The following is a 72,089-nucleotide window of genomic DNA, read 5'->3' as shown; positions in this document are numbered from 1 at the left end:
ACCCTAAAAGTGCCGTTTCCACTCTTAAAGCGAATATTGCAATTGCAAAATGCGTTTAAAACCGGTGTTCCAGCGCACATTTAATATCACAACGCTCTGATAAAGCTATTATGGCTGGTCCTGCGCTCGTAAAATAGTTACTTTTACATGAATAATTATCATACCCGTTTGCAATTTCATTGTGGACAGCAACTGTATTTCAGAGCAGGTTATAATATTAATGTTCGGTCTCACGATTTAGTGGAAAATGTATCCGCAGACAATAAGGGGTCAAGCAGAGGTCAGCTTTACGTACACTTGACAACAACATTATGCTCACACTTTCCGAGCGATTTCGACCTAGAGACTTCTACGCTAGTAGGAATTATGAGTCAGACGGACGGTTCATCTTTCGACGCCATCTTTAGAGAGACTGAATGTCTAACAACAAGCAAAATTTCAAAACTCTCGAAATGTGAGCACTGTTGCTGGGCCACTTTGCCATCTTGCTCTTTACGAGGTACTAAATAGTTAGCGGTATTAGGAGGGTGATTCAGATGAAAATTTTAATTCCTTGTGCAAATAAAGTAACAAATGAAAATTAAAAAAAGAAACTTAACTCCGCCCGAACAGACCGTGAAAGTCTAACGGTACCGAACAGCCGCCGTGTCAACCTCAGCCCAAAGGTCTCACGGGATGCGGAAAAAAGATATATCATTAATCGGTGTAGACTACGTGACGTGTAAGGTTCGCATTCCTCCGCTTCGGAAGTGTATTGGTACCTCGTTGAAAGAATTCTTTTGGTTTTGAATGCAGTCTCTCATGTAGCGTGGTTTGCACCTCTTTATCGCTTCTCAAAAGCTTTTCTTAGCAGTACGGACATATGACAGTCGGAAGGACCAGTGATTTGCTGAAGATGGCCCTATAGCCCAGTTTCAAATAAACAAAAATCAGTAGAACAAAAACTGTGTACTTGTTATTCAACCACAAGTTTCTGGTGAGTTATGTGGGTATTTAAGATATTCAAATTTGATATCCTGCACTGCTTCCACAGTTGAACGTGCAATAAGGATACGAACATTGTAGCGTTATACCAAAACACGCAGTGTGAGTCTTTTATTTGTTTATGGAGGGGAGGTGTCTATGTAGCAGATTTTACGAACTGTTTGACTTTTTACCTAAAATTACAGGGCGACGTTTTTAATTTGATATTGGGATGGCTGGTTCAGGCGAGATTTTGTAAGTGGTCATCCAGCTACATATTCCTGTGGATCTACTTTAGTTTTCCTCTTGTCTAACTCAGATTTCTTTCACATTTTTAGAAAGCTGAACAATTTGAACTCTGTCTCCCATTATGTGAGCTAGTGTGATCGCATGGATGATCATGGCTGAGGCTGGGGGAGGGTGAATGGGATTTTACCACAGACTGCTTTTTACCTCTATTCTCGCATTTTCCCCGTTTAAATCACGTTCGTTTTCAACTGATTTCGTATAAGCACTCATCACCCCGTCGTCGAATGTCCCTAACCCACAAACATAAACACATGAACTACTCGTCACTGTTAACAACAAGTATCAAAATAGCCGCTGTTGCGTCCCAAAACATACTGAGCATGACTCTTCCTGTCACTGGTTGAGTGAGGAATACTTTTCGTTTTGGTCATAAGACATACGCTATTTCTTACTCTATCTTTCGTTTCATGTTATTGATAGTGCACCCAGTTCTCATCTTATGTAACAATTCAGTCCGAACTCGTTACCGCCAGTTAATTTATAACCGAGATGACACCGATCTCACCGACACATTATTGGTTCGGAGCACAACTTACACGATGTTGTGTGCTGAAACAACATTAATATCCAAATCCATTATCAAACTCTGTAGCACTGGTACAGCAACCATGGTACTATTACAGAGAGAATTCGGTTGTGATTGCAATAAAGATGGTTTTATTACTTGTTCATTTGTGAAGCGTTTCGCCTGTATTTAAAGGTATCTTCAGACAATCGAACTATGGGTAAATAACCATTTTTGCCTGCGAATAATTTTATACGTTTGACACCTCATTTCATGACATGTTTATTTACCCACAATTCGTTTGTCTGAAGATGCCTTTAAATAAAGGCAAAACTCGTCGCAAATAAAGAACTAATAAAACCATTTTTATTGCAGCCATGACTGTATTCCTTCCGTAATAGCCAAATTGTAGATATTTCGCTTACAGTAACATGCTGTTTGCCTTCGCAAGCTCTTCCACCGCGATATTGTCTCTTCGTGCTTTGACCGGCCCAAGCGAGCATCATTTCCCGTAGAAGTTAAGCCACTTTCAAACTTTCTGCACTATTCGTATACTTACTACGGGAACACATAGGAATAATCGTACCGTGAGGCCATCCAGTGATTTATTTCCAGATCCACATCACAGATCGCTGATCCAACACGGTGTAAAACGAGAATGGGGAGGCCATCTTGCACTGGCATAGCTTTCTCTTCGGTGATGCAACCATCGGCTGCGACCGTTCCTCGTTTATCACGCAAGGGTAGTTCCCACCAACTCTCAAATCGATAGTACAACTAATATGACATTTATTGTATTTTGAAGGCTCTCATTTGAATCAGCCTCTAAGTTTAGCACCATCTGTTAGACTCCTCTTACCCTTGATAGATTATCAGCGGCCGACCTTAGTGGTCGAGCGGTTCTAGGCGCATCAGTCTGGTACCGAGATCTGGTGTCAAGTTCCGGACGCAACAGTTAAAGCGCCTAATTAAGGCAAGGTTGGCGGAGTTAGCAGAATCTAACCTTCGTTCCTGATAAAAATTCAAAGTGAAGTTATTGCGCTGGCCACCGAGTGTTCTTCTCTTGTAGTTTAACTTGTACCTCGAAGCAGTAATGAAGAGAGTGAAAGGAAATGCCGAAAGAAGAATAAACGCCCAGCGACATCATATTACAATGCTTAAATTCACAAACGATAAAGCCCTTGTGGTCACATGTAGGGATGCCTCAGCGCACATGGGGCGTTCAGTAAATAATACAATAGTTTCTATTTCTGAAAGAAAGTTAGTTTCATTCGGGATTCAAATACACCACATTATTCTTCACTCCTTTGACTAAAAAAAAACCCTTTGTTTCAACATCTGTTCATTGCGACGGCCTTACACCACCTTACTGGGAGGGCCTTTATGCCCCCTTGGTACCATTCTACTGATCGAAGTTCGAGCCAATGTCTTACTGCATCAATAACATTCTCACCAGTCTCATAGAGAGCATCCTTCAATCGGCCAAACAGATGAAAGTCGGAAGGCGCGAGATCAGGGCTGTGGGGTGGATAAGGACGAACAGTCCAATCAATTTTTATGGGCTCTTCTCAGTTCGAATATAGTGAATTTCCTTGAGACAGAGTAGTTGCTGTCCATGCATCAGCACGGCTTTAGAAAGCCTCGCTCCTGCGAAACGCAACTCGCCCTTTTTTTACATGATATCTTGCGAACCATGTATGAAGGGTATCAGACGGATGCCATATACCTTGACTACCTAACTAAGGTAAGAGCATATGGGATTGGTTCACGAGTATGTGAGTGGCTCGAAGACTTCTTAAGTAACAGAACCCATAAGGTTGTTGTCGATGGTGAGTGTTCATCGGAGGTGAGGGTATCGTCCGGAGTACCCCAGAGAAGTGTGGTAGGTCCGCTGTTGTTTTGTATCTACATAAATGATCTTTTGGATAGAGTGGATAGCAATGTGCGGCTGTTTGCTGATGACGCTGTGGTGAACGGGAAGGTGTCGTCGTTGAGTGACTGTAGGAGGATGCAAGATGACTTGCACAGGATTTGTGATTTGTGTAAAGAATGGCAGCTAACTCTAAATATAGATAAATGTAAATTAATGCAGATGAATAGGAAAAAGAATCCCGTAATGTTTGAATATTCCATTAGTAGTGTAGCGCTTGACACAGTCACGTCGATTAAATATTTGAGCGTAACATTTCAGAGCGATATGGAGTGGGACAAGCATGTAATGGCGGGGAAGGCGGATAGTCGTCTTCCGGTCGTTGGTAGAATTTTAGGAAGATGTGTTCATTTGCAAAGGAGACCGCTTATAAAACACTATTACGACCTATTCTTGAGTACTGCTCGAGCGTTTGGGATCCGTATCAGGTCGGATTGAGGGAGGACATAAAAGCAATTCAAAGGCGGACTGCTAGATTTGTTACTGGTAGGTTTGAACATCGCGCGAGTGTTACGAACATGCTTCAGGAACTCGGGTGGGAGTCTCTAGAGGAAACGAGGCGTTCTTTTCGTGAATCGCTACTGAGGAAGTTTAGAGAACCAGTATTTGAGGCTGACTGCAATACAATTTTACTGCCGCCAACTTACATTTTGCGGAAAGACCATAAAGATAAGATAAGAGAGTTAGGGCTCGTACAGAGGCATATTAGGCAGTCATTCTTCCCTCGTTCTGCTTGAGAGTTGGAAAGGGAGAGAAGATGCTAGTTGTGGTACGAGGTACCCTCCGCCACGCACCGTATGGTGGATCGCGGAGTATGTATGTAGATGTAGAGCGCAGACTTACATGAGGCCTTGCGTTGTCATGGAGAAGTGAAGTTCGTTTGCATTTTTGTACCATCGAATAGGCTGAAGTCGTTTCTTTAATTACCCGAGGGTAGCGCAATACACTTCAGAGTTGATCGTTACACCACGAGGGAGAAAATCAAGCAGAATAACCCGTTAAGAGCCCTAGAAAACTGTTGCCATGTCGTCATCGGCTGAGGATGCGGCTCTGAACTTTTTCTCCGGAGGTTAGGTGGCGTGGTGCTACTCCGTGGCTTGTCGTTTTGTTTCCGGTTCAAAGTGACAAACCCACGTTTCAAGATCTGCGACGATGTTCGACAGAAAATTATCGCGATCAGCTTCGTAACGCGCTAGTAGTTCTGCAGAGATGGTCCTTCATTGCTCTTTGTAGACTTCTGTTAAGGTGGCGAGGAAACCAGCGGGCACACACGTTTGAACTCTCCTACTGGTGGACGAGTGTGTCAGCACTACCAACAGAGACGTCAAGTCATGCAGCGAGGTGTTTGATTGCGATCCGTCGATCACCTCCAATGAGAGTGTCCACACGTTCCAACATTGTAGGAGTACAGCCGTGTAGGGTCCTCCGGCACGCGACGGATCGGACAGTTTTGCGCGTTGTTGTTGGGATAATGACAGACGCCTGCTTGCTTTTGTTCACTGCCAGGTCTGCACGTGCGTAATGTAAGCGCATACGAATATTTACGTTGCTCTGGCTTTCCACAAAAGAAACTCAGTAATAGCTCTCTGGTTCGAACGCACCTCAGTTATAGACGCCATTTTGAAGGCTATATATAGCGCCGCCATCCATCGGAACTTCATGAAATTGTAGGAACTGAAGCCAGAATATTCAACAATATCTCACAACAATTTTCGCATTATTTCAATGTAAATTTAGCAGGAAGGACTGTGTTGTATTACGCATTGAACGCCCCTTGTAGAGAGCACAACTAATACAGGATGTGGCATAAAGAGAACCAAATCAAAGTCAGTGGGGTTGAAACGAAAAAATATCTATTTGGTTATCAAAATTTGGAACGACTCAGTAAGGGACGCTGTGAAATAACAGCGTCTGGGAATCAAGAATACAAAGGTCGACCGTGATTTGGACAAGCAAGGAAAGCTTTATTCAATAAAAGAGAATCAGAAATATCCCCGACTTACGAATATCCTTTTTTCTACTTCAGCCTGCCTTACCTGCTGTTAACGGACAGCACCCACAGCTCATTCAGCTCAGTGAGATTAGTTCTATTACAGATCGCTATGCATTCTTGTGGTATTCCTCTTGTTTCCGCCATACGTTTCTGAGTGTGGCAGTCCTAGTCAATGATTAAATTGTGTTTCGGGAAATCCATACATTTAAGAAATTTTAGATCGATTCAGTTACTACACTCCTGGAAATGGAAAAAAGAACACATTGACACCGGTGTGTCAGACCCACCATACTTGCTCCGGACACTGCGAGAGGGCTGTACAAGCAATGATCACACGCACGGTACAGCGGACACACCAGGAACCGCGGTGTTGGCCGTCGAATGGCGCTAGCTGCGCAGCATTTGTGCACCGCTGCCGTCAGTGTCAGCCAGTTTGCCGTGGCATACGGAGCTCCATCGCAGTCTTTAACACTGGTAGCATGCCGTGACAGCGTGGACGTGAACCGTATGTGCAGTTGACGGACTTTGAGCGAGGGCGTATAGTGGACATGCGGGAGGCAGGGTGGACGTACCGCCGAATTGCTCAACACGTGGGGCGTGAGGTCTCCACAGTACATCGATGTTGTCGTCAGTGGTCGGCGGAAGGTGCACGTGCCCGTCGACCTGGGACCGGACCGCAGAGACGCACGGATGCACGCCAACACCGTAGGATCCTACGCAGTGCCGTAGGGGACCGCACCGCCACTTCCCAGCAAATTAGGGACACTGTTGCTCCTGGGGTATCGGCGAGGACCATTCGCAACCGTCTCCATGAAGCTGGGCTACGGTCCCGCACACCGTTAGGCCGTCTTCCGCTCACGCCCCAACATCGTGCAGCCCGCCTCCAGTGGTGTCGCGACAGGCGTGAATGGAGGGACGAATGGAGACGTGTCGTCTTCAGCGATGAGAGTCGCTTCTGCCTTGGTGCCAATGACGGTCGTATGCGTGTTTGGCGCCGTGCAGGTGAGCGCCACAATCAGGACTGCATACGACCGAGGCACACAGGGCCAACACTCGGCATCATGGTGTGGCGAGCGATCTCCTACACTGGCCGTACACCTCTGGTGATCGTCGAGGGGACACTGAATAGTGCACGGTACATCCTAACCGTCATCGAACCCATCGTTCTACCATTCCTAGACCGGCAAGGTAACTTGCTGTTCCAACAGGACAATGCACGTCCGCATGTATCCCGTGCCACCCAACGTGCTCTAGAAGGTGTAAGTCAACTACCCTGGCCAGCAAGATCTCCGGATCTGTTCCCCATTGAGCATGTTTGGGACTGGATGAAGCGTCGTCTCACGCGGTCTGCACGTCCAGCACGAACGCTGGTCCAACTGAGGCGCCAGGTGGAAATGGCATGGCAAGCCGTTCCACAGGACTACATCCAGCATCTCTACGATCGTCTCCATGGGAGAATAGCAGCCTGCATTGCTGCGAAAGGTGGATATACACTGTATTAGTGCCGACATTGTGCATGCTCTGTTGCCTGTGTCTATGTGCCTGTGGTTCTGTCAGTGTGATCATGTGATGTATCTGACCCCAGGAATGTGTCAACAAAGTTTCCCCTTCCTAGGACAATGAATTCACGGTGTTCTTATTTCAATTTCCAGGAGTGTATATGCCTGTGATCCATGTCCATAAACAAATCCGCAAATTTTGAATGGGTGTTCATACTTATGAGTCCACTTTTGATAGGAAGCTGTAATTCCTGCATTTATTTTGACTCGTTATTTTGACAAGAGAACTGGTAGGTATTGTGATTGTGTGTTTTAGCCTTTGTGGAACTCTGTTTCATTTCCGCTGGGTCTGTAGTTATACTAAACCAATGACAGTCCATACGCCCTTACTTTGAAAAATGGGATTTGAGGAGATACTGAAAATAAAGTTACCTTCCTTAACGCAAATAAAATTGTTTTCATGAGTATGAATTCCTTTTATTCCATAATTAATTTCTGAATCATTATTTTTTGTGTTATCCTTAAATGTCCCTCTGCTGTGCAGAACATTTGATTAGGGTTCCTAGGCAATCAGAACGGGCTTAAAAATAGTTCTACTATCTATAATAATTTTTATTTCTCAGCGTCTCTATTACAGTAGTTTCTGTTTATTTGTACGTGTGCGTGCATGCATGCGTGTGTATGTGTTTGGGGGGGGGGGGGGGGGCGGAGGGGTCTAACATCTGCCACCTTTTACAATTGTCAGTTTAAATATAGAATAACTGTTATGCAAATATAAGCTAAACACTTGTAGATGTTCAGCACATAGGTACACTTAACAGCGATCATTTATATCACTTTTCTAAAGCTCCTGGTGCGTCCTAAATCGTACCAACAAATCGCTGGTGTAATTCAAGGTGTAAATCTGATGAATATGTGATGTTTGCATGTCACTTACCCATATCAATGTCTAGAACCCTATAATATCTCACAATTTTCAACATAGCTAACAGCAGCAATAATAAATAAATTTTCAACCAATGTAGTACACAGCCAACCGCTTGTCTAAGTTTCCTGTGAGAACCTTCACTAAGTTTCAGTATCACTAAGGGTATTTTGTTCAGAAGGGGAATGTCGCCTGTAAAGTTTTAACTGTATTATAACTTACGCGTCTAAAATACATAACCTTTTACAACACTGAAATGGAGTATGTGGAACAAAATTGGACTTACATAAATTACATAACGTTAAAATTATAAACACACATGACGAGTTAAGAATCTCAAGTTAAACAGCAGAAAATACGAAATACAGTCATCCGAGGAAACAGTAAAAATTGTTACACAGTAACAACTTGTTAAAAGACCAGACATTAGACTCAACGTGCAAAAATTACTTGCGATACCAGGTAAACATGTTGTAGAGCGTAATACGTCAGTATGATACTTATTTAGATGTTTTAAACAGGGTAAATTGTATGTAGCATAACAGAAAGCATATTTAAAAGATACGAAGGGAATAAAATAACTATTAAAAGGAAAAAAAACAGTGGTGTCGAAATGGAAGTGAAAAGAAACATCAGCCAAAAAGTCATGCAGTTGTGAGCAACGACTTAAAACCGTTAAAGAAACTTTTCTTTTTCAACTTTAGCTGTTCATTTAAAGTGAGACCATCTTTTCTGATCTATAACCAAAGATATAAAGTTCTTCCACGACAGTATGCTTCCACATTTATTTCTCTCTATGTAGAATCGTCATTTCATCTGCTCCTTTTGGACTGTGTTCCGATATTAACGCTCCGTGACAGTAGAATTACGATCATAGGTACGCTTCTTCGCTTAAGTGTTCCTTATATCTTATGTTAAAAACTCCATCGGTTTGTCAGATATAAGAAAACCGGGCACATATGACAGGCAGTATTGTAATTCCTAAACTACGAAAATTTTGATCTGATGTTTTTAAATTATGAAGTAATTATAACTGGAGAGCACTACCTTCCATCCCTATTTATTAACTAGCAGCCGCTGAATCCTATATAACACATTACCTAAGCAAGGTACTGAAGTACAGTTTCCCTTAATAATCTCTCAATTCAGGCAGTTACCTATAGCAGAATAATGATTAATCCATAATTTAACAACTTCAGATGAATCTTTACGTAGCTCCGGAATTTATGAAATTGCTTGCGGTGTGTGGCCGGTGTTTTATATCGGACAGACCGGTAGAGTCTTTTACATAAATTGCGTAGAACACCTGTTACGAAATAAGGGTACCCATTTTAAGAATTCCACTTTCGCTGCGCGTTTATTAATATCGGGACACTATCCAAAAGCAGTAGACGAAATTACGAAGCTACATAGAGAGAAAAAAGTGTAGAAGTTTGATACCTCGAAAGAACTTGAGATCTTTAGACATATGATTTGTAAAGGTGGCCTCATTTTAAATCAACAACTACAGTTCAGAAATAATGGGTTTTTAACGCCTTTAAGCCATTACTCGCAACTGCATGATGTTTTGGCTCAAGTTTCTCTTCGCTTCCATTTCGGAAACGTTGTCTTTTCCTATTACGAAGTGGACTCTGTATTTTTTAACGATAGAACGCCAGACGGCTCTGTATACGACGTCCGCTTCCTCATATTCTATGTACAGACCTTTTCCCCTACCCATCGTTCTTTTGGATAATGTAACGTCTTCATGAAATCTTGCTACAGTACGATCTTTATTCTCTGCTCGTTTTTGTGTTTAACTATTTTATTCACGTTATGCTACATACTTTTTTTATTTCTCTTGTATATTTTATACATGCTTCTTTTTACACTACATCCAATTTATCCTGTTTAGTTTATCTAAATAAGGGTCATACTGACGTATTAGGTCTACGGTAACAGTTGGATGTTTCATACCGTTGAACGTTTACCAGGCTTCTAGCGTCCAGTAAGCGACGCGCTCTACACACATGGTTATCAGGGCGTCGCTACTGCCTGCTTTACGTTCAGTCCAGTGTCTGCGCTTTCAACAATTTTTACTGTTTTCATGGAGGCTTGTATTCGATATTTTCTGCTGTTTAACTTCAGCTTCTTAGCTCATCATATATGTTTGCAGTTTTAACGTCATGTAATTTATGTAACTGCCAGTTTGGTTCCATGTACTCCATTTCCGTGTTGTAAGGTATTAAATATCTCACGCACGTATTTGATTACATGTCTAAAACTTTAAAGGTGACACAGGTGGCGTACCTTCTGAAGAAGATATCCCTAGTGGTACTGACATATCATCAAGAAGAAAGGAGAATGACAATTGCATCATGTCTGTATGGATGTAAGTTAGCACGGGAAAATCTACAATGTGAATGTTCTGAAAGAGCACGGGAAAATCTACAATGTGAATGTTCTGAGAGCGACAGATTCTGGATCAGTTCATTACGTAATAAAAATAAAAACTGGATTCTCTCAAGAATGAAACTTTCACCCTACAGCCGAATGTGAGCTGAGCATACCGGACCGAGACTCGAACTCGGGAACTTTGACTTTCACGGTAAAGCAATTGCCCGCGAAAGGGGAAGGTGCCGAATTCGAGCCTCAGTCAGGCAATCAGTTTTAATCTGCCGTTAAGTTTTAGATTCACTCCATTAATTTTGTATCAAACTGAAAAATTTAAAATGGCGGATGTAATATGGGGAAAAGGATACAGAAACGATTAATGAAGTGGACAAAACGTGTTTTTGGTGAAAATTTAGAATTTTAATGGTAAGCATGTACTATTCTCTTTATTGCAGGAAATAATATAGTAACAAAAATTGAAAGCTTTATGTAGTAATCTTCTTCCTTTGTGCTTCTTGTTCTTCATCATCAGCTCCTTCATCATCTTTCCCACCGTCGTTTGCATTCTCGTCATCATCCTCAGTATCGGATTCCTCGAATCCTCAGCAGCAGGTACCGAGAGGGCAACTGCTTCCGACGACTAAGTTCCCACTTTCCTAGATTTTTTCCATGAAGAAGGACTATGTAATCGTAAAATATTATTTATGAAAAATATATTTATTAAGGAAAAGTTTATGGATATGAAATAAATATAAAAAGTACTCTTTATAAAATAATTATTTTAAGTTATTTAAAATATGTGTACATATTCCGTGATTATATTTTTATTTAGTAGTAGCTTATTAACAGTGTTATACAATTTTACGGGCATGTGCGACCTTTTCGTATTTTATTAAAATTTGCAATTCTGTTTTCTCACTGTAAATAACAGTATTACGAAACTGTCGCTTACAAAATGCTTCGAAGCCGAAGTTGCGGCTTGTAGATGGATTTTTAAGCTTGATTCGAGCAAATAATAGTACATACTTAGGTATGGACTCAAAAAAAAAACGGAATGTCGTAGAATCTAAGACTAACCTACTCTTTTCGTTCGGTTTTCTTTTTTTCCCTTGAATTTTTTTCAGAAATTAATTAACAAAAACCAGCTGTTAATTAATTACTAAATAACGAAATTCCTGTTCGTTGTTAAGGGCGTACTTTCTGGAATAGTTTCTGTTTTTTTTTTTTTTAATCCGTCTGATTTCGCCGACAATAGGATATTTCACCTCAATGAAGTTCAACCTTGGGAAGAACAAACCTCTAGCCAACCTGCAAAACGAAAATACTTAAATCGAAACTCTTGTTTTATGGTCGCTTCTTTTTGGTTTCTGACCCAGTGAGTGCCGCAATGTGAACCACAGTGAAATCTTTACTGGCTTAGCAAGACAGCAAAATACGTTCTTTTCAAGGATTATTAGTACATAGGCGTGGGTGTTGTATATTTAAAGCTATAAGAAGTCAAATCTCCATGTATCATTTGTGAACACCCCACTTTTCAAAATTATTAGTTTTTAGTCTTAGTATTGCATGGGTTTCATTTGTAATAGCCTATAAGGCTAGCGCTGTATATTTTCGTCTTCCGAAAGGCTTCCTAAGGACATTCTTGTAGTTCCAGGCAAGGAAGTTGTATTACTGTGTTTGTGTCCCGAGAGAGTTCTCATAGGTCAATCATTAGCGCGGAGCGGTTAACCACAACTCTTGTTTTTTTTCCTAGTGTTTTTCGTAGTACAGTTATGGCCTTAAATATAGAGCGCTTGTTGACGTGAGGGCCCTTTTTTCGGTCGTGGAGCGGTCTTTGATCAGCAGAGCGTTGTCACGGCAGGCGGGCTTCTCAAAGGTCGCCGAAAATTAAGGCGCCCCGGCGCGAGGGAGGCGGAAGCACATTTAGCTCCCAGGAAGAGCTGCAGTTCTCGGCCGGTCTCTGCCGGCAGCGGGAAATCTCGTGAATGAAGACACACGGAAGCTACAGTTACGGCAGCGTTCAGTTTGCTAACAGTCTGAAAACAGACAACTGTCAGTTGTGGCGAAGCGGGTAACTAACAAATGAAACTTCTACCGCAGAGTGACCTTGTAGACGTAAAACTTATAGGTATACACGTTGTGTGTATAGTTCCGCGTACTCAGAGCGTACACAACTTTCCCACTACAGCGCGCCGCGCTAAGCACAACAGTGCAGGCGCAGTGCTCGTCTGTCTCCGCACTACGAGATGGCGCTGCCTTAGAGACGGACCAAATTCTGCTTCCGCCGATCCGCGTATTAATATGTAACGCAGCCAATGAGATTGCTGCTAATGTAGAACCATTTCTCCTCGCGGATCACACTCGCGCAGTGATACCTGAACGCACAAGGTATTTTAACCAGTTACAGACCTTTGATTAGTCAGTCTGCACCAGTCTGTACCAGTCTGCATTTGTCTGTACCAGTCTATAGTCAAGTTTCAGCCTGTGCCTAACAAGATTATTATATTCCTGTGCATAGCCATGAAGATAAATGTATAGACACTTTGTCAAGTGTCAGAGATGTGACAATAAGATTAACGTACAAAGACAAAAGAAACTTCAGATTGTCAATTGCAAATAGCATCTGAATCAAATTAAGTAATGTTTATGGGTTTCATTATTTTAATAAATGCGTGTGAAAATTAATCAAGTTCTGTTTAAATTTGCAAGTGGCATTTCTATCGTCTGACATAATGGCAGAAGGTAAACATGCCACGATAAGACCACGAGACATATTGCCGACACTCGCCTACTTCGTTAGAGCGACAAGTCAAATAATCTTCCAGTACACACACCACAGTACAGATGCTGATACCGCTTGGATGTATCGATTTCTACCCTCTGTCTCTTCTGTACTCAAGATCACAGATGACGCGGGTAGGGTGTGGGAAGACGTTTGCCCGCTACAGAAAAGGAAGTATAGAGTCTGCGAGATGGGCTGCAGGAGGCTACCGAGTACGGATAACAGAGCAGACCCAGTTGGTGCGAATACGGGTGCGAATTATTGATCCTATGTTCTTTACGGCGATCAAAAACCAATTTTAACGGCAAATTGATAGCATCCAAGCATAGCCTAAAAGTAAACGACCGGAAAACAAAACACATGATAGATAAGAGATGTAGATATGAACTAATCGTATCTAATAATCAGCAAACATAAAGTCGAACACGTTGAACTGTCAAATTTCGGGGTGCAAGAATATACAATAAAAACAGTGACAATTAGAAGTGAAAATGAGACTGGGAAATGATAACAGAGCCTACTACTCCATTCAGAAACTTCTACGGTCTAAACTACGGACAAGAAAAACTAAAATCAAGCTTTAATAACACTGCCAACAGACTAGTCTTAACCTAAGGAACAAAAGGTGAAAATAACTTTTATAGGAAAATCTTTGGCCCACACTAATGATAAAGAATAGCAAAACTAAGGATGAAACACAGAATCTCATATACTAGCAGAACAAGCAACAATAATGAGGATAATAAATTCAGAAGAGTTCAATGGGCAGGCCATCTCATAACAATGAAAGGGAATCTAGCTGTTTCAAGAATACTCGTGGAGAGGTAATTTGGTAAGCGGCCAAGAGAGAGTTCCAGATGTATACTGGTAAATGAATTTAAAATAACATGAAACAGCTTGGGTTTAAATAACTGGCTGGAAGCAGCACGAGGTAGCATTTGGAACCAACATATTACATCACCATGAGAGCTTCGAGAATCAATAACTGAAGTTAAAATGTGAATTGTTTCCATATGCAAGTATTTCGAGTCGAATTTTGATCGATGTAGGAACTTTTTCCATGAACGAAAGACTTAATGAATCCAGTTTTATTCACTGTATGATTTCAAGATCCTTTTTAATAACTGTATGTTTGAGCCGTAATGATGAGTGGAAACACTACATCGAAAGAACACGTATCACATAGGCACAGGGATGTGACAGTTTTAATGGCGTAGCTCAGAAGTACGTTTCTTGTCACCGGCAATTAGTGGAATACCGAATGAACTCGAGAACAAATAAGCAAACTAGCAATTGAACAGTCCATACAATCCTCAAATACGACAGAGTAACTAGCTGATTTGTTAAAATGATATTCTATATAAAGCACAAAAAGACAGAATAATATAAAGAACTGTCCCAGTGGCTAAGAAATCTGATCGCTATTACTGGAATAAACACAAGAAGATTCTGATTAGCTGAATATAACGAGATGGCGAACTCGATACGCCGCGCGTATTCTACTAATACTTCAAATCAATATCAGGAAAGCTTCACATGTTTGATTAAACACAGAAAAATAAAAATAATAAGCACTGGAAAATATAGACTGAAGTCTAGGGAACGAGGAAGATAGCAAGAAGCTGCATGTTACGCAAATACGGCAAGAAATGTCCAGGAAAGTAAACGACGTAACAAAAAAACATGTCGCTAAATCGAATGTTTCCGCATTTATCAATATGCATTTAATTACGGAAATGTGTTTGAAATTAATGAAATTTGTTTATAAAACCAAGAAAACGTCACGAAAAATAAGTTGCACAATTACTTGAATTTATATCTCAACTCTTTAAAGGAGAGAGGGAGGAGGAGATAGAGAGTTTAAATAATAAGTATGGTAGCGAGAGCTTCATTTGCTTCCCACAGCATTCATTATAAGCATAAATCACTCAACTGTCGTAGTAGGTATTGTGTTGTCCAATGGCGATGAAGTGCATGTCGTAGTCGAACGCGACGTCCTTACTGAGTATTCAATGTAAATAATACATCGTTTATGTCGCAATTTACATGTCGTATACTACAAAATCATTCAGGTGCGAGTGGTGAATAGATAACAGCACAACAAAAAAATACATATAAGAGATCGGCACTTCGTTACACCACGAAAGATAATTCACTTTAAAATGCTTTCAGTTCAGCCTGTATGTGGAAGTGTAGGGAATAATTTAACAGCGAGTTACAATGGCAACCAACGCTGAAAAACGTTTAAACGTCTGATTCGCATTTCGCTGCTCCGCATAAAAAATTCATTTGAAAACCATTTTATGATTCACAGTCAGTATGTGGCATTCTGCATATTAATTCAGGTACGAGCAGTAACGGGAACCAATGTTCGATGCACTCTTAACGTATAAATTATCTTTTACAGGTACCGATTTATTTAAAGCGTATTTCTGACAGTACTTGGCATTCCGTGTGTCAGTTCAGAGGGAATTACTGAAATGTTGACTAGAGTACAAACATCGTGTAAACCTTCAATCCATAGAAGGTTGCATCGCGGAAAACTGTACACTTAGAGGCAGCTTCAATCTTACAGTTTGTTGACGGTATTCTGAGCAACTATTAAAGAAATAATTGCCTAGGACAATGAGCGCAAAAATGAATAATTGAATTTGAATATTGAAAAACGCTACATTTCCAAAAAACTAAACTTTTTAGCAGCTAGGAAAAACTTTCCATATCTTAAAATTGTGCTGAAATTCCGTTTTTCTTCTCATTTTTCGTTGACATGGAGTAGAGATTAGAGTGCTAATGCGCTGAAGACACTCTCGATGCACTTTCTTACCGTTAAGTTAAAATTTATGTAGTAACGTGTGGGCTTTCAGATTTTTTGTAATACGTAAATGGCAATTATTACTTAACTAGCACTTCTTAGCTAATATGGATAAAAACAAACAAATGATTTTCCATTCTCTTTGGAACTGTACTCCACACATAGTTCATTCTTTGGAACATGTCGGCCAGATACGTATCTCAGAGCATTTGGAAGGAATGGTAGAAACAGCCATAGGACGCGTATTTTGTTTTTCTTTGTAGGCACCTTATCTTGATAAGCTTGAATTACTCGGGCTGATGGAATTACAGGTGAATCCGCCAGATGGGACGTGTCCTCTTCTGCTCCATCAAAGAGTGACTTTTTTGTTTTGTGTGTGTGTGTGTGTGTGTGTGTGTGTGTGTGTGTGTGTGTGTGTGTGTGCGTGTGTAGTCCTTCCTTCCTTCCTTCCCTCCTTGAGTTACAGCGGAAATAGCATTCTTTCGGTAGAACTTCGATGACTATTCCTTAAAATTTAGCAAATCTGTTTCACTTCAAATTTCGCCTTATGACAGGCTGTATTACTAATTCACTATATTCCTACAGAAAGTATACGCTATTCACTTCTGTAATTTACATGAAGAAATCTCTATCACTAGAGAGGTAAGAAAAGGCTTGGTTCAAATGGCACTGAGCACTATGCGACTTAACTTCCGAGGTTATTAGTCGCCTAGAACTTAGAACTAATTAAACCTAACTAAACTAAGGACATCACACACATCCATGACCGAGGCAGGATTCGAATCTGCGACCGTAGCGGTCGCTCGGTTCCAGACTAAGAGAAGGCCTCTTATTGGAAAGGAATAGGTGATGAACTGAATCTTGCCTTCGCCACTAGCCTTAAACAAAATCTCACAATTTTACAGTTTTTATTTTGACACCAACAAGAGAACAAGTAAAGGTGTTTAACATGTCATCCAACATTTTCTTTTATATAACCAAAACGAAATGAACAGTCTTCATTGGGGCTTCTTCATGTTATTCTTTCATGATAGAGGTAATACCCGGCAATTCCACTCCATACGTCATGCACATTAAACACATTTACTGAAAGACCATGCAAGTAAAACTGTCTTGTATTGGCATCTGAGGCAATTACAGGTTCTGTGTGAAATCAGATGAAAGGCCTGCAATAGTAGGATCTGTTTCAGTTTATCTGAGACAGTTGCAGGTTCTGTACAAAAACAAATGAGAGGCGTGCAATAATAGAATCTATTTCAGTTTCATCTTTAACATCATGTAGTTTCTTGAAGAGTTCAAGTGGTTCAAATGGCTCTGAGCACTGTGGGACTTAACATCTGAGGTCATCAGTCCCTTAGAACTTCCAACTACTTAAACCTAACTAACTCAAGGACATTACACACATACATTCCCGAGGCAGGATTCGAACCTGCGACCTTAGCGGTCGCGCGGTTCCAAACTGAAGCCCCTGGAACAGCTAGGCCACTGCGGTCGGCCTTCAAGAGTTTATTGGTAGGCCTATCGTGCGCCATTAACTCAACTTTTGCTGCCCTTGCAGCGGTGCTAATTAAACCTTAATTTTGAAGCGATACGAAGTTTCAGGCTATAGCTTATCTGCAGTTGATATGATTGATCTCTGTCCCCTTTCCAGTTTATATACTATATTTAATTTTTTAATGTCCCTCGTTTTATGTCTGTATATATGGGAAACTCCACTGCATTTTTCCTTTTCTTCATTACTTCCTGATTTTTCTCACTAGCATCACCATTGTGTGACTTTTTCCACAAATAATAACAGAAATCAAATAAAATGAAGAGTATGGGAAATACTGATTATTCTCTCTGTTTAAAACAGCGCTGAAATCTTAAAAATTTGATACAGCCCATATTTTTTTTGTACATGTGGTGTTTCTCTTCAGCAGAGGTGGTGCAATGGCTACATAGCAACACAGAAAATGCTATAACATATGAGTTTCTTCACAATATGACTGGCTTACCTGTTTAAAGTACAAAGCCACACATAATTTAATTTTGAGTAAAAATGGTCATTTGGTGTTTTTAAAAATTCCCATTCAATTCTCCTTCTTTCATTCCGTACTTCTGATGTAAATAAGGCCACATTCTCTTATGCAGCTACGTTTTTCACACCACGGCACGCGCACTCGACACTGAGTTTCCACTGGTCTTGCCAGGCCGTTTTGTTACCACTTTGTATAGCACTCTAATACAAAGGTCATCTACCTCGCAAAATACTGCATAAATTACAACCGTTTAAAATTTTCAGACGAATATAAAATATTACACATAAAAATACTTTGCTGAGATATGAGACCTTATTAAAAGTGTAACCATTTACAAGCACAAAATGAAAAACGATAATGCCGTAGACGGCAATTAGAGAACATAACTTGACGTACTCTATTGCGATTATGCTATGGATTTGAAAGGAAAAGATAAATAATGGAAAAGAAATTAACGTCGGACGGATGCAGTACATTCACACACTACGAGAATTATCTACGTTCCACACCCAAGCGGAATTACAATTGAATATCTTGTCATTCAAGCAGGAAACGTATTATGTTTCGAAACAACCACTCACCAGAATAGTTAAATTACATTACAAGACAGTAATATGACGAGAATGTGGACATGCTTGAGAAATGTTAATTCTGGGATACATGAAACGAAAGTAACCTTAGGAAGAAAAATCATTTTATTCTTTATTAAATGGTAGTTGTAAGACTGTATAAAATGAACTTCAAAAACTGCTGCTGCCAGTCAAGATTTTTCTATGTTTACTGGGCCACTCGTATCGGGATATAATTGCTTTTACTAATCGCTGTTTTCGTGTACTATGAGGCTTTAGGCGAGATTTTTACGGTAAGTGAGATGTTCCATCATTCTGCAGACTTCTTGTAACAACAAAAAAATCCCAAGTCTCACTTTGAACTTTTCTTCAGGGAAAGATAAATCACTAATTTGCTAAGATTTACCGGTTACAAGAAGTCTGCATTTGACTGTATGCAGCTTTCTTGGGCCCATATCTCTACGAAGAAACTTCGTATAAAATGGAAAATCAATACATTTTGCTTCTTAGTTTCTCTTTTGTAAGGCACAACTTTCTTGAACTAATAAACCACTTTACTTGTCAGTGTTCTGGCAGAGGTCGGTCCTAAAAAGAATCGATCCGACTTGGCAAGCATGTTAGGTATCGATCTCGTTTTCTGAAACAGCTTCAGCTTTTCTTGTCAGCCGTACCTGTTACGAATGTACCTTTATTCTTCTCCTCCTCTTAGTTCCTCTCTAACAGAAAAATGTCTATTTGAGAAACTACCTCCTTTCCTAACATTGTTACATCTAGATAGTTTCCAATCCATTGCTCCCTACATTTATCTGGTGCATAAATTTGTTTCTCTGTTTTTCCGAGATATACACAGCCCTAAAGTAAAACACTATTGTGATGTCTGTCACTGGTGACAAATAAAATTATTATTGAATGCAACCAAGACAGTGATGTGGACGTATGTTTGAGGTAAAATGCTCCGTTGTAATAAAATATTAAGGACACTACTACATTTTGCCCCAGTACGTTTTTGGTGTAATGAATGTAGGCTCAACACTATACATTTCTCTGGTTTCTGACTTGTGGGAAAATACACGAAATATTTCAGTCAGAGTTAGTGACGAACCAGTTGAAAATAAAGGAAGTGTTTGGGATGTTTACATCGTTTTTGTAGTTGATAATTCATGGACACATTTTCAAAAGCTTTTACAAATGTTAGATGAAATATTATAATATTGTGGAAAACAGAACTCACTATAAATGAAAGCCCGGTACTGCTGCACGTACTATTAATGAGGAATTCGAAAATAGTTGCACAAAACAAAGCTCCTGTTGTTGATGTGTCCCACGTATGTATTTGAAATTCGAGAGCGTACGGTATAATTATCGTGATCGATTTTCTACTTCAAGTCTCTTGTTCTCTTGATCTGAGAATGTGCTCCATCTTTAATATGACCCAAAATCGACTTAAATAATCAACATCCTTCCATTTGAAATCGAAAATAATAACGCTACTTCAACATGTGATCAATTTAATCGCGTTAGAGCTTGAATGGTGCTGTGTTCCTTTTCTCTATGCGTCTTTGTTCTTTGCTGAAAAGCAGGAAACAAATTTGAGGGAAAAAGCCGGTGAGAGAGAGTGAAAATGCAATAAAATTGTATATTTCCGTCCGCCATTATGTAGGGTTGTAGCAGCTTACTTAATTTGAAAGACTATGTTCGTATATCGCAAGTATTCTGGCAGATGGACTGACGAACGCCCGCATCGTCCTGTAGTACTGGATAGCCATAATAGCCGTCGCAGGCATTATCAGGGGACATAAATTCATCTGAATAGAAATAATGCTACCAAAAACGTGCAGATGTAAAACTATTGGGATGTAGTACCGGTCATTAGACGGCGTAACTGTGAGAGCAACTAAAATATTTCGGTAACAGGTGAAACAAAGTATCTCAGTACTAGTCAGGCGCGAAGCATTAAGCGTGATTACGGAAAACGCGAAATAATGCGGGCACTAGCTCGCCCGGGAACGGAACATAATAGCAGCTTTTAATTAGTGCAGTGAAACATCAGTCCGCCGTCCATTGTGGCCATAGCAACGAAAATAGCGTGCTGGCAATTAGCCCGTCCAAAACGGCGTCGGGTGCTCTAAAGCGACAGTCACATCGCCTGCCTGTCCCATGAGACACCATTGGTCGCTCTGTGGCGATCGAAGAGGCGATGGGAGATGAGCGTCCGCTGAGAGATTCCCGCATGGATCATTTGTCTCTTCCGATCTCCGGTTCTCCACAAGGAGAGGAAAAGAGAAACAGTGCAGTACCTGCACAGATGCGTGGAAGTGACTTTCGTTAAACAGAAACAACAGCGTGTAATGTTAGATCACAACAGGAGACTCGAACCCTTAACGTCTGAGTTCTCACGAAAAACAGGAATCTGTGTTCGAACAGAACTAGCAACAACGTATCGTGGACGTTATAAAATGTGACTGTTAGGCCTATTCTTTAAATACCTGTGCACCAGCGCAGTCAAACAATTATATCAACTCTCCATTTAATTTCACAATCGATCTTCCTTGTAACTTTTTGCTGCATTAGAAAAGTCTTTAAACGGTATGCTGCTCCTTGCTTTGTGCGACACTAATTTGATCACTTTTCAGAATGAAATTTTCACTCTGCAGCGCAGTGTGCGCCGGTGGATTAAAACTGTCTGAATGACGGAGGCTCGAACTCGTTGCCGTTGCTTTTCGCGAGCAGGTGCTCTACCGACTGAACTATCTAACCACGACGCTCAATCCGTCCTCATAGCTTTTATTCTGCCTATACCTTCTCTCCTGTCTTCTAAACTTCGCAGAAGATCTCCTACGAATCTTGCAGAACGAGCACTCCCGAAAGAAAGCCTTGTTCACTTTTGTTGTTCGAGTTCTTCGATGGCCAAATTTATTGCAAAAGCACCTTCTCCCGCAAATTGTGATGTTTGAAGACGGCCAGCGATGTTACAATCTCGATAGCGTGTCCAAAAAATAAATTCAGCAGGACACAAACTCGCTTTGAAGCTAATACCGCTGCTAAGTAAGTCTAAACCAGGTCAACTGCCTACTGGGAAGGTGAACTGACCACAACACGATCCGGACACAGTTGTCAACAGAACTGCAGGGACTACCCTAGAACGCCTCCCATCAGACCCATATCCTCAGCCCATACACATGCTACTGATGTAGTCCCCTTTGTCCATTATCCTCATTAATCGCGGCATTTCGATGATTCCCGTAAAATTCGAGCTTGGTGTTCAACTGCAATGAAGGGGTCATTGGCCGTACTAATAACTGAAGCTAGAATTCATTTTTCAGAAATTTGATGAGAAGACTACCCACCTAATTAGGCATGACCTAGCCCCCATGTAGTTCTGTTTAATGGAGAGCACTACGACAAATGCTGAGAGTCGCGATGAGCAATGGCTGCGAAATTTTATATGGCGAACTTCTAAGTACAAGCCTTGACATCATTCAGTTGGAAACGTACCTGCTTTTTCTGATATGTGCGTCACCTCGTCCCATGGAAGGGACAAACTTCTTTACTCCCTTGTACATCTAAACTCCATACATCCAAAGATCAATTTCACTACTGACGTAGAAGAAGGAAGGCTACATTCCTGGAAATTGGAAATTTGTGGTAAGGCCCCCGGGGCCAAACTGCTGAGGTCATCGGTCCCTAGGCTTACTCCCTACTTAATCTAACTCAAACTAACTTACGCTAAGGACAACACACACCCATGCCCGAGGGAGGACTCGAACCTCCGACGGGGGAAGTCGCGCGAACCGTGGCAAGGTGGCCCCTAGAGCGCACGGCTACCCCGCGCTGCACCATTCCTGGACTTGTCGAGCAACAGAAGAACTGATGGGAACCTGGGCCACGGTGTATATCGGAAGAAAACGCACGCAGACCTGTGTTTGCATACATGTCACGATCCTGCGTAGAAGAATAGGGGACTAGTGCAAAGCGCGCACACCATGTCGGACGCAGAGAGTCTGCCGCAGTAAGTGGAACATCTCGGAACTGCGTTCCTAAAAAGGAATGGCACATTAAGCACGCTCTTTGTCTCACCAATACAGCGTAACCTACAGAGGTGGAAGAAAGGAGGAGGAAGAGGTCACCTCAGCCTTTACACTGTATACAGATGCGCTATAGGGAAAAGTCGGGCGCATACTAAAGAAGCACTGCAGAAGAACTGTCTATTCTCAATCAATAAAACACGGGCATTACTGAGGAGCATCAGAGATGTCTTAGGTTTGCGGAAGGAAGGAATATATTAGATCCCCTGCCAATGTGGCAAGACATATATTGGACAAACAGTGGGCATTGTGGAGTACCAGTCGAGAATACCAGCGGCAAACTCGACTAATGTACAAGTTGTCGGTTGCAGAGCACTGATTGTCAGAGAATTACGCGATGGACTACGAACGTACCAGGGTTGTAGCACAAACTTCCAAACACTGGGACAGTGTCGTGATAGAAGCCATCGAAATTCGCGTCAGGAACAGTCACATGAATCGGGATTGTGGCTGTACTCTCAACAAGGCTTGGGAACCAGCACTGGGTCCTATTGAAACACAAAGATCTGGTTTCCAGGGCGGACGGAGAAACAACATCGACTCTGCCACAGACAATGACGCAAGCATCTCACTGAACAAAGTGGCTCAGTGGTCAGTATACTGGACTCGCAAGCGGAAGGACCTCATTTGGGTTTTCCATCATTTCCCTAAATCGCTTCAGGCAAATGCCGGGATGGTTCAATTGAAAGCGCACGGCCGACTTCCTTCCCCGTCCTTCCAGTAATCCGATGCAACTGATGACCTTCCTACAAACCAACCAACTAACCAACCAGAAAGCATCTCCGCGACTGTCAACGCGGAACCTTGGACGGGGACTGTGGAGAAAACGGCTGGCGGCAGGAGGGGATAAACGAAGGCTTTTCGGAAAGTAAGGTCTGATCGGGCACGAAATGGAAACCACAGTGAAAATCCGAAGAGACTTTGCACAGATGTCTCGTGCACTGTATCTAGTGTTCTCGGTGATCGAATCACGTTGGTCTTTCTGAACTCAGAGCCCACAGTGAGCTCATAAAGGTACCTAGGTAAATAGTGTCTCCCGCCTGGTGGGAGATTGCACCTGATGTCAAGCAAACCACATATGTGTTCAGCGTTTCCCTCTTCATGGCAATATTATAGGCCACACTCTACAGGGACAACGAAGATGCTCCTGCACAGTTTTCGATGAGAAGTATTTAATCACCCAAAATACAGCCCATAATTGGCTTCCCCAGCGGTTCATCTCAGCTCACACGAGCCGCTGACTACGAAGAAAACGTTTTGGCACAGACAACTAGCTGTAGTCCAGCGTAGAAAATTGCTGGATAGCACAGGAGTTCGCCCCCCCCCCCCCCCTACCTACCCTGACGAGGGTGTTGGAAAGTTGCAGCGGCGACTAGATAGAGAAGTAGCTGGAAAGTGTAGTTAACTGTTGAAAGTAAAGCATTTTTAATTTTCACAGATGTTTCCATTTCGCGGCTGACCGGGTGTTATTTTCCGCATAACCCTCGTAAATCGCCCGTGCGTCCTCATCAACTCAGTTCTTCAGCTCACCTGACGATGGCGACATGCCTGAACGCCGAAATACTCTGCCCGCTGGAAACTATAGACTGGCAGTGCAGTCGTAGCATGATCGATCAGTTATCCTTGTTAATCAGTGTACCTAGAAAAACCGTAACTTCCATGCAATGCAGTGAGTTTTTAATGGTGCATTCTGTGCTGATACATTGCTAGATCGTCCTTCAGCATTACTTCCCTACTGTCATTAATATACGGTATAGAGTGCATGAAATAAAACTAACCCGGAAAATATTTCATAGAGCTTTCGATAGGCAACCCAATTTACTTCATCTGGCCTGTCTTAAGGTGCACGAAGGGAAGCGTGCTGCCCTTCAGGAAATTTTCGATCCAGTCGCAAATCTTGTTAGAAATCCCTTGAGGGAGTGTTTGGTTGGGAATGCATGATTCGTTTTTTATTCTTTTTTATTTTGTCTTTTGCACCTGGACCCGGACGTGCTCCCAGATCGCGAGACCTGTGCGACCTGCCGTTTAGCGCCCGGCTTGCTCTGTTAGCGGTCCTCCACTGAGTGAAGAACCATTTTCCACTCACCCCCAGAGCCATGCATCCGTCTCCTCCCGCCTGGAGCGCTGCCGTCGTCCCAGCCACAGACTGCTGAATAATGGCCAACTTGCGGCGACTTTTAACCGCCGCAGCAAGTTGGCTGGCTGCGAACTCTTCACAGGAAAGGCCTCGGGGCGAAAGAGCTGCTACGACGTTTGCGACACTTTCCAATAGAGTTTCGCTCCATTAGCATCGTGGCTGGAGCAGGGAAATGCCTCCGAATTCTCTGGCATTATGGCAAACGCAACGGTCTGCCACCGCAGCCCAATTTCCTTACACAGATTCAGTACGTATTATTCTGTATTAGGTCGAGAATTTTTAACAGGGTTAACAAACTGTGTAGTACAGTAAATTTTGCGGCATAGGGAAAACAATAAAAAAAGGTTCTCCGTAGGTCATGAGGCTGAAAATTTAGGTAATAAATCTTGGCGAAAACGAAACACAAAATTAAGTTAAAGTAAAATAATTAATTGTTGAACATAACATTTATTTAAAAGTTAAGAATTTGGTGGAGCAGTATAGTACAAGTTTGCATTTCCGTTATTAATATTTGACAATGAAATATGGATTTTTTAAAAAAAGAAATAGTCATTTAAAAGCATTTAAAAGGAATGGAGGATGGATCAGTGCCGGCCGCGGTAGTCTCGCGGTTAAGGGCGCGCAGTCCGAAGCCGTGCGACTGCTACGGTCGCAGGTTCGAATCCTGCCTCGGGCATGGACGTGTGTGATGTCCTTAGGTTAGTTAGGTTTAAGTAGTTCTAAGTTCTAGGGGACTAATGACAACAGCAGTTGAGTCCCATAGTGCTCAGAGGCATTTGAACCATTTGATAGATCAGTAAAGAATAGACCTGCCCTTTGGAAATTGCGTGGAGAGTCAGGAAAATAATCTGATTGGTAAACTCAATAGAGTACGAGCCGTGACGGGTTATCACGAGTTGGTTCATCGCTGCTTGCGTATCTCTGGTTTGTCTAGGTGGCGCTCCAGTGCTACAGGCGAGTGAAGTGAAAGGGAGTTGGCGTAGGGTAATAAGGCGAATCGACCGAGCCTGGTTAGATTGTTTTCAAGGAAGTGTGTGTTATCTGTTGTAACTGTGGTAAACCATAAGATATTAAAATTTAATTTGCTGTTTCTTTTTAAGTTTTGGAATTTTATGTGTAGAATGTTGCACAGCATTATTGGCCTTGGTGGTATTAATTTTGTAACCTAGTTAATGTGTTATTCCAAAATATATATTTAAGATTTCTGGAAACTTCTTGTGCTGCCTAGCAGATTAATTGCATTTTACTGCGTTTGTGAGCTCATTCATGTTATTGATATTTCAAGATAATAAACCCTAGCTATTTTGGTCGATTATTCACATTACATTGTTTTGATGTTGGTAAAAGAAATTTGGATTAACTTATCTCTTAAATTAACCTTCGTTAGTTGATTAATTTTAACTAAATTTATTGTTTCCTGAGTTGTGTGGGAAATTAAACGAGGAATGCTGTTGGACAACCATGGAGTCACATCCTTCCAGCTAGCTGTTTCCCTCGAAATTCATTGGAGCATAATTTGTCCCTTCCAGAGTGGAATGTGTAATTATGGCTGAAAGATAATGAAATGCAAATGAACGGGAAGAATAAATAATAATATGAACTGTATATTAAAGAAGCTAAAGAAGCTTTCTGTTGAATTCCAAGACAACAGTCTAATAGACTTTGAGTGGATGACGTGGTGCTAATGAACGTTAGCCACCTTCTTCCCTTTCCATGAAATTAATACAGTTTGGCTCAAAAATATAAGCTGCAGAAGTGAATCATTTGGCATGATCTACAGTTCGCTGCAGGGTTTAAATTATTTGAAGAGAACTGGAACATTATAGCGAATTCGAAGCGAAATCTCAACTTACCACAGGCAAAATTTATATCTTCTGAAACTGCAAATAGAAGATAATTTACGTACAGCATAAACGTCAGAGGACCTAAATTTGAACCCTATGGTACGCCATGTGCGATTGCTCAATATCCTGAATGCCTATTGTTATTTAATTGAACGATGCAATTTGCTTTCCGTTATTCAGGTAATACCGGAACAATGCACCTGTTGTACCTTTTCCTCTTCTTCTTATGGCATTACAGCCCTGTATCCCTAATTTGTTCAATGTGTATCCTTCTTTATGACATTTGACATTAAGCGTCTGATTTTCTATAGTAACTTTTACTGAGGTTCTCATTATTCACACAAGTAAAGAGCTCTTACAAAGTCACATAACATTATAATTGTAATATTCCTCATTTGTTGCTTCTAGTATGTTATCTACTATCTATATATAAACTCTCTTTAGTTGACATTCGTCTCTGAAATACAGACGTTATTCTACTGCGTATTTTTTTCTGTAGTAAGTCTTCACAAAGTCTATCGCTCACCATCTTCTGCAATTTTAATGTACATGCTGGGTTTAATATGATTTTATCTTCTTGACAACTGTATGTGGAAATCTGTCTTGGTCAGTACACCATGAAAAGATTCATTACATAAGTTATTCAGTACATTATACACTTGGGTCTAAAATAACTTTACTGTTTTGCTACTGACGTAATTTTATAAACATATCAGCTTTTTCGGAACTTCCTTCTCAGATTTGCGATGAAAGAGAATTTTATCAAACGGTTTGGTTAGGAACTATAAGCTAACCACTAACAAGGTGTGCGAACCAAAATATGGCAGAAAAAGGTCGTTATTAACATTGTTTGGATCTCTGGAACTATGTTTGAAACATTCATTGTCTACATGTAAAGAAAAGTCTTCGTTTTCTTCATTCGTTTTCCTATCGTTTTTTATTTAAATTATGACCCATAAAGATCCCATGTTGCTGGTGGAAAAGCTGGTTTTCTTTTTGAAAGTACATACATTTTGATGCTCTGATGTCCTTGCTCAGAATTTTACCATAGAGTTCACGCCACGCCTATCGCTAACCAGCGAAGACATTTATGTACAGCAAATCAGGTGTCCTGTAGCACTTGCAACTCACTGACTGAATGAACAGCGATACACTCTGAGCAACACTATATGCACTATTATACACCATATACTATGCTATTTTGTTTCTAGTGAAATGGTATCGGATGTGTTGACGCCTTTGTAAGAGCGGGGTGCCTAGAGCCAAAGGCTCCGTCACTTGTACCACAGAGCTGAAAACAGAAATCCGGCGCTCGAAAATTGCACCCGATATTTTCCCACAGACAGACAGGGACACGCGCTGAATGCTAATTGAGAGGGAACACAGAAGTCCGATAGCGAACTGCCGCCTGTTTTCAGTATCAGAAGACATGGGGGAGGCTGTCGTCGGAATATGCAAAAGGGATTCCGTAGCCGTCCCGAAACAGGAATTTACTTTATTTGCAAATCTGTCTTCATGAATGCGCATCGCGGCGTCCTTCAGCAGCACATAAATATTCCGGCGACGAGTGGAACGCGAAGTCGGCTGCTTGCGATTCAACAGGTCCCTGTCAATACCCGCCACCGTCTGGATCGCCAAGGGGCAAACAACGTGGCGCCTCTACGCACACCAAAAGAACAGTGCAACCTACTTTCTCTCAACTATTACTACTAGATATTGTTACTTTCAAAACTTCACGATAAAACTTATATACTAAGCGAATCGCTTAATATCACAACTCATAACAAATTCCATCGACACAGATGGTCTACATTTACAAGCATACTCCGCAGTATGTTGCATGCTGGAGGGTGCTTTGCAACACTACTAGTCATTCCTGTTCTGTTCTACTTGCAAACAGAGCGCGAAAAACAACTTCTGTCTACAGGGTGATTTTTTCCCACTATTTACATACTCTAGGGATTGATCGATGAGAGGTTATGGAACAAAAAACTTACGTCCAGAAATGCAATCGAGAGAGGTAGCGCAGTGATTAGACACTGGACTCGCATTCGGGAGGACGACGGTTCAATCCCGCGTCCAGCCATCCCGATTTAGGTTTCCTGTGATTTCCTTAAATCGCTCCAGGCAAATGCCGGGATGGTTCCTTTGAAAGGGCACGGCCGATTTCCATCCCCGTCCTTCCCTAATACAATGAGACCGATGGCCTCGCTGTCTCGTCTCCTTCACCAAAAAAGTCCAATCCAGAAATTCATGATTTCTGTGCTAGAGACCATTTATTCAGTTATACATTGTTATAGAGTCTGCGGTGTAATACACGCTGTACCATGCAGCCTCAGTTACAGTATGTGTTGAATATGGTTTCCATGAAGCTCACTGCGTGCGTATACGCGCCGGAACATGGCCTGTCTCACACGTTCATATAGACCAGGCTGCATCCTAACAGTGCCAAAGGCAGCATTAATACGCTGTTCCAGTGTCTCCACATGTGGAATGGGCTGTGCATGCACGATACTTTTGAGATGGCTCCATAACCAGAAATCGCACGGGCTGAGATCGCTGAATGAGCCGGCTATGCAGCTGGACCCCCTTGTCCGGTCCATGGGCCACCGAGGACACTATTGAGATGCATCCGGACGTTAACGGCGAAGTGGGCTCGAGAACCGACGTGTAGCAGACACATAACTAACAACCCTTCAAATGATCAATGGCACTTCTTCCAGCAGGAGGAGGCAAAGTCACCCAAGAAATGCTTCTGGTTCCAGCCTGTTAGGCGACGTGGAAGGAAGACTCGTCCCAAAATAAGGTCGCGAATTATCCCTGCCCACAGATTCTGGTTGCACCGATGCTGACGATTCGCTGTCTCCATACTATGGGAGTTTTGCGTACTATCCGACAGATGATTGTAATGAACGCTAGTGATACCACTACCCATAAAGGTGGCCTCATCTACGAACAGGACGGATGACACAAATCCGGGAATCGTGGTTGCCTGTTGAAGAAACCAATGACAAAATTGCTCCCGATGTGGAAAGTTCGACGCTAGTAAGCCCTTCACACGCTGTAAGTGATAAGGTTAGTAACAATTGTCATGGAGAATGTTCCACACTGTCGTCTGGCTTAACATATACTGATAGGCCAACTGCCTTCCACATTCTTAATCAAATTGTCCTCCAAGTCTAGTGTCCGAACATTTAGGGTTGTCGTTGTTGTTGTGGTCTTCAGTCCTGAGACTGGTTTGATGCAGCTCTCCATGCTACTCTATCCTGCGCAAGCTTCTTCATCTCACAGTACCTACTGCAACCTACATCCTTCTGAATCTGCTTAATGTATTCATCTCTTGGTCCCCTCTACGATTTTTACCCTCCACGCTACCCTCCAATACTAAATTGGTGATCCCTTGATGCCTCAGAACATGTCGTACCAACCGATCCCTTCTTCTGGTCTAGTTGTGCCACAAACGCCTCTTCTCCCCAATCCTACTCAATACTTCCTCAATAGTTATGTGATCTACCCATCTAATCTTCAGCATTCTTCTGTAGCACCACATTTCGAAAGCTTCTATTCTCTTCTTGTCCAAACTATTTATCGTCCATGTTTCACTTCCATACATGGCTACAATCCATACAAATACTTTCAGAAATGACTTCCTGACACTTAAATCTATACTCGATGTTAAGAAACTTCTCTTCTTCAGAAACGCTTTCTTTGCCATTGCCAGTCTACATTTTATATCCTCTCTACTTCGACCATCATCAGTTATTTTGCTTCCCAAATAGCAAAACACCTTTACTACTTTAAGTGCCTCGTTTCCTAATCTAATTCCCTCAGCAACAACCGACTTAATTTGACTACATTCCATTATCCTTGTTTTGCTTTTGTTGATGTTCATCTTATATCCTCCTTTCAAAACACTGTCGATTCCGTTCAACTGCTCTTCCAAGTCCTTTGCTGTCTCTGACAGAATTACAATGTCATCGGCGAACCTCAAAGTTTTTATTTATTCTCCATGGATTTTAATACCTACTCCGAATTTTTCTTTTGTTTCCTTCACTGCTTGCTCAATATACAGATTGAATAACATCGGGGACAGGCTACAACCCTGTCTCACTCCCTTTCCAACCGCTGCTTCCCTTTCATGCCCACGGAGTCTTATAACTGCCATCTGGTTACTGTGCAAATTGTAAGTAGCCTTTCGCTCCCTGTATTTTACCCCTGCCACCTTTAGAATTTGAAAGAGAGTATTCCAGTCAACATTGTCAAAAGCTTTCTCAAAGTCTACAAAAGCTAGAAACGTAGGTTTGCCTTAATCTTTCTTCTAAGGTAAGTCGTAAGGTCAGTATTGCCTCACGTGTTCCAGTATTTCTACGAAATCCAAAATGATCTTCCCCGAGGTCGGCTTCTACCAGTTTGTCCATTCGTCTGTAAGGAATTAGTGTTAGTATTTTGCAGCTGTGGCTTATTAAACTGATACTTCGGTAATTTTCACGTCTGTCAACACCTGCTTTCTTTGGGATTGGAATTATTATATTCTTCTTGAAGTCTGAGGGTATTTCGCCTGTTTCATACATCTTGCTCACCAGATGGTAGAGTTTTGTCAGGACTGGCTCTCCCAAGGCCGTCAGTAGTTCCAATGGAATGTTGTCCACTCCGGGGGCCTTGTTTCGACTCAGGTCTTTCAGTGCTCTGTCAAACTCTTCACGCAGTATCGTATCTACCATTTCATCTTCATCTCCATCCTTTTCCATTTCCATAATATTGTCCTCAAGTTCATCGCCCTTGTATAGACCCTCTATATACTCCTTCCACCTTTCTGCTTCTCTTCTTTGCTTAGAACTGGGTTTCCATCTGAGCTCTTGATGTTCATACAAGTGGTTCTCTTATCTCCAAAGGTCTCTTTAATTTTCCTCTAGGCAGTATCTATCTTACCCCTAGTGAGATAAGCCTCTACATCCTCACATTTGTCCTCTAGCCATCCCTGCTTAGCCATTTTGCACTTCCTTTCGATTTCATGTTTGAGACGTTGTTATTCCTTTCTGCCTGCTTCATTTACTGCATTTTTGTATTTTCTCCTTTCATAAATTAAATTCAATATTTCTTCTCTTAACCAAGGATTTCTATTAGCCCTCGTCTTTTTACCTACTTGATCCTCTGCTGCCTTCACTACTTCATCCCTCAAAGCTACCCATTCTTCTTCTACTGTATTTCTTTCCCCCATTCCTGTCAATTGTTCCCTTATGCTCTCCCTGAAACTCTGTACAACCTCTGGTTTGGTCAGTTTATCCAGGTACCATCTCCTTAAATTCACACCTTTTTGCGGTTTCTTCAGTTTTAACCTACAGGTCATAACCAATTGATTGTGGTCAGAGTCCACATCTGCCCCTGGAAACGTCTTACAATTTAAAACTAGGTTCCTAAATCTCTGTCTTACCATTATATAATCTATCTGATATCTTTTAGTATCTCCAGGGTTCTTCCATGTATACAACCTTCTTTCATGATTCTTAAACCAAGTTGTGCTCTGTGAAACATTCTTCCAGGCGGCTTCCTCTTTCATTTCTTACCCCCAATCCATATTCACCTACTACGTTTCCTTCTCTCCCTTTTCCTACTACCGAATTCCGGTCACCCATGAATATTAAATTTTCGTCACCCTTCACTATCTGAATAATTTCTTTTATTTCATCATACATTTCTTCAATTTCTTCGTCATCTGCAGAGCTAGTTGGCATATAAACTTGTACTACTGTAGTAGCTGTGGGCTTCGTATCTATCTTGGCGACAATAATGCGTTCACTATACTGTTTGTAGCAGCTTACCCGCATTCCTATTTACCTATTCATTATTAAACCTACTCCTGCATTACCTCTATTTGATTTTGTGTTTATAACCCTATAGTCACCTGACCAGAAGTCTTGTTCCTCCTGCCACCGAACTTCACTAATTCCCACTATATCTAACTTTAACCTATCCATTTTCCTTTTTAAATTTTCTAACCTACCTGCCCGATTAAGGGATCTGACATTCCACGCTACGATCCGTAGAACGATAGTTTCTTTTTCTCGTGATAACGACATCCTCTTGTGTAGTCCCCGCCCGGAGATCCGAATGGGGGACTATTTTACCTCCAGAACATTTTACCCAAGAGGACGCCATCATCATTTAATCATACAGTAAAGCTGCATGCCCTCGGGAAAAATTACGGCCGTAGTTTCCCCTTGCTTTCAGCCGTTCGCAGTACCAACACAGTGAGGCCATTTTGGTTATTGTTACAAGGGCAGATCAGTCAATCATCCACACTGTTGCCCCTGAAACTACTGAAAAGGCTGCTGCCCCTCTTCAGGAACCACACGTTTGTCTGGCCTCTCAACAGATACCACTCTGTTGTGGTTGTACCTACGGTAGGCTATCTGTATCAATGAGGCACGCAAGTCTCAAGGTCCATGGTTCATGGGGGGGGGGGGTTCATTTAGGGTACGTCCTTCATATTTTCTGGCTTCCTGTTTCTGAAACGACCCTGTCTCAAAAGGCCAGACTCTGTTGCAGACATTGATAGCAGCGGTTGTTGTCGGCGGGAATAGGCCTCCTGATGCAACCTTGCTCCCCGTCGCCCGTTGCCATTTGCGTTTCGGTAAGTGAACACCATGTCGGCAAGCTCTCGATTCGAATACGGAACCTTTGCGCACAATGCTGTATCGCATCCACTGCAATGTGAGTCAGCAAGAGAAATAAATCGGGCACAACATTACCGATTAGTATGGCAGGAACAGCACCAACTTCTAGGAGAAAACCATGCACAGTGTAACGGCAGCTACGTGGTACAGCACGTATTAGACCGCAGTCTCTGTTACAGTGTATGATTCAGTAAACGGTCTTTAGCATGGAAACCGTTCATTTCCAGGCATAAGTTGATTAAACTTTTTTGGGCCGAATTTTCTCATCTATCAATCCCTAACGTTCGCGTATGGTGGAAAAACCACCCTGAGTATGCCTGCGTAGGAGCTATCATCCCTCACATCTTATCTTTATGGTCCATACGTGAAATGTACGCTTGTGGCAACAGAATCGCTCTGCATTCAGCCTCAAATGCTGTTTCTTATTTTAAGTTTTCTCAATAATTCTCCTCGAAACGAGCGCCGCCTTCCCTCCAGTGAGCCCCATTTGAGTTCCAAAAGCGTCTCCGTAATACATGCGCACTGTTCGAAACTACCAGTAACAAATCTAGCTGTCCGCCATTGAGTGGCATATAGTACACTAGTGCGAAACAGTGTTGAGTACTGTTCTCGTGTTTGGTATCCGCACCAGTTCGATGTCTCCCTAAAATTCGTACGGGGAGGCACAGTATAAGGAGCAATCAAAAAGTTTCCGTTTGAAAGCGTTTTTGCAGCGTATATGCAACGACTCCGATGCACGCATACAACTACCGACATGAAGGAAAGGGACTGACGTGGTATTCATGTCTTTCCGACGTGCGTGCGGAAAACGCGGGAAGGTGAACTACATGGGGTAGCATGTTAGTCGGAAACCACCGTTTTGGAATGGAAACTGCGAAAGGGATGATGCAGCTTCATCGCCGCACATCCCAATAGCGGAAATATAGGAATGCAGCAGTTAACGCCAACTCAATTTGGAGACACTCGCGCGCCTGTGCTGCAGTCCTGATCCCTCTCATGCGATTATCACGCTTTCCGCCCATTAAGAAAAGCGTTGAACGGTTGACAATTACTGTCGGACGAGGTGTGTGGCAGGCAGTTACGGACTTCCTTATGCGGCAGGATAAGGTGTTTTACCGCGTGAATATCTTCAACCCGATGCGTCGATGGGATAATTGCCTCAATGCTCAAACCGATTATGCCTGACTGGCTTACCAATTCTAGATTGCATGACCCTCGAACGGAGACCTTTCGATCACCCCTTAAAAAAGTCGCCGGATGAGTATTTCATGGACCTCAAGTTAGGCAACACAACTCCCATATTCCACAAACGGTGCAGATCGGGATGCCTATCTTAAAGCGCATGAAATGATTCCCAGGCCAGTTTTGTTTTGCCCAGTCTGTATATCGGTTAAATAATGTGATACCGCATCCTGATGTCACACTCGCTAGTTGTGACCGAATTCAATTAATAGTGGATAATTAGAGAAATTAAAGCATAGCAAGTATTTCAGGACGGAAATAACAGAAAAAATTTGTTACCGAATGCTATTTTTTTTAGTTTTATGCGTGGTGCGATGGCAGACGAGAGTTACTACTCAGTCAGTAATAATATGTAGATATAGATGTAATGTTTTCATTATTTTAGCGGATCGTTATTCCATTTTATGAAGATGTAGGAAAGTGCGCAGATATGGCGTTTGCGTTGAAAGTATACCCGTGTCAGAACTTGAACGGTGACCTTTGCGTGCATACATCGGCGGGAAGGTGTCAGCTGCTAGGTAACGTCAGTGTTCGGCAACGTGACGGGTCTGAGTATCATTCTCAAATTTGTGGAAACGAACAGAGGTCGGAATACAAGGTAACACCTCTCTGGCTATCGACCGTTTACTTCGAGTGAGGAAGTTTTGAATAGCACCTAAGCTTGGGGGACAGTCTCTTTGCTGGTTTGACCCTGTATAGGTGTCTTTTGCACTTGGGACAATGAGCCTGCAGATCGAGGTCACCAACAGATTGGGCGACATGTTACGGTAGTAATGCGTAAAGCCTCAGGAGTTGAGGAACGCCTGTCATATTTTTCGAGGAAAATAGTTTACAGTCCTGTTGTACTCCTGACAAGTAAGTAGACTGGTTTGTTTCTTAAAATTATAACTACAACCGAACCATATACACGACCTATGTAACACCGCAGACGTAATCCTTGTCATCTTACCTACGTCTACATCTACATTCATACTCCGCAAGCCATCCAAAAGTGTGTGGTGGAGGGCACTTTATTTGCCACTGTCATTACTTCCCTTTCCTGTTTCAGTCACGTTTGTTTCGTGGGAATAACGACTGCCGGAAAGCCCCCTTGCGGGCTCGAATCTCTCTGATTTTAAATTCTTGATCTTTTCGGGAGGTATACTCGTAAGAAGAGGGAAGCAATATATTCGATACCTCATCCAGAAACGCACCCTCTCGAAACTTGGACAGCAAGCTACACCGCGATGCAGAGCGCCTCTCTTGCAGATTCTGCCACTTGAGTTTGCTAAACATCTCAGTAACGCTTACCAAATAACCCTGTGACGAAACGCGTCACTCTTCTTTGGATATTTTCTATCTCCTCTGTCAACCCGACCTGGTACGGATCACACACTGATGAGCAATACTCAAGTATAGGCCGAACGAGTGTTTTGTAAGCCAGCTCCTTTGTTGATGGACTACATTTTGTAAGGACTCATCCAATTAATGTGAACCTGGCACACGCCTTACCAAAAATTAATTTTATATGATCATTCCACTTCAAATCGTTCATTAGGCATACTCCCAGATATTTTACAGAAGTAACTGCTACTAGTGTTTGTTACGCTGTCATATAATCATACAATAAAGGATCCTTCTTTCTATGTTACATTATATTAAGGGTCAGTTGCCACATCCTGCACCAAGTGCCTATCCGCTACAGATCTTCTTACGAATATCGTCACAGAAAACATGTCTCATTACGCATTCAATTATTTATTTCTATATTAGTTTATGCTACATGATTAATTATGACTGGATTTTCAATATAATCCGAATGAAATCTCTTGGTCCCTTAACCTCTGATTCCGTAAAGTGACAGCACTTTTGCCACTTACTGTAGTGCTTTCTACTTTATTCAGTGTTTGAGCCATCTTTTACGCAGCTTTGACCAACTTCAGAAGTGACATTGTACATAGTGAAGTGAAATTCGCGATCTCCGGCATCACAATGTGATTCCTTGCGTATTAACACTACAAAAATGTCTAAAAGAAAATTTTGATTCCGCGAATATCTTCGTTGAAAGTTGATGTCGTAGAAAGATAACTGTGGTAGCGTATATTCTTCAGTATTGGGTAGCTGTCCAGTAAAGTTGGTGCGGTGGGCTTATTTTTCAGTTAGAATACTTAGATTCCTGGTTTAGGTGTTCAATTTTTAGTGTCTAGTTTTAGACTGTGTAACATAGCAAAATGATTTGTAACAGCTATTAGTGCAGTTGTTGAATACTAATACAGAAATAGAACAATCGTATTTATTATCCCGCTCTCACACATTTATTATGAAGCTGTGTTGGTACCTAAGGGTATATTCAAAATGCACAACGCCCGTCATTGGTGGGAAGTTAACTCGCACGTCACAAGCGACTCTGGATATTATGCCCGCTTTAACGTCAACATGTGTGCCTGAGTTATGTGAGACAGTGACTTCGGTCCTTACATGTTGCCAGATCTGTTAACTGAGTCGAAGTATGGTTCATTTCGCAACAAATAATCGATGTTCGGGAGAGTTTCTGGTTCCAACATCACGGTCCACCTGCACACGTTGGAAGAAATGTGCAACGGTATCAGTGAAACTGATCGGTCGAGGGGATTCTGTTTTAAGACCTTTGCTTTGATCTGTCCTACATCCATGCTATTTCTTCCTGTGGGGGCAGTTGAAGGTGCAAGTATATTTTACTCTGCTGATGAATATGTCTTTACTGGTAACGCGCTACGGCACTGGGTTTGGAACTGTGAATGCATCTGTTCTATGAAGAGTTCACAGAAGCATGGTCCATCGAGTCGGTAAATTCCTGGAGGTAGAGGGAGATCCTTTTAACCCGCTGATCTGAAGACTACAGTTTTGAAAGACATTTTGATATGTGTAGTTCAATTAAAATATCAAAACTGCCACTCACTGAGTGTAGTATATGTGAATGTAGTATATGTGTTTAACATCGCCACCTTGCAAAGTTTTGTAGTTATTCCTGCTTGTCAGAGGTAAATAGCTTTACCTGATTATTGCTGTTCATGCATAGTTCTGACATGTCTGTTACTTGCTATCATTATATTTATTTTGGTGTACAGGCACTAATCCAGAGCAACTAGTTCTGGAGTCATTATCTGGTTGTTCAAGTTAATTTATACTAATAATAAAAGAGTTAAACTGTTTTGTCTGTCTGTTTGTATTTTTGAACACACTTCTCCGAAATTACTAGACAAGTATTCATGGGTTTTTCGCAGATAACATGTCTGGGGACACCGTGAAGGCTTTATTTCATCATAATCGCATCAAGGGAGAAAAAGATAACGTGGTTGAAATTTTTGTCTACAACCGTCGTGTCCGTTTTTCTGAACGCTCTAATCTCCAAAGCTACTAAACGAATTTCCATAGGTTTCCACATGTAACTTGAATATGGTCTGAGGCACCGTATAGACTTGATTTCATCAAAATCGGGTCACGGAAAAACACCGTGATTTCAAGTTTTATCTAAAGCCATCGTATCTGTCTCTTTTCCTGTTGGAACTCGCTAGTCTAAAACTACTAGATCAGGTTCCACGGTGTCTGCACGGGTAACTTTAGCATAACTTGAAGCACAGTATATGACCTGTATCATCAAAATCGGATAACGGAAGAAAAGATATCGTGATTTATCTTTCTAAAACAGTCGAATGAGTTTGCATATTTGAGCACCAAATTTTGGTCGGGTTTTCACATGTAACTTCAGTGTATCTCGGAGCATCGTACAGGCTTTAGTTCATCAAAATCTAATCACTGGAAAGAGGAATCGTAATTGTATATGTGGTATGTAGATAGCTTGAACACGAAAAACATGGACTATTTCTGCTTAGGAAAAACGTAGTGCAACGTATTTACTGATTTGAAGAAAATTACGTGAACTAAGGAAAGTATGTACTACTTCAAAAAACCAGTTACTGTTTGACTTTAGAATTTTATAACATTTGTAAAAATGCTTTTATTGGTTGATATGTGCTACGTATTATACTTCAAAGTAATGAATATAAGGCTTATGTTTAATCCATTCTTCCACACTATTTGTTGTATTATGTATATGTTGTATGACGTATAGCTGTTTCAATAGCGCACACTTTAACCCATACCCCTCTGTCTGCACTGCACGGAAAGACTGCGCATTCTCATGCACCGAACGTTGTGTCGATTTGAGATGGGGACGGCTGGGTGCACATCACGAGCTGTGATTACCCTAGCAGGAAAACACTTTGAGAACAGCTCACTTACCATCACGCAACATAACGAAACCACTGGTATGTGAGTACAGCGGTGGGTAACAGCTAGTCCTACATAAAGTGCACTTCAAAAGCACTCAAGGTCAAAACGTAAAAAAAAAAACAAGATTATTCACACATGGAGTTGTCGTCTTACCTTAAAAATGGCAACACCAGATTCCCTGCTCACGGTCATTCATGTTACTTTACATCCTCCGAACTGTTGGTTCCATAAGGTGGTAAGCACTGATCACATCAGCTGCCTCCTCATGCATCTCTAGTGCGTAAATATATGTATGGCTCTGACAGGCTGCACTGAGCCATCAACTATTCCATTACATTTAGAAGATTTTACATGGGCACTGAGAAACAGGACACTTTACATCTGATAATTTCATTCGTTTTCATACCTTGGGTGCTCTTGAAGTACATTTTATGCAGGATTACCTTAGACAAGCAGATGATGGGAGTCTGACTACCGGTACGTGTTGCTGTGAGTTATGTTCCTGTTATTAATGGTTGTATACTACAATATCTATAATGATTACTTTAATAATTGCTGCTTCTGGTCCTTAAGAAGCCAACATAGAGGAAAACGTTAGTTTGATGTATCGTTTAAGACACAGTCTATTCTACTGTATCATTAGGCATATAAAAAGTAACAAATACACACACACACACACACACACACACACACACACACAGACACACACACACACACACGTGGAACAAAAGTCGACACATCGAGAATTCTAACGCAAAGCTCTACCCACTACGCTAAGTGGACAGCACAATCAACCTTTCGTGAATGAAGACACAGCTGCTACTTCTAAGTCCAGTGTTGTAAGAGTGACATTATTTTATGTCGATTTTCTACTGAAAACATAAAAGAGACGAACTATTGTGAGAGACTTTTTGTGTTGTTACTGTGCAAAGAATTAAGCATCTGAGAATGTGAAGTGTGAACGGAGATAAGTAGCCAACATAATTAATAGCAGCAGCCTCATCACCCTGACTCTTTGAAGAATCCAATTCTCGTGCGCAAAACAAATTCGTTTTTAGAAATACTAGTTTCACGTATCTCATTGCTTACGACGTTTTATCTTCTGAACTAGGTGTCTTAAAACCACATAAAGTTACAGGTCCATACAGTGGTATATGTGAATGCTATCTGCAAAATATATCGTGACTAGAGTAAGTAGTGAAGAAGTTATAAATTGCTGAAATTTTAATGCATGAACAGCGAAAGTGTTGTAATCGATAAACTTTTTTTTTCACTGTGTTGTGTGGGACGCCAGGGAGAAAGAGTTTCGGAAAGTTTGAAGTTGTGGGTCAAGTTTCTCGGACATCACAAACTGGAGTAATTCTCGAATACTGGGTGAACGTAGTCTGGATAACTTGCATGTTGCGAGTTACCCTGGCTCAGGACATGCACAAAGCTTATAACTTTGATAATTGTTGTCTTACTCTTATTAAAATTTTAATACATTTTATGTCGAAATTTCTAGATCTTAAATTCAGTGAATAGTTTCATGAAGTACTTAAAATGAACTTTTTGTGATCTGGTGGGTAGACAACCTGCAACAAGGATCGTCTGTATGGGTAACAGTTTCAGGCGATTTGTCTAACACATTAAGCAGAACTGTAGCACAGACCGTTCGACAATCCAGATAATTCGTAGTAATCAGTCAATGAATGTATCAGTAAATTAACAATCGTGCCAACGTCGTTGGTAAATCCGCCTGGAAACTCTTGTTACATACTGACGCAAGTGGCGCACAGGAGCTGAAAGCTTAAGAACAGATCGCCTGTAGATGCTTCAGCACATTTTTCGAGGCTCACGTACACCGTCCATCAAGCTGAAACCGTAGCTCCTTTCGACAGAAACCGTAATAAACACCCTCGCAACTCCAAGCCGTCGTCGAGGGTACTGTCGAAGGAGCCTTCGAAGCTATTACATCGGCTCTGGAATCTGCGGTCTTTGGAGGGATTTGGTCCGGCAGCGCAGTAAGAGATTAGCCTTAGATGTAGGACGGCCAGAGAAGACATAACTCAGGACAATCGGACAATAAATTCACCTAAGTGCTTTGCGGATAAGGTTCCAGTGTTCGGGGAACATTTCACGCCACAAGAAGACAATGGCTATTACTCTAATGCACCGTCGCGATAAATACCACTCAGTTTGGGTTCAAGACACCAGGAAGCAATCAATACAACAATCAAATGGCACTAAAATAACTATCATTTGCAAAGTGAATACTGTAAGCAGTTGTAAACTGAGCGTTCTTCTTTTTCTTTTCTTGAGAATTTTAAGGCCGTTCCCCTGTAGTATTCAACCGGTATGATGCGTTTCCTTTGAACCTACATTTAGTTTTTCATTGACAAATTTATTGTAACACTTCAAAAAGCTCCACACCCTTTGATATAGAATTGTCTTCCTCGCTAATTACTAGCAAGCACTTTTATTTTTCTTTCGTATGCGTTGACATCTTTCTCCACTTCATTGTAACAAATAGTTACATCGCCATTTCAAGATCACTCAACAAGCTATCTCCTACCTACGAGGTTTTCTCCGTATTATTTTTCTTTTATTTTATGAGATCACAGTCACTTACGGGTTCGAAACGTCTTAGTAGTAAATTTACTTTCTTCGCATAGTCCCATTTAATACATTTCCGCGCAGTAATCCATCTAGTTATAGGTTCCACCTTTATGCAAAGCCACTGTCTTTACATTTTACAAAAACATTTTTCGGCACATCTGTGCCATTATCTGTGAGTTTTGATTACTGAAAACTGTAAAAAGTGAACCGATCTAACAAAGTGAGGCCTAAAAAACATTTTTGTTCCTTTTTTTTCTTATCGACATTTTACATTCTGTGGTTTTGCAGGACAATCTGTATAATATTCTTCACTGATAGCTCGTCAACTGCATACCAAACGATGTAAATGTGAATTTCATAGGAGAATTAATAGATTCTTTGATTTCTAAAGAAGGTGATTTTAGCGTTCGTTGAAGGATCAGACACAACAAAACTTGAGTATTAACAAATTCAAACACAAACATTTTGCCACGCCAAAGTCCCATTTACGTCGTTCGGTTTGCAGATGATTAGCTGTCAGTGCAGTACCCACGCAAAAGCATATAATATAAAAACACAGTAAGAAGAAAAACAAACAAAAATTTCTTTAGGTCTCACTTTGTTAGATCAGTTAGCACCTAAAATATGTTTACTTTTTACAGTTTTCAATAAAGAAAACCCACTAAAGATGAGACAAAGAACTGAAATATGTTTGGGTAAAAGTAAAAATAAAACAGTACTTTACATAAAGACGGAACCTATAAACTATAATTTAGCTGCAAACACGTAAAGAAACACAAGAACTGCAGATCCAAAAGATGAATATTCTCTCTACATTTTTATTTTTAAATCGTCGCTTGTCCCCCGTTTCTCCTTTCCCGCTTATTTCGTTATTCATATTTTCACTCCCAAGTACCGTGGTGTCTTTCCATCGTTGTCGAGTATCACAAGAAGTTCGTTCAATCGTATTCAATTGGCATTTCAGTAGATTATCAAGGGTATTTGATGACTGATCGCAATGGACTCGCTCGATTTCGATTTGTGATAGCGGTTGTAGTACAGGAAATCTTTTTTTGTCGAAATATTTCATACTTGGCTATGGAGGATTAGGGGAATTTCCGTCTAGATACTGAATCACGAAACTATTTGATGTGTATCTTACGTCCATACTTGCCACGTTGAAGTAAAAGAAGTCCCTGTTTCATGAAATATTTAAGACCCCGAAGGTCGTTGCAACTGGTTGTTGCCTTCAGTAATAGAAGCATATCCGGAAACCATCGAACGGACGTAGCCAAAAACTTGGTTCATCCAACGAGACGACAGTTTTCCATTGATCCAGGCGCAACAATGTCGTTGGATCGACATGGCAAAATGTAGGGGTTATCTGCTGCAGAGCGCCATGTTCAACAATGTGTGACGAACGTTGTGGTCCGAAACAAGTGTGCCCCCACGAGCCTCTGTAGTCAAAACTACCTACCTGGCTGTAGAGAAAATTCCGTGATGAGGCGTGATCCAGCATCTTGTCGCCTACTCGTGGTTCCAACGGTCTGCAACCACTCTTTATGAATTCTCACGCCAGTAGCACGCGAACAACCGACTAGCTTCGCTGTTTCCAAAATGGTCGTTCACAGGCAGTGGGTCATAATAGTCTGCGTTTGAGTTTATCTATTTGGGGTCCACGTGGTAGCTAGAGCAACCGCCTATTCGTGGCAGCTTCGCTTACAAACGAGAGCTAATCAATAAAGACTCTGATTTTCTTCTGTAGCTACCGTGATAGTTTTGTGCCATGAATATTACAAAAGGGTGTTTTTTTTAAATATATATGATGTCCATAGGCAGCAGCACTCTGGTATCAGTAGGTTGGTAGTGTTGTTCCATTTTGTAGGCGCTATTTGCATCTCGCTTACCAAACAATGTAGGTGACGGGAAAGGAGCATTACGGCACTATAAAATTCCGTTTTCGCATAAACTATACAGTCACTGAAACTGACGAAAAACTCCAGCAAGCGTACTATGAAGATGAACGACCTCGTGCAAAAGTATTCAGGTGGTTCAAGGGCTTCGAAGAAGGACGACTTCTCTGTCGTAAACAAAGTGGGTCTGGTGTTTCGGCTTCTGATATCACCGAAGTCAAGATCAACAGAGCGGCTTTGATTGTTCTTGATGATGCGGATAACGTTGCGTAACCTCTGAAGTGTTGAGAATTTCATACGGCAGTGTCCTTACGATTATGTATAACTAGTGTTTGTGACCGTTGGATGACACGTCTGCTGACTCCAGAACAAAAGGCTGTGCGAATGGAGACAACTGGAGTATAAAACGGTGGAGTCCCTTCACGCCAACACCTACATGGTGAACATCTCAAAAAACCTATTGTCACCTTTTTATTTGTTAGTTACTAATCGAGGACCTCAGTGATGTGGGGCCGTGATGTTATTCATGCACCTGGGTCGAGGGAAACGGAGGGTAGTTGATTCAAGGGAGGAAGAAAAAAAGTGGCAAGGTAAGCGTCAAGGGAAAAAGCCTCTGAGATAGTCTGGTTTCTTCAGAAGAGCAGTAAGGCAATATGAGCATCTGCTATCTGCGACAGATCATACAAGGGTAGGGTGGTTGTTATTTTTTTAGTATCGTGTAATGCTCGGTACCGATATCATAGCTTACGTCCTTATAAAGAGTAGGCGCTTCAGTCTGGAACCGCGCGACCACTACGGTCGCAGGTTCGAACCCTGCCTTAGCCGTGGATGCGTGTTATGTCCTTAGGTTAGTTAGGTTTAAGTAGTTCTAAGTTCTAGGGGACTGATGACCCCAGATGTTAAGTCCCATGGTGCTCAGAGCCACTTGAGCCATTTTTTTCTCATAAAGCGCACCTGCCCGAAGTCTTGTGGGCCAGCTGCAGAGTCTGTATCTGTCACACCCCAGGATTGTCATAGAAGTGGACGAATGGACATAAATGGATCACTGAATAGGGGTTTAGGTTGAGTTTTTTGCATTTAGCGTGTAATACAGCTTTCTTGCGTTGCCGGTTGGTCGGCTAGTTTACACCTGGCGGTGCCAGTTAATTTTGCTGTGCTGCAGGGATTCACCAGTGGTTCGCTGGTTGGTTTGTGGGACTGAAGGGACCAGACTACTAGGGCCATCAGTCCCTTTTTCCACGAACTTGCAACACCCACAAAGAACAGGAACAAATCATGGAGATGACAAGAGACGACACAGGACAAGAAAGACACAGAGACAGACTAGAAAAAAGGAATTAAAATCATACCGAGTGTGACAGTGGTTGGCCAACCATAGAAACAAAAAAGGAAAAGCCAACCACCAAGAAATACACTAAAAACCCTAGTCTAAAATCGTAGGCCAAAGGCCAGCCTCAACACAAAAAAAGACAAATAGTTAGATCAAGCGATAAAAAAACCCTGCACGAATAAAACTCAAAACAAAATCTGCCATCGCAACGTCACCTGATAAAAGTGCAGGAAGCGTATCAGGCAGCGCAGACTTCTACCTGAGCGGAGTTAAAAGCGAGCAGTCCAACAAAATATGGACCGCCGTCAAAGCTGACCCGCTGCGACATAAAGGTGGTACCTCGCGGCGCAATAAATAGCTATTTTATCCAGGTGTGGCCAATGCGCAGCTGGCAGAGGACAACAGAGTCCTTGCGAGAGACCCGCAAGGATCAGCGCCACCCACCGGTAGCCCCCTTGATGGCCCGAGGTTTGTTGGGTGAAGGAAGGGTGCGCCATTCATCACATTCACCAGTGTTGGTCATGCTTGTGTATTCGTGTTATCTTTAGGCGTCTAATTGTCCCTAAATAGTAGGGTTTTTGGGCGATTTGTTTCCACCGATGGTTGAGATCGTAGTTACCCAAGTTAAGGATGAAAGGATTGGTCGAGTGTCTCGTTTCCTTTATAATCGAAGGTCAAGTTTTTTGCAGACAGACCGTGACGTGGTGCATCTTTTTGCTGATAGAGGGGATGCGTGTCCGAAGTCAATTACCACCGGTGATGTGTCATGGCAACATCATTATGGTACAAAACGAAAACGATCCAGCACTGGAAACCGCCAGGTTCTCCATCACCAAGAACGTGAAAATTGTTCCACTTACAGGGAAAGTGATGGTGACTGCATTTTTTGACGGTAGTGGATTCCCCATTACGCTACTGTTAGAGCACCATACTACACGTCAGTATTGGTTAAACTGAGGAAACACATTGGAAGGAAGGGACCAGAACTTTCTTGGACTTGGTGGCGACAATGCGCTGCGTCAAGTAGCAAATAAAATCATGCCCTTTCCAGCTGAGTTCAACATTGTATGTGCACCGCATTCTCCTTACAGCCCCGATCTTGCATTCTGAGATTTTTTTATTCCCATCACCAAAGGCAAAGTTTCGGGGCATTCTATTTGAGAAATCTGAAGCAGTGCTCAAGTAAAATGGGGCTATTCGCAAGCTCATGACAAAGAATAGCTTGCACCACTTGTTCGAGGGCACACAAAGGACTCCACTGCAATGCAGTAAAAAGCGTCTGTGGAAAAAAAGACAGTCTCAGTCTTTGCCCTCGCACTTTCCTTCCGTGATACGTTCAGCGTCGCTATCAGGCAGCATCCTATCGTAGCATTTTACTGATTCGTTGTATGAACTTCTCCATCGTTCTCCTAATATAGTATCATCTTCAAGGGAATAGCGGGTCAACACTCGAAACAGAGGTGACGTCGCCTAGTGAAGAGCGTTACGGTCGCTGTCGGCCGGTTCACACTGCTATAGCTCGACATAATTAACCGCCGGCTATTTGCAGGCGCATGCCACATGTGCACGCCGATCAAACGCTGGTATCTGGGCGCTAATCATCGGCCGATTAAATCAGTGCAGACTCGCGTCACATAAACGCGGGCGACGTGTTTGTTTTGCGCAAATCGCCGGCGTCCGCCGCTGCTATTGACAGCAGAAATTCCTAATCGCGGCGGGCAGTAAATTTGTGAATTAATCGCAACTGATCTCTTGGCTGCAGCGATATAAGCCCCGTTAAAACATGTCAACTTTTTCCGACGTTACCGACTTTTTTGTTTCGTGTCGCTGACGTACTTTTTACAGTAAATTAAACACTGAAAACGACGCCACAGATGGATTAAAATGCTCAATATCGTTTTCAAATCAGTACCCTCGTAAAAGGCTAAAATTATGCGCCGACAGAGAATAACTATCTAGCACTGCCAACACTCACATTGGTCAAACTTCTTTCTTCTCGTTCTTCGCCTTTCCTCCTTCGTCGACTTCTTTGCTGCACGGTTAATCATTATACAGAAATGATGTGTTTGTCAAAGCTAGTAATATGTCGTTGTTTACAGTAGCAGCCAATCAGAATGTTTTCATTTAGTAACAAAAGATGGGGTACACTACATAAGTATCTTCGGAAATATGTCTGAAAAGTACACTAGGTGTTTCAAAAAGAAACAACCAATTTTATATGGCTTTAGAGAATGCGGCAACTGAGAGAACTGCAAAGTTCCACTCACCTGGTGGAGAGTTTCTTCTTACTTGCACGCCTCCTTCAAGTTTCAGACATGCAGTTCTCAGCCGGAAAAAGCTATGGAAAAAACAGCTGTACACATCATAACTTCCAGTCGTATTAAAATAGTTTTGTCGCGCAAGGATTATTTAAATGAAAGTATTCATGTGCGTATTATTTCAATCTATTACGATAAGTTTGCATACACCGGTTACTACCACGCCTTGCTCTAAGACGTACAGAGTCTGAAACGCTCACACGCACATCTCATTTATATACGTAGCCAGTGTAGGGTAAATAAGGACTACCCTTCACAGAAACTTTACAACTAGTTTGTTTCTTTTAGAATTGCTCGCTCAGATACTGCTAATACCAGCCTCACAGAACAAAATTTTCAAGTTCGCGAGTCAGCAACACACCAAACAGTATTTAATTGTTTTAAACGTCACAATAAATTGTGAATTTCACCCTGTGCATTAACTCGAACTCGCTGCCACAGTTTACGGCACTTCTCAAACATTTTAGTATCGAAATATCACAATACTAATAGTTTCAACGAGAACGTACCAATAGGTCTGATCAGTATGAGATCCAAACCCCGACTCCACTCTTTCTATGCAAAAGAAGCTTCTAATTCCCCGAAAAACGAGCGAATTTGCTAATTTTTGATTGGCAGAGAAACATCATAGCCAACCGGAAAGCAGCATTAAACCCGCTCTATCCTGCGCATGTACACAGAATCAATCAAAATTCGTCACTGACTCGGAACAGTAAATTAACATACATAAATTTTGAAAACCCACAAATATAAAATTAATTCTCTCTGAATGAAACAACTTCACCAAAATCATCTCATTTCACCAACACCATACATTGACGATATATTTAATACAAATTCCGTAGTGCGAATGACTAACACACACGGCCGGCCGAAGTGGCGAGCGGCTCTAGGCGCCACAGTCTGGAACTGAGTGACTGCTACGGTCGCAGGTTCGAATCCTGCCTAGGGCATGGATGTGTGTGATGTCCTTAGGTTAGTTAGGTTTCAGTAGTTCTAAGTTCTAGGGGACTGATGACCTCAGAAGTTAAGTCCCATAGTGCTCCGAGCCTCTTTTTGAACTAACACACACGTAATTCTCGAATATTCCTCGCGTGACCAATTACTTCACTGTATAGTATAAAAACTTTATATAAACAGTGTTTCACATTCACACCTTCTTTCATTCTCACAACTAGACACAATAATAGTAGCAGTTAATAAACCATTAGAAAATTAAATAAACTAAACTGGTAATAAAATTGACAGTACTTTGACAGCAGCTCGAACAGAGTCCGTAAGTTAGTGATCTCTATCATATCTCCCAGACACTACATACACTGGAGCCATATGACGCAACCTGTCTTGAGCACGACTCACACTACACGCTTGTTCACACATCTCCCATCTCAACAGGGACGACATAGAGGTGCTACGCCTCAATACCACTCGAAGGTTTTGTGGGTATCGAGCGTTGGTCAGAGACAAGTATATTGTCAGGAGCGCCCCAGGAAAGTGTGGTAGGGTCGCTCTTTATGTATACTAATGATGTGACGCTCAGGGCGAACAGTAATTTGTGGCTTTTGGTGGAGTTGATACTGTGTGCGGGATGGTGTCGTCATTGACTGACTGTAGGATTATAAGATGAATGGTATTTATTCTAAATGTAGAAAAATACAATACGGCTGAGAAGGAGAAACAATCCTGTAGTGATCGAATACAGCTGTAGTGGCGTGCTGCTTGACATCATAGCGTCGATTAAATATCTAGGCGTAACGTTCCAAAGCGATATGAAATGGAATGAGAACGTCAGGCTAGTAGTAGGGAAAGCGAATGCTCGACTTCGTTTATTAGGAGAATTTTGTGTAGTATAGCTCGTCTTTAAAAAAGGAAACAGCATATAGATCGCTAGTGCGACCCATTCTTGAGAACTGCTGGAGTGTTTCTCATTCCCAACACGTCGGCTTAAAGAAATACATCGAAAAGATTCAGATGCGTGCTGCTAAATTTGTTGCAGATACGTTCGAATAGTGTGCAGGTATTACGGAAATGATTTTTGAACTCAGATGGGAATAATTGCACGAAATATGACGCTCTTTTTGCGATGCATTATTGCTGAAATTCAGATAGTCGGCCTTTGAGGTCGACTGCGGAACGATTCTACTGCCGCTAATCTATATTTCATCTAAGAACCTTGAAGGAAAGATGAGATAAATTATGGTCCGTGCAGAGGCTTATAGACGATCGTTTCATCCTCGTGGTATTTGCGAGTGACAGAAAAGGAAATGACGAGTAGTGGTAATTGGTACCGTAATTCACGCATAGTAGGATGGTTTGTGGAGTATATGTAGATGTACAAGTATCCAATGTGAGTCAAGATACAAATTTGAGGGTAATTATAAATCACGCATAGAGCTATAATTTTTTTATATGATACAGAACGATCCGAATTTACAACCGAATGCCATTCACATGCATCTTTCAGTTACATATGCCAATTTCGGATGCTTTTTACAATTATGTTTAGGAATAAAGATTTCATTTACCCTTCACACATGTTCCATACACCCTCTGCCAGACACACTACATATATCCAGGTATTAGGTAGTTCATCATACGTCTTCTCATGTCAGGTGTTCCCGGCATCTCCAATTTAGGTTAAAGGACCCTTATCGGCAGCCATATAACCCAGTAATTTAAAACTGACGGCATTGCAAACTCTTAGTTACGGCCAGTGATCCCCCCCCCCCTTTCCCACGAATGCTTAAAGAATCAAAATGGCATTATAAAGCAGTTTCAAACGTCTGATTACTTTATAAATGAGTTAATGTGTTAGCTGGACATTTGACGGTAATTGTGAAAAGCCTTTAAAGCGAGAAAACGTTTAGAAAAGTTTTGATTTTGTGTTTGAAGTTTGACAATCTGCCTATTGGCTTCCGTCCCGGGTTTTTCGGCCGACGTTCATCTAATCATTAGATGAATGTCGGCCGAAGAAGCCGGTACAGAATCCAATAGGCAGTTTGTCAACAAGTGGCCACGAAAGCCTTAACAATTTTGTTTGAAGTTTGTTGGAAGTCACTAAGCGCTCTCTTGAAACACTACAAGAGTATACTCTAGATAATCTGGGTTCGGTTTTGAGATTCTAGTTTTTCACGGATCTTAGTGTGAATGACGACATAGCTTCTGCATTTTGATTTATAAAATAATACAACTTTGCAGGTACATTTAGTGGTGTACATGAATATTTGCTGCAAAGCCTTGGCGAATAGATTTGGTAGTAGAGAAGTAATAAATTAATACTTCATGCCTTATGTTGATGCTTTACTGCTCGAATAGTGAAAGCGTAGTAAGTGATAAACATTTCTCCTCTCATCTCTCATCATGTTTCGGATATGGGGAAAGGGAGGGGCGGGGGACATGCGGCATGTCAGTGAGGAGAAAAAGTCTGCAGGTAATTTATAAAGTTTACTGGAGGTCGCTAAGTGCCCTCATTCTCAAATACTGGATGAATATAGTGTATGTAGTTTTCGCTCTGTGAACTATGCTGCATGAAAATTACGTCATTTAGCTTTGTAGTTGATTTATTGTGATAAGGTTATACATCTTAATCGACAGATTACGCCATTATTTCCAATTTTCAAATTAGGTCTAATTATATGTAATTCTAAAAACTTTTTTTGCCCTTGGGAGCCTTTAGGTACGTGTACTTGAACTGGGACCGAGTGACCGTATTAGTACGAGGGAGAGCCAGATGAAAACCTTAAATGTTTTTTAACTTATTATTTATTGTGGAGAAGTGGTACAAAGCTGTATCAACATAATCTCCCCCAAGCTCAATGCAAGTCCTCCAGCACTTACAAAGTGAATAAATTCCGTTAGAGAAAATTTTTTTTGGTAGTCCGCGCAACAACTCAAGAACCGCGTGGCGTACCTCTTTATCAGAACGGAACTTCTTTCCTCTCATTGCGTCTTTGAGTGGTCCAAACATATGTAAATCACTTGGGGCAAGGTCTGGTGAGTATGGTGGATGAGGAAGACACTCAAAATGCAGGTCTGTGATTGTTGCAACTGTTGTACGGGCAGTGTGGGGCCTCGCATTGTCATGTTACAAAAGGACACCTGCTGACAGCAATCCACGTCGCTTTGATTTGATTGCAGACCGCAGATGATCTTTTAGGAGATCTGTGTATGATGCACTGGTGACAGTGGTCCCTCTAGGCATGTAATGCTCCAAAATGACACCTTTTTCGTCACAAAAGATAGTCAGCATAATCTTATCTGCTGATAGTTCTGTAGGAAACCTCTTTGGTTTTGGTGATGAGCAATGCCGCCACCCCTTGCTCGCTCTCTTCGCTTCCGGTTGGTGGACGTGAACCCAAGTTTCGTCCCCAGTAACGATTCTTGCAAGGAATCAGTCACCTTCTCGTCCAAAGCGTCGAAGAAGTTCTTCACAAACATCAACACGTCGTTCTATCATTTCAGGAGTCAGCTGCAGTGGCACCCATCTTGCAGACACTTTGTGAAACTGGAGCACATCGTGCACAATGTCGTGTGCTGACCCATGACTAATCTGTAAACATGCTGCAGTGTCATTCAGTGTCACTTGGCGGGCTTACTTCACTATGGCTTCAACTGCTGCAATGTTCTGTGGAGTCACAACTAGTTGTGCCTGACCTGGACGAGGAGCACCTTCCATTGAAGTCACACCATTTGCAAACTTTCTACTCCATTCGTAGACTTGGTGCTGTGACAAACATGCATGAATTTGAATGGGTTTCACACGTTCACTATGCAAAAACCGAATAGCAGATCGCTGTTCTTCCCTGGTGCAAGTCGCATGTGGAGCGGCCATCTTTATACTGATACTGCGACGGTATGTTTGCATATGCACTTTGCTGCCACCTACAGGCCATTCTACACGGTGTTTGTAGCACTCTTACCAACTTACAGGATAACGGCGCGAAATTTCGATTTGTTATTACAAATTTAACGTTTTCATCTGACTCACCCTCGTAATATAGTTCCCTAACTTAAAATGCGTCCCAGGTTTTTGCCTTCATTAGTGCTGAAGATGTACGCTAGTGAAATCGGATGCATCTTTTTGAAACTCCCTGCCTGTAAGGAGATACTCGTATTACAAAAGAAATAAGAAATGCTACACACACACACACACACACACACACACCCATAGAAGTCCACAGAAAAATCTTATGACAAATAGCGTATCCTGTGGAAGGGTTGGTTGAGAAACCTATGCATGTCTGACCGAGACGATTCTTCTCTGGCTTATCACTATTGAAACAAATCTGTGCTATAACAGATAAAAGTAAACCTGCTGCTGAACTTCTCCAGGGCGTATTTCTGCCTGATGGCGCCATCACGTTTCGATGTCACACATGTTCTGGTCAATGTCTAGGTTCGCATGTTGGCGGGTAGGATAGTTGATGGCTTGCGCTATCCCCTCGTCCAGCGCAGTGTTGTGGAATTTTATCTGTGAGGATACCGAGGAGAACTAACAAATAAATAAGTAAAATACATATGATCACTTTATCAGTTTGTCCCGGAACCTTGCAAACTGGACACGTTTGGAAATTTTGCTGACGAATTCTGATCTCTAAGATAAAGAGTTAAAGCGAGTTTTGAAATAACAGAAGAACGTATACCATAAATGTACATGAGTTTACTACATTAAGAACAGTTATAATAAGCCGACAGTGTCACACAGACGTGTTATTGTGTAGTATGTGTAAAGTGGCCAGTTTACTTCCCAAAAAATGTGCTTTACATATTACCAAATTTGATTTGCGGGATAAATATATGCACACTTAACAAAGGGCAGTATTTAAACTAGAGTTACATGTAAGTGACGTTTTATTTATATTATATATTTACTGATTTACCCTGCTCTGATTAGGACCATTAGGTTCTCTCTTACATAGTGCCAGGGTTTCACACGTACAGCATCCTTTTTACTTCACAATTACCTAAGAAATAAGAATTTTAAAATGACAAATAGTATTAAAATGATTTGAGTGTGTGTAGCGGCAATGTAAGTAACTAATGTTGACTTAATCGCGTACACGCCTCTACTCTGTAAGCCAATGTGTCAGAAATGGAAATTCCTGGATGGAATAATATGTAAAATTAAGGAAAGCTAACCACGCGGTCACCTATAGCTGACTGATGAGTGGTACATAGAAACACACAGAGGGATATCAGTATTTCAGTAACTTTCGAGCTGCTACTTCTCTAGCAGAAGTAACACAGATACACATCCAATCGTACACAGCCGTGGCGAGGGTGAACGTTACTTTGGATAAATGAACCATGCTCCACAAATAGGCGTACGGTGAATGGCGGAGGGTACTCTCTATAACTGAACTTTCAAAACCTACTACGCCTAGACATATACTATGCAAGCAACAGCACTGTGCGTGTCTCTGGATACTTCGAATGTTAGTATCATTTCCTCCAGTTGCTGTTATATTAGTGTACGAAGCGTTGGAAGAGCGACTGCGAACTCGAACTTCTCAGACATTACTGTCATGGTGGTTATAAGAGGCAAATTTCTAAGGAAATAATATGCTTCTTGTATCTTAGTAATAGTGTGTAGTTTTCTAGTAATGGGGGCAATATTTAGCAGTGGAGAATTATTTAGTTTTCCATGTAGATTATATTGTGAGTTGAGGAAAATCATTTTGGAACATTGTGGGGACGTTTCTGGCTGAGAAATTATTCAAGTAAATTCTCTGTGGAAAAAACGGGAAAGAAAAGGTTCCAAACGTATGAGAACTTTTGCTATTGAAGGATGCTAAAAACTTAGGAGGATTGATAAGATAAGAAATGAGGAGTTTCCCCGCAGAACCAGCAAAGTGAGGATCCGGCGGGGAACATTGGAAAGAAGGAAACATCCAAAAATATCTTCCACGGTTCCTGAGGAGCTGCAGGAGGTAACAACTATAGGGGAAGGATGATATTTGAATATTTAGAACAAATAATCGAAAACATCGGACGCAAGTGGCACTGTGACATGAAGAGGATGGCACAGGAGAGATATTTTTGAAATTCTGCATCAAACTCGTCAGAATACTGATAACACACACAAACAGAAGTTCACTCCAGTTGTATCTGTCCGTATGATATGGAAATTCAGAAAACATTCTGCAGGAAGCAAAACTTTTCGTATTGACCGTTTGTTTTCATACCCTACCGTGCCGTATTAGATCAGACAGACTAACTCCTACACAATTAGTTAGTTAGTTACACAGTTACGTGTTCCATAAATCGTTTGAACGATTCTTACATAGGAATGATGTGGAACAAGTCATTTTACATCATAAGTATACATGTTTAATGTAAACATTAAGCAACGCATTTTTTTATTTTAGTTCCTCCTATAAGTTTTTAAGTAGAAATTCGTCAGGAGAAACGGTTCACATTTAGATTTGAAACTTGTCTCTCGAACCAGGCTTTGTTCAAGCTATCAGGGGGTTAAGTCCAGAAAGGGGATGAGTCATCCTGTGGTACGCAGAGGCGCTAATATCGTTCAGTTACCAAACATTTACTAACGAGAGTTTTACGACCACTCGGTCTTATTCCCAGGGTTTCCTAGAAGTGGCCAGGCCAAGCCTATGCATGGTGGGGTCCAGCAGCTGATGCATCGCTGCAGCTTGCATTACTGAGGATGTCTTTCAGAACCTCAGTACTCTCGAAGAGTGAAGCTATGCTTAGGCTCAGAACCAGGAATCCACATGTCCCTGTCGTCAGTTGTCGAAATGACGTGTAGGCGGAAGATCCAGCAATGACATGGACAGCCTGAGAAGCACTCGCAGCATACAGAAGGTAAGGCCGTACTTATACAGCTCAAAAATGATGGCACACATGCCCGGCTCCAAAGCTGAACACCTCGCATAGGTGCAGGGGGGTTCTTCATCCAAGGAAAATCGGCCCGCATCTCGTCTTCAGTCAGCCATCGTTATGCCTGGTAGGACTGCAGCTTGCAGTTTTGAAGTTTCCTCCACAGCCAGGTGGACTTATAGAAGTGGAATCTAAAGTGATAGTAGCTATAGACACTTTTATTAGCCTCCAGAGCATCCTGCAAATAATAGAGCTGACCTTTTATCGGTATCAGCGATTATAATGAAGCGGTCTAAGAATGAGTGAGAAGAAAGGCAGGCGGTTCAACGCAGTCAACGTCTTGGATTAACCACATACAGGTGACCGAATGTGCTCCCATTTTCTGAGCCAGTCAGCTCTCTTGGATGGCCTAATGTTTAACTTCCGAGCTTCCGAGCGTTCCGTTACGCACAATTTACACCATGAAAGACGTTCTTACGTAATGCCTAGGTGAAATTACCACATGTAGCCGTTTTACTGAAGTGCGTTGCGTCTGCTCCGCACTGTTCTCAAGTTGCTGAATCACTGGTTTCCGACACCCTGTCTCGCACACTATGAGACAATAAGCTGGCAGGCTGTATTTGGGTACTCCTGGGTGTCCACATTGGTTACAACATTGTTGGGTCACCCGTAGGGGAGTTCCACTTATTGTCATCACCGTTGGTCATAAGAAAATTTTATTTCTGCTGTTACATGCTGTTCTGTTGTGCAACACTGGCATTGCTACCTGTCAGAAATGTTATGTTATTGGGCAAATGATCATAGATTTGTTTGCTGTATATTTAACTCCTTGATGAGCCATTGATAGCTTTAATTACTGGTAATTAAGGTCATTTTTCCCCTCTAGTGTGGTAAGTATGGATTGTTGTTCTCGAATTATGGTAGGTTACTTTTTATGGATTTCATTAGTAAGTACATGTAATGGCGCAGTTAAAATACCTAGATCTTTGAAGAGATACCTACATGACGTCTGTAGGTGAACATTGCATATTATTCTTACTGTTAGCTTTTGTATAATCAATACCTTATTTTTAAGTGATATCTTAACTCAGAAAATGATTCAATTCGACATTACTGTGTGGAAATAAAAAAAAAGGTAGGAGGTTGATTAGTTTGTCTTCAGAGTTAACAACTATAAAAAGCAAAAGTAGTTGAACTTAATTGTTTCAGAAACTCAATAATTCGCTTCTTCCAGTTCAGGTTTTTATCAATATCTACACGCAGATCTTTATAGCATTATACCCCATTTGTGACTTCTGCTCATGTCTTACAGCAGTTGCCTGTCCGACTCTGTATGTTGTACAGGATGAAATATAATGAGTTTCTTCAAAATTTAGAAAGGGTCCAGTTCTTCTGCAAACATCGTTTGCCATTTCTTCTGCCTTTTTCACTCTAATGCGACTGAATACAACACTACTGTAGTCTGCAAAAATGTACCAATTCTACTTTGTGAATGTTCTGTGAAAGAGCATACACATATGTAAGGAATAGGAGTGGACACAAACTTGAAAGCCTGTGGGATTCCCTTTGTGATTTCTCAACAATCATTAAAGTTTTCTGCCCTTCCGACATCGCTGACTTAATTCAACACAACCTTTTGCGTTCTGTTTCTATGTATGATTCAAACCACCGGTGTGTCAAGCCATCAGTTCCATAGAACTTGAATTTTCTAGGAGATTAACATGGTCTAAACAGTAAAACGTATTTGAAGTATCACAAAAACACCAAGTGACTGTCCGGCACAGTTTTAATCTGCCAGGAAGTTTCATACCGATTTAAGGTTTGTACTATTTAACGGGTGAATGCTTAAATAGCATTCTCAGTTAGACAGCACTTCTAGAATCCAAACCGTGATTACTATATAAACTGTTTCTTTTAAGTCTAAGACTACTCTTGAATATATTCACTTCGAATATTTTTGAGAAAGATGTCAGTAGGGAAACTGAACGATAGTTTTTTCAATCTGCCTTGTCACCTTTCTTAAGAAGAGGTTTTGACAACAGCATATCCTACTCTGTCTGTCTCAGCTTTTTAAGTTAGAATTTTTGTAATTCTGTTACTTTCAGTGAACGATGTTAATGCTACTTCTAGTTTGGTGGAATGTCAGTTTCGATATGTTCTCTTGCTTCTTCAACTGAACCACATAATCCTGCTTTCGCTGTTACATTCAGAAAGTTATTATTAAAAGTGATTATGGCTTGTGAAGTATCGGTCACGTCATTGTCATTTAGTTTAACTGATAAGGTATCTTGTACAATGGCTGGTTTTTTGTGTACTGTACGACAGTATTCGATGTAGTTTTAATCTTATTATCCGCATTATTTATTTCTGTCAGGACATGCATACTTCTGGACATTTTAATGAGTTTCCTTAAAAGAATACAAGTAATGTTGGATCTTGACTTACTCTGGCCTTCATATAAATATCCCTCTTCCTCTTACACGAAATTTTAATTCCTTTAGTTAATCATGCGTTACTTTTTTTCTTTCAGTTATCAACGTCTTACTTTTTTTAAAAAGGACTTTTTTTAAGAAAGCAGCTATCAAATATTTACATCAATTTACTTCAGAATAAAATGAATTTAGCAGTAGTGTCTCTTTCTATAATTACCTCCTCCTGTACCACCCCTTTTAACTTACTCTTAAAACACTGTATCCTCTCATTAATTTCCTCACTGCTGTGAATGCGCCTGTATCCGGTTTTAGAGAGGCATATTGTTAACTTTCATTAATTTTGCATCATGACCAGATAGTCAATTATTATTGGGTACACATTAATTGTTTCAGCCTGAGCATTGGCTGTAAAAATGTAATCAATTAGTGTCGTAGTGTCTTGTTGCACAAGAGGTGGAAAACAGATTACTAAAATTAGATTGAAACATCCAAATAGTAAGTTTGCTTCATTTTTCCTACCCACATCTTTTAAGAAATCTACACTGAAATCACCACACATAACTAACTGTTTCTTCTTCCCTGGAATGTCTAAAATTCGACAAAGTCCCAGCTGCAATGACTCCACGAGGATATTAAGTAATCCTTATAATAGGTTATAGGTTTCAAATTATAATTAACCTGCTTGGAATTAAGCACTAGGAGACTAAAGACAATGAAAGAGATAGGTTACCTTGTCATCAGAAATGCCAGTTTGAGAACTGAGAACTGAGAGATTCATTCAGGAAATTATAAGTCACTTGACTATTGATAGTAACAAAGAAATTCTTTAGGACTATAGTATTAATTTTAAAGTTAATTTTATTCATTTACTTTACGGTACAGCCGTTAAATTGTATAGTGAAATAGACAACCTTTAATAAAGTTTGTTGTGGCACAGAAGACTTCAAATTACTCTGATTTAACCAGCTATTTGGACACTAATGATGTCGAGGCAAGTTATCATTTCCAACATCGAGCTCTCAAACAACGCCTTGTCCGTCATTGACAGAATGCTACTGAAATTAAGCAAGTGGAAATCAATCGGCCCAGTTGCGTGTGACATAAAGTGTGACCTAATTATAGAGCGGCTAGCTACGTGCGGCCGACCAGCTGGTCAGCTGGTCTAGTTAGGCACCACCTGTGCTGTGGTGAGGTCTGCACATAGCGTGCGGACCCGTCGGATATCGACCGCTGCAGCCGGCCGGCGTGCAACATTGATGGAAGCGGTCGCATGCAGAAGGGAGAGAAGGGAAGGGAAGGGAAGGACGCTCAAATATTCAGCGGCAAGAACGGGAACGGCACGCGCCGGCCCACAACTACAACTACAAGCGCAAGCAGCAGCAGCAGCAGCAGCGCGGGCCGGCGCCCTCGGAGTCGGCCACCCGCGCTACGGCGGTTGCGTGTACGGCGGGCTCACCTACCTCAGGGACGAGGTCACCCTGCCGACCAAGTAATTGGCACTCTGTGCCTCCGGGAACTATATCTGCATCAAAATAAGAATGTAACTAACGGTGAAGCGCAGTTCGTTGTTGATTCGCTATAATGTGGGTGCGCAGTACGGCTGTAACGGCAACAACGTGCATTTCTGTACTATCGTCTGATGCTCCCAGTTAGCTTGCCTTATTAAGTTTGTTCTTTGGGAAAGTAATATCCCAGTTGTTTTATGAATACACTTCTTAATCTTCTTCTAGACTTTTCGTACTAACAACACTGTTAACTGTTTGGTTTCCATCTGTCTCTCAGTCTGCCGGGATCTCTTTCCCCTTTTGGTTTAAAGTCCTTCATGTTACGTAGTAGTCTTTGTGCATACATTCATGGTAGATACCATTCATTTTGGTTTTGGATCCGTTTTTCAACTCCTTCCGAATAACTTCATTTCGTATTTTATCTATTGTTCGAATCCCTTCACCGTTAGGGAAAGGTCATTTCTGTTTCTTGTGCTTGTTTTTCTTGAGTTCTGTTACTTACCCACGATTCACCTCCATACAGTAGGGATGGCAATGCGACTGATTAACATGAATTGTCTTTATTTCTGTGTTTTATGCTTTAACGTTCCATTAAGTATTCTACAGATAATTTAAAATCTATTCAATTTGCATATCCTACCCCTATTCATTGCGATATTTTACATCAAAGCTAGTTGAAGTATCTTATCTGTTCAATTGTTTCTTTATTAACTACCTACTTTGTTCGGAGTGAATATAGATTTACTAATAGATCTTTCCGTACTATAATCTGAAAATATTTTATGTAGTTCATCAATTCTTTTTTGTAAAATATCGTCTCCTAGAAGTAATCAGCGTAAGATTGTCAAAATGTAGGAGCGTTTTTGGCTTTGCCAAAATGTTTAGTTGGACCCCATTGTTTATCTTCCGATTATATCTGTGAACTGTATCGCAAAGTAAAAATTAAACAATGGGGGGGGAGGGGGAGATGTAAGGTACAGTCCCCTCCCTCCCTCTCTCTCTCTCTTTCTCTCCCTTCTCACCCTCCCCGCCTCTCTCTACATATATATAACCTTCTACGTCTAAGAAAACCCATGATTCCTTATACAGACGAGTGCTCCATTTCTTTTATAGCGCCTGTGCATAAAATGTTAGTGTTTTATCCATTATTTGTAGACCTCAACAACGTACTTGGACGTGCAATGTCTTTTATAATAAACAATGCGACTCACTTTTATTTGGCGTATTCGACGAATACGTAAAGGATATTCAAATGGATTTGAAAGCTTTATGCGAATACAGTATTTACCAACAGCATTAAAAAACTGCTTAGGTACCTTGCCTTTGGTACATAATACCTGTGTAGATGGGTATTCCTGAATAACGAGATAAGATTTATGATGGACGTGTAGTAAACGCCACTCACTCAAACATTAAAGGCAAACCGAGTCTGGAAAGACTGAAAAAGACGAGTTACGACAAAGCGTAAATGCCACTTAGTTTAGAGTTACTTCCTTCTTCTCCACTGTTGTTATATAGGGTATCGTCCATGGAAGAGAAACTCGAAGTGCTCAAGAATTTATTTCCGATATTATTCTCTACACTCACCTCACTTCTACAGGTTACTTTAATAACTGTTTAGTTGTAGGGTACAATATTACTCCAATTCTCTGGCGTTATGAACTCGGGAACTTTGCCTTTCGCGGGCAAGTGCTCTACCTTCTGAGCTACCCACGCACGACTCACGGCCCGTCGTCACAACTTTGCTTCCGCCAGTACCTCGTCTCCTACCTTCCAAACTCCACAGAAGGTCTCCTGCGAAACCTGCAGATCTGCGTGTTTCGCAAGAGAGCTTCTGTTCGAGTCCCGGTCCAGCACACAGATTTAATCTGCCAGGAGTTTCATATCAGTGCACACACCCCCGCAGAGAGAAAATTTAATTCTGTAAGCATCACCCAGGCTGAGACAAAACCATGTCTCCGCAATATCCTTTCTTCCTCGTTCTTCAAGTTTCGCAGATCTTCTTCTGGAAAAATATTCTTTGTTTTCTCCAACTTAACGGATTTGTACACACATTTCAACAACTGGTTAATGTAGTCAGTACGGGATCTGACCACCCCTGGCAGCAATGACAATGACGGGGCATGCTGCGAATGATGTCATCAGTTCATGCTGAAGCAATAACGCCAATTCTTCCTGCAGAATTGCTCGCAGTCTTAGAGACTCGTTGATGCATGTTGACGTATTGCAAGCCGTCTCCATACTTCGTTCCATATATGCCCTATGGGACTGAAATCGGAAGAGCAAGAAGGCCACGACATACGTGCAGTATCTAACGTTTCCAAGAAAATATCGACGAGCCGTGCTCTATGAGATCAATCATTATCGTCCATAAATACGAAATCTGGGCCCACAGAACCTCGCAACAACCGCAAATGATGTCCCAAGGTATCGTCAGGATACTCTACAGGAGTTAAACGCTGCCGATTCAACCGTACAATTTCATGAAGAGGGGTTCGAGTGGTCGATATAATTCCTGCCCACACCAACGGGGACCCTCTTCGATGTCGGTCTCTTTCCATAATTTTTGGGTCTAGAAATAGTGTTCCGTGTTCGCTCCAGATGTGAATCCATAGAGGATCACTCTTAAAATACATCTGGACTCACGTGTGAAAGCAACATTGGCCCGTTGTTCGACCGTCCAGGTGGCATGTTTATTACTCCACTTTAGGCGTTCCCTTCTCTGAAGACGCATCGGAGATAGACGTATAGCAAGTCTTCGACAATAAATGCCTCTCTGCAGAAGCCTTTTGCAAACCGTTTGTCTCTATAAAACTCGTCCAGTGGCTGCTGCGAGCTCACTTGCCAGTTGCCGTGTCAAACTAAGGCTATACTGTGATCGCTTTTCAACAAAATAACTGCCCCTGTTCTAAAGTCACACTTGGTCGACCCTTTTCAGTCTCTATAAACTATCGCCACATCCGAGAAACAACAGAACAATTCACATTACGTCATCGGGGCACATTAGTTTGCGACTGTCCTGCTTCCTTTCTTTGTATTACTCTTCAATTTACAGAGTCTTGTAGGCATCTTCCCTGTGCCGTACTGTACTGTCTGTTGCTGTGTATACAGCGATTATGGATTTGGGGCTACCCGGTAAACAATACCTCGTTTCATATCTTCCCTGACGTCATCATGGCATGGTTATCCGTTGACTGGAATGCCATCTTCCGTGCAGAATACGATCGTGCCCGACATCTGGTTGACAGTTTGTATCTGTATATGGTGAATTAGACACAGGACTGGGAAACACCTGTTTGTTGCTTTAATTTGGGACACCAGTGTATTTAATCTGCGCCCAAATCATTTCGATAGCGTTAAAGTCATAGTGATATGACTGTTGTCACCGTGTTGTTTAACCATCTTGTCAAATACATACTGCTAAGCGACATACTGTACTTCACATGTTCCATGAGCTCTCCATACGCAGATCGTCCTGAACATGTGCATTGTTATGTGTTAACCTATCAGCTTTGTCAGCTTTTTCGTTGCCATCGTCGGAGCTTTATCTTTAATAACTGAATGGTCATTACAATGAGAGGGATCCATTTCCTTTTTCCTATTATTGTGCCTTGAACCACTTCAGAAACGTTTCGTGATTCACCTCCTCATAATGTTCGCTTGTTTCCCTTGATTTGTGAACCAGGAAACAACTCAGTTCAACAACAGAGGAAGCTCCAGCGTGCAAGACAATAATTCTTCCGCTCTTTCACGTGGGACAGCAATACTCGCGCATATACTGTCTGACAAGTCTTTTCTGACGAAATGGCCGTAGTCTAAGCATGTCTCGTCGAGTCACGCAATATCTTCAGTCAGTACCTCATCAATGTCTCTTAAAAATTTACAGTGATATCATTTCTCTTCATTCTAATTTTACGTTCATTAATTTTTTGTACCTGAAACCGATGATTGACAAATCTTAACAAAAATATCTTGCTCTCGACAAAGAATTCAACCAGGCTAATAGTACTGCACAGTTTCTTTTTCTGTTACTTCTAATGATTGTATTTTCTTTTATCTCTTAAAGCATATATGTCACTTACATGAACCAGGGCCTCCTTATCCTCCACAGTATTTTCTCTTTCTCTACCTGTTCTTAGAAATATTACATCACACGTCTGGGCAAGAGAAACGTAAGCGAATCACTCAGCTACCTCTATAGCAATCATACTTTTCTCCACATTTGCTCTGCGAACTTCAGATCTTTTCTGGGGCAAAATAATCTCGCTGCAAAGAGAAAAAAAAAACATACATCTAAAACTGGATATAACTGTTAGGTACCAACCGCAATCATCGTCTGCAACTGGATAGTGACCAGACTGAGTTGTAAGGGCTGTTGGTATGGTTGCAGCCTTGTAAACAGCTATCTGTCCATCAATTCGTTCTGCTAATCGGGGTATAAATATCATTCATTCTGTTCTGACCGAGCGTCTGACGACGTTCTCGATATAACTAACGGATCTAAATCGATCGAAAAAACAGGATCTGATATTTCTGTCCCACTGTAGAAACCGAAACTGACGTACCAGCTGCACTGATACGAACAGCTTTACAGCTCAGGCTCTAGCAACAAGAGAGCCTCTTGCTTACGTGTTGCATGCTATCAGCAATATTCAGATGATAAGAGATTCATGGAGCGCCCACGGAAAACTGGAACGTCAGTCCTAGAACTTGAAAACTAACTATAATCTATTCAATATAAAAGAACTAATCTATCAATGTATCGATCACTACAAAGTGTAGAGCTTACATAGGCTTTGTAACTACTGCGACGAAAGGGACATATGGTGAGTGTTACCGATTCTGATAAACCTTTCAGATGACAAGAGAGCAAAAGTTTGCAAGAATTCAACGATTAATTCCTAAAAGAACATGGCTTTCAAACTTACAACTTTCACATGACGCACAACATCAGTCATAAGAATACTAAATGGAAACCTCTGTTATCGGTCCCAGCTGTACAGAATCAAAGTATTACCCTCTGCACATTGTTAGGACCACGCTTCAGAACTGGCAGATCTAAATTATATATTGCTGGCCTCTTCCTGCTATACAAGTCAGAACCCAAAACTCTATAAAGTAGTGCACAAATCTCACAAACTTTGCCAGACGTCCAAAAATCTGTGTCCTCGTCTCAAGACACTTGCAACAGGCAGACACTCACCACTAAACCCCAATATTTCAAGACACCGAGGAAAGGCAAACGCAGTACTTATTTGACTCCACAGGTGCACGGCTGTTATTTGTCTACAGTGTTAATCACTTGCTCGATTCGTTATTTGTTTCGAATGATTAAACACAAAAAACTTACTTAAGTCAGATGTGGTTTCCAATCATTAACATTTTCAGAATAAGTAAAAGTAAATTTATATATGTGTTATTTGTAGTGACAAAATGTAATTAAGAAATATGGAAATGTTTATAAAAGCCACTGTAAGCATAAAATGAATACTACATTTTAAATGTGTTATATACCAGGACCATTGGCCAAGCATCTGAACTGCTATGGGCTACTAAATACAATAAGAAACTAATCGGCACTTCTCAACCCACACGGTGTGGCGAACTACCTATCGAGACGAGAATATGATACTCGGTGTTAGTAGCCAGCACACTCCATACCTTCTCAAGACTGGAAGCGCAAGGGTTCTAAAACCTGATCTAGTGGGCAGGGCCAATTAAAGAACCTGATACCTATCACCTGAAAATGTGTAGTGATTAATTGTTAGAGGAGACTGATATAGATGCTCACATAACTAAATGATGAAGCCACTTTAACCAGCTTAGGCTGTCAGTCTCATCCATTTAAAGCACTAGGCATATAATTTACATTACAAGCCTAAGTTAGATCCTTGGCTGTATGCAAATGGTTGTAATATAACACTAAAAAGAAAATACGGTAAATAGGTAAGACACATTAATAGACAACAACAGGCTTGCGTGTTACATTTATTGTTTAAAGTATTTACATGATATTCATAACGTGTTCGCCACATTTAATTTTTTACTTTTTGTTTCGTGTTATGTGGGGACACCCACGTTCCCACAGTACACATGTTGAATGTTATAAATCTAGAGTTGCACATACCGGTCAGCAAGACTATATTTGTCATGTTAGACGTGTGTGTGTGTGTGTGTGTGTTTGTGTGTGTGTGTGTGTATGTGCGTGTGTTTGTGAGTGTGTGTGTGTGTGTGTGTGTGTGTGTGTGTGTGTGTGTGTGTGTAAGCGTGACTGTCCCTACATAACACGAAACAAGGAAAGGGGAAAAAAAGAAAAAGTATGTGACACACACATCGTCAGTATCATGGACTCTTGAGGTAACGTATGTGCACATATATAGATTCCAGTCTTATCGCATACCAAGATATAAAAGGCCAGTGCATTGGCGAAGCTGTCATTTCCACTCAAGTGATTCATGAGGTAAGATTGCTGACATGATTATGATGGCACGACGGGCGTTGACAGACTTTGAAAGCAGAGTAGTAGTTGGAGGCTGATGCGCTAGACATTTCATTTCGGAAATCGTAAGGAAATTCAATATTTCGAGATCCACAGTGTCCAGAGTGTGCCGAGAGTACCTGATTTGAGGCATTACCTCTCACCACTGACAACGCAGTGGCCGATGGCCGTCACTTAACGACTAAGAGCACCGACGTTCGCGTAAGAGACAAGCAACACTGTGTGACATAACTGCAGAAATCAATGTAGGACGTACGACGAACGTATATGTTAGGTCAGTGAAGCGAAATATGGCGTTAAAGGCCTATGGCAGCAGGCCGAGTACCTTTGCTAACAGCCCGCCTTCGGTTGCAACACCTCTTCTCGTCTGGTGACCATATCGGCTGGACCCTCCACAACTAGAAAACAGTGGCCTAGTTAGTGGCGATGTCAGTTGGTAAGAGGTGATGGTATAGCCCGGGTGTGACGCAGACTCCACTAAGCCATGGCCGCAAGCTGTCAACAAGGCACTGTACAAGATAGTGGTGACTTCATAATGGTGTAGGCTCTTTTTACATGGAATAGACTGAATCCTTTGGTCCAAGTGAACCGATCATTGGCAGGGAATGGTTCTGTTGGGCTACTTGGAGACCACTTGCTGCCATTCATTGACATGGTGTTGCCAAACAACCATGGAATTTTCATGGATTACAGTCCGGCATGTCAGCAGGCCACAGTTGTTGGCGTTTGGTTTGAAGAACGTTCTGGAAAATTCGAGAGAATGGTTTGGCCATCCAGATCGCCCGACATGAATCCCATCGAGCATTTATGAAACATAATCGAGAAGTCAGTTGGTGCACTTCATCCTGCAACACTTTCTCAGTTATGAACGGCTATAAAGGCAAAATGACTCAATATTTGTGCAATGGATTTCCAACGATATATTTGGTCCATGCCACGTCGAGTTACTACACAATATCGGGAAGAAGTAAGTTCGACACGATATTATGAGATATTCCATGATATTTGTCACCGCAATGCAATACTTCAACAACAAATGTTGTTCACTAATGTAGCTACTTAAGTATTGCATTTTTACTTTTGGTGTTGCACTACAGACAATCGAAAATGGCCCAAAGCCGAAACTTGTCAGTAACGTATGTTATAGGGTTCCTTCATAAGAAATAAAACTGACAGCCTGCGGTAGTTAAAATAGTTCTGACATTTATATGTGTAGGCTGTGGATCAGAACATGGAGAAATTACGATCTTCTAACTGCTTGAACTTAAAGTTCATCACCTCTCACGATTAATAAAAGTTCTACTCACACGGACATTCTGTACATGCATGGAAGAAATAATTTGACGCAAAATCACGTTAATTTGATTCAGTTCAAAATTACCGTGTTCAATCTATAAAATTTCAATCAACGATCAGTTGTAGAACGATACCAATTCAAAATTCACCAGTCCACGAAACACATAGTCATGACTGTTGTAAATGAAGAAACGAAACTCTTCGTAATTCAGTTTAAAAACTGCGCCTCCTGAAACTTTAGCAAACTTGAAGTTTTCGCAGTTAGTGTAAATTCGGTGCTGACCGAACGAAACTCTTGGCCTGTCTCATCGATCTTTTACTGCAAGATTCAACATGAATGTGTCATCAGTCAAAGGTTTGATGTCGCCCCATTGGTGCCCAACAGTCCATGATTACAGATGTATTCTTGACCACCTGCCCCCATTCAAGCAACGTTTGCTTACTTTCAGGTTCTTGGCGTTACAGTAAAAATGCTTATGCAACAAGAAACATTTAAAGAAATACAAACCCCGAGGTCGTAACAAAATTTCCCGCTTAGCAGTGGTGACTGCCAAAAATGCTGTATTTACATTACACCTAAGGATTCAAATGAATGTTGACGGTCTCAAAAGGATACTACTCACAAAGGTATTTCTTGTAAGTGTCTGCGAACTCCCATCTTATTTGTCAGGAAACACTGACTTCGCATTTTACACTACTGGCCACTGAAATAGGACCTCCATGACTGTGGTATACAAAACGCAAATTGACTTTAAGTGCGCTGCTTGGTTGGTGGTGGTGGTGGTGGTTAGTGTTCAACGTCCCGTCGACAACGAGGTCATTATAGACGGAGCGCCAGCTCGGGTTAGGGAAGGATTGGGGAGGAAATCACCCGTGCCCTTTCAAAGGAACCATCCCGGCATTTGCCTGAAGCGATTTAGGGAAATCACGGAAAACCTAAATCAGGATGGCCGGAGACGGGATTGAACCGTCGTCCTTCCGAATGCGAGTCCAGTGTGCTAACCACTTGCCTGAAACGATTTAGGGAAATCACGGAAAACCTAAATCAGGATGGCCGGAGACGGGATTGAACCGTCGTCCTTTCGAATGCGAGTCCAGTGTGCTAACCACTTGCCTGAAACGATTTAGGGAAATCACGGAAAACCTAAATCAGGATGGCCGGAGACGGGATTGAACCATCGTCCTCCCGAATGCGAGTCCAGTGTGCTAACCACTGCGCCACCTCGCTCGGTTGCCTGGTTGGGTATGAAAATGAGCACCATTTCAGAGCAACTGCACAGATGGGTGCTATGTCATTTACGTGTAGAAGGAAGGATTGTCCAGCGGATATTTTATTCAAATAACGCTTTCCGTTGTTTGTCACAGCGTGCAGTACGTCGTGTGAGAAGGAGAAACATCCCGTAACTTTAGTGTGAATACGCAATGTATCGTTTTAAGGGAGCCGTAATGCTATACAAGTTAAGAGCAGGATGTGACTACTGCCATGCCCCTCACACCGACTCAGGGAACACAGTGATGAAAGTTTAGAAGAGTTTACTGGCCAACGAAAGAAACGTCTGCTTCGACGATAATAACAAAAATCACGATTACTGCCTCACAGTGTGAGTGGCTGATGGAATAAGAAAATAAGAAATAATGCTAGTCATCTGTTACGACAGCCTGAGAACTATTTTTGGGGTCACCCAGAAAGCGATGGAGAACATATTGATCATATTTTCCAGTCTTCAAGTGCACTTTCTTCTTTTTCTCAATGAAAGAAATGTTTCTACCTTCTATTTACTCAGCGGGATCATGATCTATGACTATAAATTATAGTTCTGAGTTCTAACTGATTCAATTATATTCTGAAAAAAGAGTCACACGCAAAATATATAATATTGCTGATAATAACAATAATAATGTTGCTATCATAAAAAATGTTCAAATGTGTGTGAAATCGTATGGGACTTAACTGCTAATGTCATCAGTCCCTAAGCTTACACACTACTTAACCTAAATTATCCTAAGAATAAACACACACACCAATGCCCGAGGGAGGACTCGAACCTACGCCGGGACCAGCCGCACAGTCCACGATTGCAGCGCCATAAACCGCTCGGCTAATCCCGCGCGACGTTGCTATCATAAACAGCATCAGCAGCAGCTCAGAGGCTACCTTACGGTAAATACCCATGAAACGTCTTTCGTCCTGCCTTTTAATCATCAAAGACGATCGCTTGCCACAAAAGTGGATAAAAATTTCATCACTTCCCACGCAGTTTTTTTAACATCACGGGTGGCACGTAAACAGCTACTTTCGTGAAATCTAAACGATCCAAGGCTGTGTACAGCCCTCGAGCACTTCCCATTATCACCGAAAACATGCATTGAGTTGCAGTCTAGCTGTGACGTTATCCGAGGCAGCGCGTAATGATGCGTTTGACTGACGCGGACCGTATGATAGCTAGGTGCAACGTGTATGAAGCTGCCTCTCAGGCCGTATTTATGTATGGGCGCCGCAGACAGCCGTCATCTGCTCTATGCCCAGGAAGCAGCATATAAAAGGCAGCTTTCTCGGACGCATATTATTTAATAATCCCGTTAGGAATTAATTTAAAATCTTCGTAATTTTTATGAGGAAGTAGTTGTTGGCTTCAATCGTAGACAAAGTTTTAGGTCGACTGCATTTAAACGTGGCCTGCTAGAATTTTTAGAACGGAACTGACAGTAGAAAATGACATCTGAACTACAACTTTAAGAGTATTTGCATTTAAGTCTTGAAACTTTTTATAGCTTTATTATTTAACGAGCTTCATCAGGTTCTGTAATCGGAATTTTCTGTCATTAATATAAGGATGTTTTTGTTACAAATTTACTTTTAAGTGAATTAGTCGAAAATTGCTAGAGGTAGCATAAGGGGATCGCGTAGTTAAGGTTTTTATATGAAACTGATGCTTCATACCAATTTTCATTTTTCTAAGGCTGATATTTATTTTTCGTAAAAAGTGCGATTTTGAACAAATTATTGCTCCAGTCAAGTTGAGACTTGTAACAGTTGATTTTGACTTACATTTGCACATTCAGAACAATTATTGGCTTTTTAGCTTTATTATTTAGTACCACAAATTTTTTTCATAAAATAATGTATTTATGGAAACATATTCATCTGGCGACTGAGATTTAACAGTTTAAGCATTAATATACTGATCCCATATGCTGACAGGTTTGGAAAGCGACGTGCCGTTAGTAGCGTTGAACTGGGTTAAGTCAGGGCACACACTGTCGCCTCTGTAACTCTCAAATGATACAGCACTTGTTTCGCCACAGCAGGTACAAGGACTCGATAGCACGCTGTTTCCAGAGTCTAACAAAGTAACACAGTTAGGATTTTCATAGACAGATACAGTTGTATGGAAAATATTCCATGTCCGATTAAGCTGTCCTGAATAATACCAGCGTAGAAACAGGAAAGAGTATCGTGGATACAGTCTGATTGCACCAAGGGCAACAACGATCAATGATGAATACAGCGGCGTCGGCCCTATGATAGATTTCGACAGCGTCCTAAGACGATGTGGTGAGTATCACCGGCTCAGAGGCCGTGACAGGCTCTCTAAGCCGGACGAACTGGCTTCTGTAGCTCTGGCGTTGACCTTTACAGCGGCCGGCGGCGGATTGCTCGCTGCACTATTTTCTGGTCACGTGTGTGGATGACGCGAATAGGTCTCTTGGAACTGGCGGCCTCTGCTAGCGCTGGCACAGCCGTACTGTGCCCGTCCGTTACTGCGACAGGCTGCGTTCGCGACGCTGAGGTGTTCAGAGGCCACGTGGGCTGCACGCGTGTCCGAGGTGCCCGAAGGGTTGCCTAACACAACTTCCACGACAGTCACAAGGCGTCTACGGCAAGATGTACTGTCAGAACGGCAACCACTGTTGCGGCTTTCCCTGCATGCTAGTAGAGACTCTCCAGTAATTGTACTCCGAACGCTAACACTGGACACAGCAGTGACAACACGTCGTCTTTCCCGTACATCACGATGTACATATAAAATATGTTAAAAAACAAGGCGAACACCCTGTGAGGTGGTAGTACCCAACAAATTAAGAAAAAAAGTTCAAATAACACGTGCTCTAAAATGAATACTTTCAGAACTAAGCAGTATGTTAGTCTTTGCTACTGTGAAACATATGTGTTTCATTGAACAAGTGATCATAGCTCTTAAGGTATATACTATAGGGGCCATGTTTATTGAATTTCTTTCTTGTTTTGGTGGCTCCTGCCACCACTCAAAATGTGCGACACTTCTAGCAACACCCTGTATATGTTTGGAGCCTCCGCGGTAACGAACATTACTAAATTTCATTCTTCAATGGCACACAAATGGTCCAGATGGCTCTGAGCACTATGTGACTTAACTTCTGAGGTCGTCAGTCTCCTAGAACTTAGAACTAATTAAACCTAACCAACCCAAGGACATCACACACATCCATGCCCGAGGCAGGATTCGAACCTGCGACCGTAGCGGTCACTCGGCTCCAGACTTCAGCGCCTAGAACCGCACAGCCACTCCGGCCGGCAATGTTATACAGGCACAGCACTTGACTTGATTGTCTCTGAGGCGATTGTGTACGCAGTGTGGTAACCTCTAGTTCACATTTTTAAGTCATCAGTTTCCTGACTGGTTTGATGTTTGATGAGGGCCGCCACGAATTCATCGCCTGTGCTAACATTTGAACCTCAGAGTTGCACTTGCAAACTACGACCTCAGTTATTTGATTAATGTATTTCAATCTCTGTTTTCCTCTACAGTTTTTACCCTCTACATCTCCCTCTAGTAACATGGAAGTTATTCCCTGATGCCTCAACAGGTGTCCTACCTTCCTGTCCATTCTTTTTGTCAGTGTTTTCCAAACAGTCCTCTCCTCATTATTTGCCTTATGAGTCCACCTTATTTTCAACATTCGTCTATAGCACCACGGCTCAAATGCTTCTATTCTCTTTCGTTCGGGTTTCCTCGCAGTCCATGTTTCACTACCAAACATTGCTGTGCTCCAAATGTACATTCCCAGAAATTTCTTCCTCGAAATAAGGCCTATGTTTCATACTAGTAGAAATCTGTTGGGCAGACATGCCTTTTTTCCCAGTGCTGATCTACTTTTGATGTGATGCTTGCTCCTTTCGTCACTGGCTATTTTGCTACTTAGGTAGAGGAATTGCTTAACTTCGTCCACTACGTGACCATTAGTCCTCATGTTAAGTTCTTTTTATTTTGATTTCCGCTACTTTTCGTTAATTTCGTTTTTCTTCGAATTACTGTCTGTCCGTATTCTGTACTCATTAGAATGTTCATTTCATTTAGCAGATCGTGCAACTCTTGTTCACTTTCACTGAGGATAGCAATGTCAGCAACGAATTTTATCACTGTTGTCCTTCCGCCTTGAATTTTAGTTCCCCTCTTGAACCTTTCTTTTATTTCCGTTACTGTTTCT

Source organism: Schistocerca gregaria, chromosome 2, assembly GCF_023897955.1.
Source record: "Schistocerca gregaria isolate iqSchGreg1 chromosome 2, iqSchGreg1.2, whole genome shotgun sequence".
Taxonomy (NCBI): domain Eukaryota; kingdom Metazoa; phylum Arthropoda; class Insecta; order Orthoptera; family Acrididae; genus Schistocerca; species Schistocerca gregaria.
The sequence above is the reverse complement of the archived record's forward strand: the minus strand, read 5'-3'. Positions refer to the sequence as shown.